Raw genomic sequence first — 72,089 nt, forward strand, 5'->3', positions numbered from 1 at the left:
CTTTTCCAGTATCTAGAGGCTGCCCATAGTCTTTCCTCCATCCTCAGAGCCCAGAACTCCAAGTCAAGACCCTCTCATATTGCATCACTTTGACGTTTTCTTTTACATTCTTTTTTCCACTTTCTAGAAACCCTTGTGATTACATTGGGACCACATAGATTATTCAGTATAATTTTCCAATGTTAAGGTCAGCTGATCAAGAACCAAAAACCTACCTTCAGTCAATTCCTTTTTGCCATGTAAGGTAACATATTTAAAGGTTCCTATGACTAAGACTTGGATATTGTAGGGAAGAAGGCTATTTTTCCGCCTGGAAGATGGTGAAAGACAGGGAAGCCTGACATGCTACAGTCCATGGGGTTGCAGAATCAGACACGACTGAGTGACTGAACAACCACAACATCACTTATAACCAACTGAGCCAACAGGGAAGGGGATGGCAATCCACTCCAATATTCTTGCCTGGAGAATCCCCATGGACAGGGGAGCCTGGCTGGCTATAGTCCACTGTGTCTTATAGAGTTGAACATGACTGAAGAGACTTAGCACACACACATAACTAACTGAAATTCCACCTCAAATCTGAATCAGGCCTTTCTGATAAACATCCAATTGAAAAACATAAGTTAGGCTTTAGTATTGCTTTGTGATTCTGATTTCTCTCCCATGGTCTAAATCATGGGACTTGCTTGGGCCTATATCCCTACAGAGAAAATTAATAGAGGATTGCAAAGCAGAGGCTTTGACTAGATGGACCTTTGTTGACAAAGTAACATCTCTGCTTTTTAATATGCTGTCTAGATTGGTGATAACTCTTCCCTGGAGTAAGCATCTTTTAATTTCATGGCTCCAATCACCATCTGCAGTGATTTTGAAAATCACTGCAGATTTTAGAAAATAAAGTCTTCATTGTTTCCCCGTCCATTTGCCGTGAAGTGATGGGACCAGATGCCATGATTAGTTTTCTAGATGCTATCTTAGTTTTCTGAATGTTAATTTTGAAGTCAGTTTTTTCACTCTCCTCTTTTACCTTCATCAAGAGACTCTTTAGTTCCTCTTCACTTCTGCCATAAGGATGTTGTCATCTGCATATATGAGATTATTGACATTTCTCCTGGCAACCTTGATTCCAGCTTGTTCTTCATCCAGCCCCATCTTCCATAAGGTTCTTTGCATATAGGTTAAATAACAATGTCCCATTCTTCTATTGTTTCCCAAAAATTGATTCATTGGGAACCCTAGGACACTGGAACCCTGGAAGAAGATTTATACCAGGAAAAACCAAATCCTGTATTTGCTTCATTGCCCAACCTGCCCCCCCACCTCCCCGCCCCCCCCAGGATGAATCCACATAGAAGTTAGCTAAATTGAGTTCTGGGGCCAGGTGGGTGGGAACCCATTCCCAAACTTCTAGCTAGGGCCTGAATGGGTATCATGATAGAGATTCAGTGGTTTTATAACCTCAGGTAGAACTAAAGTGAGGCCACATTAGTCAGCAGAAAACGTCTCCGAAAATTAGGACCACACTAGTTATAGGCAGTGTGTTTAATCTATACTTATGATTGGAGTGTGAATAAATGTGTAATTCTGATACATTATATAGGTTTTCAAATACTGGCTCTCTGAAACTTCACCAATATTACTTGTTGATAAGACAAATTTAAGTTTACTGCTTATCACTGTAAGAGAATATAATTTTGCCATTGTCTCAGAAAGAAAGTTTAAGTCAGAATATTTACTGAGATTTTAGTATCAGTTTAAGCTAGTTCTTTCAACGCAAGACCTTGGTTAGGGTTAGAAAAGTGTGATATAAATGTACAATATATGTGAATAGAGGGAAGCAAAAATTTAGAGGCAATAGAATCAAATTGTCTTTGTCATAAACTTTAATTTGATGCTTTCTTTAGAAGATTTGAAGAGTATTTTAGGAAGTTTTTGGAATGACTAGTAAAGATGTTTTCAGCTCTAAATTTCTGGTAGAAGCCTTTCCTGGTTTGGTCAATGGTAAAGAATCCACCTAACAATTCAGGAGACAAAATTTCAATCCCTGATCAGGAAGATCCCACATGCCACGTAACGACAAAGCCCATGCACAACATCTTTTGAGCCTGTGCTCTTGAGGTCAGGAGCCACAACTACTGAGCCCATTGCCACAACTACTGAGGCCTTTGCACCCTAAAACCCATGCTCCACGACAAGATAACCCACAATACAAAGCCCAAACATCACAAATAGAGAATAGCCCCCACTCTCCACAAATAGAGAAAGCCCAAGCAAAGCAATGAAGACCCATCACAATCAAAATAAATAAACAAAAATAAATTTCAGGTCTCCCAAGAAACTGAAGTAAAGCTGATGAAAACAGAAATGGGAAATTTATATTAAATAATAAGATATGTGGACAATCATGGTTATCATGATAAGCAAAGAGATGTATCAGAACAACAAATTTCAGCATGTTTGGAGTCAGCAAGTCAATAATTGAATCAGGAAAACATCTCAGCATTACTCAGGATCCAAGAAGATTTCCACTGACTTCCATGTCATGAAAGTCGTGTTCTTCTTTCATGTTTCATTCAATAACTAATTCCTTGAGTTGTATCCTAGATATAAGGAAACACTGTAGATCTAGGATAAGGAAATGGCAACCCGTTCCAGTACTCTTGCCTGGAGAATCCCAGGGACAGAGGAGCCTAGTGGGCTACCGTCTATGGGTCGCACAGAGTTGGAAACAACTGAAGCGACTTAGCAGCAGCAGTAGATCTAGGATATTAAATGAGGATGGAAACATTGAAGGGAAATGAATCTGTGACATATCAAAGTAAAATATTCTCTAACTTGGTTAAAGGGAAGACTCTCAAGTGTCTGGAAAGAAGTGGCTACAAGAAATAGAGTTGTATCTTTCTTTGTGGATCTTAATGGTGATGTGTCACCCTTGGTGGAGAGAGAATTTTCCAATTCACTGGGGATAATTTTGACTTTAAATATAAGAGAATAAATCTCCCATGATAAAATTAAGATTAGTAAAAGAAGTCTAGACCACTGCTGACTTATTTAGCCCTTCAGGTACCAAAGTTAAGAACTACATCATAGTACATATTAGAGAAACACTGATGTACTATGGAAAGCTGTTCACAGGGCATTTAAGGTGTAGGTGAATGTGAAAGTCCTACCAGGAGTGTAAGGGATTCCAGATCAGATGAATGTTGAACTGGACACTCTGGGATTGTGTGCACAGCTACCTCTTTCTTCTAGGGATTGATATTTTCCCCATCTCCCTCATAATCTGTTGAGACCAACTAGACAAGCAGGGTTTCCAAAAGTGAGATGCAGTGGGAGAATGAGAAACAAGACACAAGAGTTCAGTGAAAGATGAGGATCAGGGGACCAACACCGCTCCAAGGTGAAGGTGCTGAAACTGAATCCAGGCCTGCTTTATTATGCTCTCAGCCGTGAAGGAAAGAATATGCAGGATTGGGAACACGTGTACACCCGTGCCAGATTTGTGTTGATATATGACAAAACCAATACAATACTGTAAAGTAATTAGCCTCTAATTAAAATAAATAAATTTAATGAAAAAAAAAAAAAAAAGTTAAGCTATAACTCATGTGGCCTTCAGGGCCAAAGAACAAAGTGATCATTAACCACTGAGTAACTAAGAAACAGTAATCAATAACAAATCAGTAATAAGACTAATATTTTTATCTATAGATTTTCCTCCAGATAAGTAAAACATGTGACTCTGAGATGTCAGTTGGGAAACAGTCTGGGGTCTGTTTTCTGACCCCAGGATCATACTTTGTTTTCAAGATTATGAACTATTCCCTCTGGACATGTACCAAGAGTCTTATGTCTTATAGCATCCAGTTTATAATAATTATAATTTCCTTTTTTGGCCCTTGCCAGGGCCTGCTTTTCTTTTATTATTCCTGTCTCCTACTATAATACCCATGACTGCAGTAAGAAAGATTATAATGCAAAATACTAATCATTGGCCACAATTGTATACTCGAGGAACAGGAGCGTGACCCAAGAGGATTTTAGATTTGAAATAGAGAAAATCAGGCAAATTTTCATCTATTTCCTGAAGTTACATATTAACATAATAGTATTTTTAAAGCTTGGGAAAGCAAAAGGTATTTTCTTGAAGTTAAAGGAAGAAAATTGAAAAGTAGATTCCCATGAAAGGATAAAGCAACACTATATGCAGAGGAGTGGTTATCAAACTTTTTAAAACACAAATTTCTGTTCCCTACTGAAAGAATTTTTATTTTACTACATCTGTGACTGGGCTGAGGATCTGCTTTTCTAAGAACTCCTCAGGTGATGCTAATGCAGTTGGCCCAGAAACCACAGTGATCTAAAAGCACTGGTCTAGTATAAAGGAGGAAAAAAAGCAAATGCCACATGGAAAAAAAAAATAGTCTTAGAAATAGAGCAAAAATATATTCGGTAGCAATAATCCACATTAGTATGATTCCCTTCCTTGACTGAAGTATTTAAATAGGCTCATGATATGCAATAGTCAGGAAGAGTAATTTGAAGATAAGGAGAAGGTCTCAAAGTGAAGGCTAGGGTGATTCTTAAAAAGAGGGAGGAAATGAAATCTTTTTTTTTTTTTTTTTGGTCCAGTTCAACTAGTAGAACTTCCTTATATCCAGCTGCCACTAATTAAATACCCTAGATAACTGCCAAATCTATACTTGGCTTGTCACCCTGATTTAAAAGGAAATGTCAACATGCTGAATATGGCAAAAGGGACATGGTTGCCTAGGTTCCTTAATAGCAATGTATTTGACAGTTAAGGGATAACTCAACTGACAGTTTCTAATAATAACACTCTGTGTCTCTGAGAATTTGAGGACAGGCTAAACATGACATCTATATATCATGTTATATTTTTGAAAAAAAATAAGGATTTATAATTTAAAATCTGCTTAAAAGAAATTACAATCTCCATTCCATATCTTTAGCAATCTAGGAATTAAAAGCATCAATATCAAGGACATTGATGGGCTATAAAACAATTTCCATAAAAATAATTGGCCCTTACAGTTAAGATACATAGAATCAAATCCCAGAGATGATGCCTTCTATTAGGGAAAATTCATTTAAATAATGGGATTTGAATAATTATTTTTTGATTGGTTTAAATTTTTGCATAGTGCAAAATATGTTACCTGCCTACACAGATGATAGAGTTCTGAAGGATCAACAGTTTTCAGGAAAGAAGGCAGTAAATTTCTTTAAAAGACTCTTCAAAGAAACCCTCATGGAAGCATCTTCTTGAACAACATGCCATTGTTCCATGAAACATTTAATCTAGAATATATTATTTCATTCATATTATATAAACCTTTGCTAGTACATATTTAGGCTTGCTTCCTTGGCTTTTACTGCACATACCATGTATACTTTAGAGACAAGGCAATACATATATTAACTTAGACACCAGGTAAGGCAATGGCATCCCACTCCAGTACTCTTGCCTGGAAAATCCCACGGACAGAGGAGCCTGGTAGGCTGCAGTCCATGGGATCGCTGGAAGTCGGACACGACTGAGGGACTTCACTTTCACTTTTCACTTTCATGCATTGGAGAAGGAAATGGCAACCCACTCCAGTGTTCTTGCCTGGAAAATCCCAGGGACAGAGGAGCCTGGTGGGCTCTGGGGTCTCTGGGGTCTCACAGAGTCGGACATGACTAAAGCGACTTAGCAGTAACAGCAGCAGACACCAGGTAATCCTGGTTTCTATTTTAAAGGTAAAACAAATTAATTGGAAGTAATAATGAGCCAGTCAATTAAACCAATCAAAATAAGTAACTTTAAAATAAAAATATTGGCCATTGACATATTTTGGCAGTCTATACTGTTGTTGGGTTTCCCTGATAGTTCAGTTGGTAAAGAATCCACCTGAAGTCCAGGAGACCTGTGTTTGATCCCTGGGCCAGGGAGATCCCCTGGAGAAGGGAAAGGCTACCCACTCCAGTATTTTGGCCTGGAGAATTCCATGAACTGTATAGTCCATGGGGTCACAAAGAGTCAGACACTACTGAGTGATCTTCACTTTCAATTTCACTCTATACTGTTGACACCAACTTCTTTATTTGTTGACTGATTCTCCACTTTGAATGCAGCATGTTTTAGGAACTGGAATGAATGATTTTCACCCACTAGGGAACATTTTGTGAAATAAAATTAAGAGAGGGATTCAAACAATTAACAATATAACAATAATACAATAGGGTGCAAATATATGAAAGATATGACTTAAATATCCCTAATAGTTTGCTCATCAATCATTTTTAAAAAATAAGTCAGAAAAAATATAGTACAGAATTTAGTTTACATTTCAGTGAAATTTGAGAAATATTTAACACTCATATGCCTTCTGTTCTAGTCAAGACATGCAGCATGCCGAACATTTTGAATGTTTGTTCATTTTTTAACACCATTGCTGCTGCTGCTAACTTGCTTCAGTCTCTGTGCGACCCCATAGACGGCAGCCCACCAGGCTCCCCTGTCCCTGGGATTCTCCAGGCAAGAACACTGGAGTGGGTTGCCATTTCCTCTTCCAGTGCATGAAAGGGAAAAGGGAAAGTGACTCGACTCTTAGCGACCCCATGGACTGCAGCCTACCAGGCTCCTCCGTCCATGGGATTTTCCAGGCAAGAGTACTGTTAACACCATTAGTTAAGTTTAATAGATATTTTAGAAATAATAAAAATGTTACTTTGTTTTCTTTATTCATCTATTTAACCATTTCTGAAAGTGAAAGTGTTAGTTACTCATTCATGTCTGACTCTTTGCAATCCCATAGACTGTCACCCACCAGGCTCCTCTGTTCATGGGATTCTCCAGGCGAGAATATGGAATGGGTTGTCATTCACTTTTCCAGGAGATCTCCCCAACCCAGGGATTGAACCCAGATCTTCTGCTTTGTATGCAGGTTCTTTTCATCTGAAGCACCAGGAAAGCCCTGTTCTTAGTTATTTGTGTAGATTCAGATTTCCATTGAGTATTCTCTTTTTGCATCAAGGAATATCTTTAACATTCCTGTAGTGAAGTAATCAATTCTTTCAGGTGTTGTATTTCATCAAGAGTATTTATTGTATTCACCTTTCATTTGAAAGATATTTTTGACAGATATAAAATTCTAAGGAAGCAGTTTTATCTTTCTAATATGCTAAAGATGTTGCTACACTGTCTTGTGACTTATATTTGTTTATAACAAGTTTACAACTGTCATTATTTTTATCCTTCTATATGTAATGTGTCTTTTCTAGCCGCTTTTAAGATTGTCTCTTTATCGTGGATTTTAATTAATTTGATGTTGATGTTTCTTAATACAGTTTTTTTCATGCTTCTTGTGTTTGAAGTCTGGTTTGTTGAATGTCTTGGATTTTCGAGTTGATATCCTTCATCAGATTGGAAAATTTCGGGTCAATATTTCCCAAAGACTCCTCTCCCCACCCATTTTCTCCTTTGACATCTCTAATTACCTGTATATTAAGCCACTTGAAGCTGTTCCATATTTCACTGATATCCTGTCAATTTATTGTTTTTTCCTATGTGTTTTATTTTGAATAGTTTCAATTGCTATCACTACAAACTTGCTAATCAGTATTCAACTCTTTTGTTAATCCATGCAGGATCTTTTTAATCTGAGTTTTATCTTTTTCATTTCTAGACCTTCAGTTTGTGTCTTTTTTATTTTTCATTTCTCTCTTCAATAAGCTCATGATTTTCTCTACATTCTGAAATATGTGGAATATATTTACACCAACTGCTGTACTTGTCTACTAATTCTAACAACTGTGTTACTTCTGGGTCTGTATCTTTCTGTTTTTTTTTTTTTTTATCATGAATCATATTTTCCTGCTTTTTGTATGCCTAAAAACTTTTTTATGGTGTGACATATATTTTAAAATTTATCTTGTGTTATGTTAGATACTTGTATATTTCTATAAATAATCCTGAGCTTTGTTTTGAGACACAGTTAAGTCACTAGAAATGTTTTGATATTTTTAGTTCTCACTTTTAAGCTATTTTCAGAATAAGCAGAGCAGCTGTTAGTCTTTGGCTCATTTCTCCACACTTTTGAAGCAAAATCTTACCAAATATTCTATCAACTGTTCAGTTTATTTTAAGATTTTTACATTTTGGCAGGTAGGAATGCAAACTATTTGTAGGTCCATTTGAGCTCTGACAGTTTTTCTGATTGGTCTTTTATTTTGATGGATTTTTCTCCAGCCTTGGCTGATTTTTTTTTTCCCCCACATACATGCATAATTTACTTGAACTGATCAGTACTCAGCTTCAGACTTGCAGGCACCTTTATACAATTCTTCAGATTTTTCTGCACAGTTCTTTCCTGAACTGCACTCTGCCTGAAATTTCGAATTGCCTTCCCAAATTCTTGATTCTGTTTCCTCAGTATAAGGCTGAATATGGAATATGAACTTTACACATACAATGTGGTAATAATTTGGGATATTTATAAGGATATTTTGTTTGTTGCTTTTCTCAAGTGACCTCTTCAGTGCTACCTTTTGGCCAATGTCTGAAAACTGCTGTCTCATATATTTTGTCAGGTTCACTGATAAGGCAGGTGTTCAAATTTGGTCAGTTTTATTCCACCTTGGTCAGAAGTTAATGTTCCAATAGATCAATATAGAAAGTAAACCACAAAACAACAAAATAAATAGCAACCCACAGTATTTTATACATCATCAACGGAAAACATAAGTTGGAACATTATCAAATTCCTTTGTATGTGTTTTCTCTATAGTTGAGATAAAATTCTACAAAACTGTAGAATTTTATCTGTGCTTCTACCTGTTACATAGGCAGTTCCCACAAAGAAACCTAATTGTCACTAATCTCTGGATGATCAATTTTACATAAAATATATTGATGTTGGAAACAATAATAACGGTCTAAAAATACTATTTTGTATCTTAATTTGCCACTGAAATAGAATCAAAAGAATGAAAAATTCAATGCTCTACATAAAACTCATTGAGGAAATAAACTTCAGTTTGAAATGAAAGAGGATATTTTCACTGGACCTAAAACAATGATATTATTTAGTAATGAATTTAAAAACAGTCATAAATAGACAAATCTATTTAAAGAGAAATTATATTTGAAAATTCAATATTTCTGTAATTATTTTATTTAGAAAATGACTACTTTAATTCATATCAGAAAAATAATTTGCTTGAAAACTTCAAAGCAGCTAGATGGAGAACTCTCTGACCCTGTAGTTCATAAGAGAATAGCATATATTTTATATATGTATTATTCTGAAACTCTGATTCTATGCAGATTTCAAAGTTTTAAAATCATATAAATAAATCTGTTCTGAAAGAGTAAGACAAAAGCATTCGTTTGATGTTAAATTAAAAAAGAGAGATTACAATATACTTCCCTAATCTATATTTTGGCATTGCCATGTTTAATTTGTAAAACCAATTAACTGTTTTGAGAGTATTCGCTTATTTTATTTGTTTATTTTAATACTGACAATTTAAAAATCAGTAACCTAGAATATCTTTGGTGTTAAAAGTTAACTGGCTTCCAAAGTCGTATACCCATTGGAGGTTAAAAATATGGTCTGAATAGTTTTATAATTTGCTCACAGTTCAGTTCAGTCGCTCAGTTGTGTCCGACTCTTTGCAACCCCATGAATCACAGCACGCCAGGCCTCCCTGTCCATCACCAACCCCCGGAGTTCACTCAAAGTCATGTCCATAGAGTTGATGATGCCATCCAGCCATCTCATCCTCTGTCGTCCCCTTCTCCACCTGCCCACAATCCGTCCCAGCATCAGAGTCTTTTCCAATGAGTCAACTCTTCACATGAGGTGGCCAAAGTATTGGAGTTTCAGCTTTAGCATCTGTACTTCCAATGAACATCCAGGACTCATCTTTAAGATGGACTGGTTGGATCTCCTTGCAGTCCAAGGGACTCTCAAGAGTCTTCTCCAACACCACAGTTCAAAAGCATCAATTCTTTGGCGCTCAGCTTTCTTTACACTCCAACTCTCACATCTGTACGTGACCACAGGAAAAACTATAGCCTTGAGTAGACAGACATTTGTTGGCAAAGAAATGTCTGTTTTTTAATATGCTATCTCGGTTAGTCATAACTTTCCTTCAAAGGAGTAAGCATCTTTTAATTTCATGGCTGTAATCACCATCTGCAGTGATATTGGAGCCCCAAAAAATAAAGCCTGACACTGTTTCCATCGTTTCCCCATCTATTTGCCATGAAGTGATGGGACCAGAAGCCATGATCTTCGTTTTCTGAATGTTGAGCTTTCAGCCAACTTTTCCACTCTCCACTTTCACTTTCATCAAGAGGCTTTTGAGTTCCTCTTCACTTTCTGCCATAAGGGTGGTGTCATCTGCATATCTGAGGTGACTGATATTTCTTCTGGCAATCTTGATTCCAGCTTGTGCTTCTTCCAGCCCAGCGTTTCTCATGATGTACTCTGCATATAAGTTAAATAAGCAAGGTGACAACATACAGCCTTGACGTACTCCTTTTCCTATTTGGAACCAGTCTGTTGTTCCATGTCCAGTTCTAACTGTTGCTTCCTGACCTGCATACAAATTTCTCAAGAGGCAGGTCAGGTGGTCTGGTATTCCCATCTCTTTCAGAATTTTCCACAGTTTATTGTGATCCACACAGTCAAAGGCTTTAGCATAGTCAATAAAGCAGAAATAGATGTTTTTCTGGAACTCTTTTGCTTTTTCGATGATCCAGCGGATGTTGGCAATTTGATTTCTGATTCCTCTACCTTTTCTAAAACCAGCTTGAACATCTGGAAATTCACGGTTCATGTATTGCTGAAGCCTGGCTTGGAGAATTTTGAGCATTACTTTACTAGCATGTGAGATGAGTACAATTGTGCAATAGTTTGAGAATTCTTTGGTATTGTCTTTCTTTGGGATTGGAATGAAAACTTACCTTTTCCAGTCCTGTGGCCACTGCTGAGTTTTCCAAATTTGCTGGCATATTGAGTGCAGCACTTTCACAGCATCATCTTTAAGGATTTGAAATAGCTCAACTGGAATTCCATCACCTCCACTAGCTTTGTTCAGAGTGATGCTTTATTCTTCTTCTTTTTTTTTTTTTTTTTTTGGTAGTGATGCTTTCTAAGGCCCACTAGACTTCACATTCTAGGATGTCTGGCTCTAGGTGAGTTATTACACCATTGTAATTATCTTGGTCATGAAGATCTTTTTTGTACAGTTCTGTGTATTCTTGCCACCTCTTCTTAATATCTTCTGCTTCTGTTAGGTCCATACTATTTCTGTCCTCTATTGATCCCATCTTTTCATGAAATATTCCCTTGGTATCTCTAGTTTTCTTGAAGAGATCTCGAGTCTTTCTTATTCTGTTGTTTTCCTCTGTTTCTTTGCATTGATCACTGAGGAAGGCTTTCTTATCTCTCCTTCCTATTCTTTGGAACTCTGCGCTCAGATGCTTATATGTTTCCTTTCTCCTTTGCTTTTTGCTTCTCTTCTTTTCACAGCTATTTGTAAGCCCCCCCCACCCCCGCCACCGCAGACAGCCATTTTGCTTTTTTGCATTTCTTTTCCATGGGGATGGTCTTGTTCCCTGTCTCCTGTACAATGTCACGAACCTCATTTCATAGTTCATCAGGCACTCTGTCTATCAGATCTAGTCCCTTAAACCTGTTTCTCACTTCCACTGTATAATCATAAGGGAATTGATTTAGGTCATACCTGAATGGTCTAGTGATTTTCTCCACTTTCTTCAATTTAAGTCTGAATTTGGCAATAAAAAGTTCATGATCTGAGCCACAGTCAGCTCCCCGTCTTGTTTTTGCTGACTGTATAAAGTTTCTCCATCTTTGGCTGCAAAGAATATAATCAATCTGATTTCAGTGTTGGCCATCCGGTGATGTCCTTGTGTAGAATCTTCTCTTGTGTTGTCAGAAGAGGGTGTTTGCTATGACCAGTGTGTTCTCTTGGAAAAACTCTATTAGCCTTTGCCCTGCTTCATTCTGTATTCCAAGGGCAAATTTGCCTGTTACCCCAGGTGTTTCTTGACTTCCTTCTGTTGCATTCCAGTCCCCTATAATGAAAAGGATGTCTTTTTTGGGTGTTAGTTCTAAAAGGTTTTGTAGGTCTTCATAGAACTGTTCAACTTATCTTCTTCAGCATTACTGGTTGGGACATAGGCTTGGATTACTGTGATATTGAATGGTTTGCCTTGGAAACAAACAGAGATCATTCTGTCGTTTTTGTGATTGCATCCAAGTACTGTATTTCAGACTCTTTTGTTGGCCATGATAGCTACTCCATTTCTTCTAAGGGATTCCTGCCCGCAGTAATAGATATAATGGTCATTTGAGTTAAATTCACCCATTCCAGTCCATTTTAGTTTGCTGCTGCCTAGAATGTCGACGTTCACTCTTGCCATCTCTTGTTTGACCATTTCCAATTTGCCTTGATTCATGGACCTAACATTCCAGGTTCTTATGCAATATTGCTCTTTATAGCATTGGACCTTGCTTCTATCACCAGTCACATCCACAGCTGGGTATTGTTTTTGCTTTGGCTCCATCCCTTCATTCTTTCTGAAGTTATTTCTCCACTGATTTCCAGTAACATATTGGGCACCTACCAACCCGGGGAGTTCCTTTTTCAGTATCCTCTCATGTTGCCTTTACATACTGTTCATGGGGTTCTCAAAGCAAGAATACTGAAGTGGTTTGCCATTCCTTTCTCCAGTGGACCACATTTGTCAGACCTCTTTACCATGTTCACCCATCTTGGGTGGCCTCATGGCATTGCTTAGTTTCATTGAGTTAGACAAGGCCATGGTCTGTGTGATCAGATTGACTAGTTTTCTGTGATTATGGTTTCCGTGTGTCTGCCATCTGATGCCCTGTAGCAACACCTACCTTCTCACTTGGGTTTCTCTTACCTTGGACATGGCTTATCTCTTCATTGCTGCTCCAGCAAAGTGCAGCTGCTACTCCTTACCTTGGATGAGGGGTATCTCCTCACGGCACTACTATCCTTTTTCTTTCTACGTCACTTCTCTCACCACCTTCTCCCCTCCTCACACACAACTATTTCTCAGGGTGCCTTGGTGCATCTCATATGTACTCACATACACAGTTTCCTCTTTCCTAAGATGGTTTCTACTATTTCTTCTTCTCATCTCCTCCCTATAATAATTCTACTAATAATTCTGGAGCCTATGTAAACTTTGTAGAGATATTGACAAAGCCAGTTACATTCTGGAAGAAGTCATCAATGCCATCTTGTGCTAACACTTGCCTAAAAGAATACTTTCTTTCATTCACTTTACTATTCCCACTGTTTTTGTCCATGTTCAAACTTACAGATATCGTCTGCACTCTTAACTCTCTGTAATAACAACCCAAAATAGAAAAATATCTTTAACTTCCTATCTTTCAAAATAATTTAAAATTCATTTACAGGGTCAATTCTCGCTTCAAATAACTTGCAGACATTTTACATTTTAATCAGCTCCTCAGCCATTATCAAACAGTCAAGTTCAACTAAATATGAAAATTAATTTTATAAATGATGATGTCTTTAAATCTCAGAGGACTGTTGCTTCTTTTATAAATCATATTTAGGTTTTGGAAAGCTTGGATTATAACAATAATTTTCTCTGTCAATCATATGCACGTTTTTTCTCAGCATTCAAACAATATAAATTCTAGTTAGAAGATGCTGAACTGAAGACATTTCACCTTGAAAATTAAAAAAAAAAAAAAACAAACAAACTTTAAAGCAATTAGTTTCCTTAATATGTGATCAGAATGATTTGTTGTTGTTTTTCAGTTACTAAGTAATATCTGACTCTTTGCTATCCCATGGACTGCAGTACACCAGGGTTCCCTCTCCTTCACTATCTTTTGGAGTTTGCTCCAACTCATGTCCATTGTGTCTATGATGCCATCCAACCATCTCATTCTCTCTTATCTCTTTCTCTTCCTGCCCTCACTCACTTCCAACATGGGGGTCTTTTCCAGTGAGTCAGCTCTTTGTATCAGGTGACCAAAATAAGGGAGGTTCAGCTTCAGCATCAGTCCTTCCAATGAATATTCAGTGTTGATTTCCTTTAGGATTGATTGGTTTGATCTCACTGTTTCAAGAGTCTTCTCCAACACCATGATTCAAAGCATCAATTTTTTGATGCTTAACCTACTTTATGGTCCAATTCTCGCATCCATACATGACTACTGACAAAAACATAGCTTTGATTAGATGGACCTTTGTCAGAAAAGTGATGTCTTTTTTTTTAATACACTGTGTACATTTGCCATTGCTTTTCTTCCAAGAAGCAAGCATCTTTTAATCTTCCCAATCAAATTGATTTTCTATACTTTCTAGAGTACCTAACTTTCCTTAGTTCTTATAGTTCCATTATTTGACTGAGTTAGAATGTTATATGATTTGTAGTACATTATATTTGATTTTGGCTGACAGTGGTATAATTAAAAGAAACACAGTACTACTAAAATGAATTATACGACAAAATCAGGATTCTCATTGATAATTTACTTCTAGATCCATATAACAGAAACTATCTAAATTAGCTAAGGAAGTAGAAAAAAAGAAATAAAAAGGGAAAGAAGGAAGGGAAGGAGTGAAGAAAGAAGGATGGATGGAAGGAAAGGTGGAAGAAAAGAAGTGAGAGCAGAGAGAGAATATGGATTGGAAAACATTCAAGACCTGGCCATTTCTTTGAACTTCTAGTGTTTCCTTTCACCTCGACTTTAGTCTGCTCCATCAGAAAATAGTTTTCTAGTACTTCTCTATCCACATTACTTAACTATACCCAAACTTATGAATTTTAACTATTCTTCATATTAACCAACATAGAAATGATAATTATTCTCTGAATCCTAGTTTATAATTTTAGAAGCAAATCTGGATCCCATGTCTTCCCCTGGACCGAGTAAATGGACAGAGATGAAGAAATAGTAGAAATCCAGTTTGTAAACCAAAGGAACAAGAAACCCTAAGAAAAGAGACCAAAAATCCAGAAAAAAAATTTGTGATAAGCTGGGTAGAACTACCAAAATCTATCTGACACAAGAATTTCAATGAGGGTCTCACAAGTCAACTTGTAGAAGTTACACAAAATAGTCATGCAGAATATTGATAGAGAAATAAAAACATAACCAAAACTTATACTAGGTTCTGCACCCCACTCCAGTACTCTTGCCTGGAAAATCCCATGGACGGAGGAACCTGGTAGGCTGCAGCCCATGGGGTCGCTAAGAGTCAGACACGACTGAGTGACTTCACTTTCACTTTTCACTTTCATGCATTGGGGAAGGAAATGGCAACCCACTCCAGTGTTCTTGCCTGGAGAATCCCAGGGACAGGGGAGCCTGGTGGGCTGCCGTCTATGGGGTTGCACAGAGTCAGACACGACTCAAGCGACTTAGCAGCAGCAGCAGCAGTCTCACTATACACCAGTGTGAGCCTTCTCAGCAACATGATTTCTTAACTATTTAATTATTGCTTGCTTTAATATTTTTATTTCCCTTATATCACTCCATACTCTCCTATGTAAATTCTCCTTGTCATTTGATAGTAATCTAAAGCTACTAATTTTCCATTAAGCCTTCCACAAGTTAAAATTCTCACTGCACTTGATTAATAATATATTGTGATATAGTTTATTTTTCTTCTGTAATAGTCTTGTTTTTCAATTTTCTTTAAAGAAGAAGTTAGATTTTATATTTTATTTTGCTATTTACTAAAAATATTCAAGTAAAATGGACACTCTTTATGTAATTAGTTTGTCCCTAATTCAGACAAATTAATTCAATGTGTATTTGTTAAACCTCCCAATATGTAACAATATATAATAAATTTCATGACAACCAGATATAAAAAAGATATTAAAAAGTTTTTTCTACACTTGTTTTTTTTTTCTTTCTACATTAGCTATCTAAGTGCATCTTAGTATTACAAGGCAACCTAAAGTTGCCTTGTAACTTTTCCAAAGCCAATTTCCTTATAAGTTACATTGCAACAATTTGATATAGTCAAAATTGTAAAGGAAAGAGTGAATTTCATACCCTACTTTGATATTATTCTCTTTATCCAAGTCAAGCATCAAAGTTTGAGTTAGGCAAAATTATTTTTTTTTCTCTTTCTACATAGTTCAAATATAAAGTAATTTCTAATTTTAGTTAATAATATATGCATACACATATTTCAAGATTTTTAAAAAATTAATTCAATTTTAAGCCAATAAGTGAAGCTGAAGATTTAATATTAAACCTTCATGTAAAACTTTAATACTGGAGTGACTAGCTGTTCCCTTCTCCAGGTGTTCTTCCAAACCCAGGAATCAAACGCGGGTATCCCACAATGCAGGCAGATTCTTTACCGTCTGAGCCACTGGGGAAGTTCAAGAATCCCAGAGTGCATAGCCTATTCCTTCTCCAGGGGATTTTCCTGACCCAGGAATTGAACCAGGGTCTCCTGCATTGCAGGTGGATTCTTTACCAGCTGAGCTATCAGGGGAATCCAATACTAAACCTTAGAAGCTCCAACTTATAAGTTATGGGAGAAAATATGTTGATAATTTTTGCCAAATGTTGGTCTACATAAAGAAAAGGAGTCAACTTTTTTTTTTTTTTAATATATATACTCTAAGTCAAGCCTTTTAAACAGAAGGGTGAACCAAGGCTCATGAATACCCTAAGTTTTTCTCCTTCTCCATCTTTTTCTCAGTTCTTGGGCTATTTGATAGTTCTTCTACATGGTGCTTGTGGGGAAAAAATCTTGCTTTCCAATGCAAGAGATGCAGGTTTGATCCTTGGGTCAAGAAGATTTCCAGAAGGAGAAAATGGCAAACCACTCCAGTATTCTTGCCTGAAAAATTCTGTGAACAGAGGGGCCTAGTGGGTTGTAATCCATGGGGTCACATAGAGTCAAACACCACTGAGCTACTGAGCACTATTTTTATGTTCTAAATCAGGAAATAAGGTTCATTGGTACTCTCAGAACTCTGCTCCTACTCCTGATTTCTTCATTTGTCAAGGGCTCAGTGATGTTCTTATGGGCTTCAAATATAAGATCACTGATATTTATAACATGAAAAGTCTGTATAACTCTGTAGAGTTATCACATGAGTTAGTGTTAGGGAGAGTTATTTCCATGTCAAGTGGCCTACTTGAAATTGCTATGGACTGAATTGTACCCTACTCTCAATTCATATGTTGACATCTTAACTTCCAAGTGACTGTATTTGGATTTAGGGCTTATAGGCAGTAAATAAGATTAGACGAGGTAATAAGGATAGGGATGGGATCCTATGGGACTGGATTGGGGGAAATTCTCTCTCTTTGCCATATAATAACAAGCAAGCAGGTAGCCATCTGCAAGCTGGGGAGAGATCTCTCACCAGAACTGTGCCATGCTCTCAGACTTTCAGCCTCCAGAACTGATACAAAATATGGTCTATTATTTAAGCTACCCAGACTATTATAGTTTGTTATAGTAGCCCAGGCTGACCAATACAACTGACAATAATAATTTGAAACTTGGATGTACTTTAATAAATCTTAATAATTTAAATGCCGTGTAGGTGTGTGTTTTATGCAGGTTAGCATAAGTATATGTTTTTGTGAAAAAATATGAAAGTAGGAAAAGAATGAAATAACAATGTACAAAAAATATTTATAATGTTAAAGGAAGATGATATTCCATCGTGCTGCCTGAGATATTGCTGCAAATTTGTACTAATTGAATATGTCCATGGGATATTTTTGCAACAACTACAAAAGAAAGAATGAGCTCTAACATAAGATTATGTTGTCCCTGGTAAAAGTTAGATATTCCACTGATAGGCCTAAACATTGTCAAAGAACTTGCGAGATTTACTGAAAATAGTTCCAAAGATCATAGTTAGAAACCCCATGGCTAGACCTGAACTGGTTCAACTTTCAGCCCACAAATAGCATTACCTTCTTTGAAACCTGTACTCCTTCCCAATTTTTTTAAGCAAGTATTGTATGATTATTGTTAAAACAAATAAAAGTGAAAGGGATCATCTTATATATATCAAGATGTGTCTGTTAACACTTTTAATTATCAGAAGGTCAAAGTCCAGAGGTCAATGCATGGAAAATGGGGGTAATGATCTAAATGCCCTGGGGAAATTAAAAAACAGGTCTAGGACACTTTTGTTTTGAGGATAAGTTATATAAGACTTAATTAAAAAGTCACTGACTAGAAAGTATTTCGAATCAGGACAGTGGGAGAAAAGTGAAGAATATAATAAACAGAAGAGATTTATCAAGGAAAGGCGAGTAAAGGTTGAGACCTGACTTGGGTTTTGAAGAAAGATTGAAATTCTAATACTAATGATTGCCATCCTTATACTCAGTTAGCATATCTTTAGGACCTTTATTCCCTTTTAATGGATCACTCATTGCCTTGTCCTGGCAAAGGGTCTTGTGTAACTCAATGAAGCTATGAGCCATACCATTCAAGACAGGTCATAGTGGAGAGTTCTGACAACACATGGACCATTGGAGGAGAAAATGGCAAACTACTCAATATGCCATGAGAACCCCACAAACAGTATAAAAAGGCAAAAAAAGACACAAAAGAGGAGCCCCCCCCCCAGGTTGGAAGCTGTCCAATATACTACTAGGGAAGAGTGGAAGGTGTTACTAATAGTCCCAGAAAGAACAAAGTGACTGGGCCAAATCAGAAGTGAATGCACAGTTGCAGATATATCTGGTGGTGAAAGTAAAATCCGTTGCTGTAAAGAACAATATTGCGTAGTAATCTGTAATGTTAGGTTCATGAATAAAAGCAAATGGGATGTGGTCAAGCAGGAAATGGTAAGAGTAAACATTGACATCTTAGGATTCAGTGAACTAAAGTGGATGGGAATGGGCTAATTTAATCATATGACCATTAGATCTACTACTTTGGTCACCTGATGTGAACAGTAAACTCATTGAGAAAGACCCTGATGCCAGGAAAAACTGAAGGCAAAAGAAGAGGGTGGTAGAGGATGAAATGGTTGGGTCATCTTCACAGTGAACATGAACTTGGGCAAACTTTGGAAGATAGTGAGGGATGGGGATAAAAAAAGCTGAGTGCTGAAGAACTGATGTTTTTAAACTGTGGTGTTAGAGAAAACTCTTGAGAGTCCCTTGGACTGCAGAGAGATTCAACTAGTCCATCCAAAAGGAAATCAGTCCTGAAGGAAATCAGCACTGATGCAGAAGCTGAAACTCCAATAATTTGGCCACCTTATGCGAAGAACTGACTCATTAGAAAAGACCCTGATGCTAGGAAAGATTGAAGGCAGGAGGAGAAGGGGACAACAGAGGATGAGATAGTTGGATGGCATCACTGATTTGATGGACATGAGTTTGAGCAAGATCTGGGAGTTAGTGACAGACAGGGAAGCCTGGCATGCTGCAGTCCATGGGGTTACAAAGAGTCAGACATAAGTGAGGACTGAACTGAACTGAACTGAACTGAGAGAAAGGGAGGCCTGGCATGCTGCAGTCCATGGGGTTGCAAAGAGTTGGATATGACTTAGCCACTGAACAACAACAATAGAAGATTTGGAAAAATTACCAAATTCTGGGACCCACCTCAGATTTAACAGGCAATTTTTAAAAGGTTTCCAGTTATTCCTAATATGTGACTGATTCAAGAACCACTGTATAACAAACTTCAAGTTCCTGATGTAGAATAGCATAAGAGAGTTAAAAATGTAGAATATCAGGTCTAACCTAAGACTCAATGATTTAGAATATGCCTATTAAAACTTTAGAGCAAATAAAAACTAAGGCATAACGGAATATAAAATGCTGCAGAAGCAAGCAGGTGTATTTCAAATCCCTACTAACCTAAGTGGGGAAAAGTGGAAGCAGTGACAAACTTTATTTTCTTGGGCTCCAAAATCATTGCACTCGGTGGCTGCAGCTATGATATTAAAAGGCTCTTGCTTTTGGAGGAAAAGCTATGACGAATTTAGACAACGTATTAAAAAGCATAGACCTTAGTTTGATGACAAAGGTCCAGATGTCAAATCTATATTTTTTCCAGTAGTCATGTACTAACATGAGAGTTGGGCCATAAAGAAGGTTGAGGGCTGAAAAATTGATGCTTTCAAATTGTGGTGCTGGAGAAGACTCGTGAGAGTACCCTGGACTGTAAGGGAATCAAGCCATTCAATCCTAAAAGAAATCAACCCTGAATATTCATTGGAAGAACAAATGCTGAAGCTGAAGCTCCAATACTTTGGCCACCTGATGTGAAGCGCCAACTCATTGTAAAAGACCCTGATGTTAGGAAAGATGGAAGGCAAAGGAAGAGAGCAGCAGAGGATGAGATGGTTAAGGAATATCACCAATTCAAAGGACAGAATTTGAGCAAACTTGGGGAGATAGTGGAGGACAGAGAAACCTGGTGAGTTGCAGTCCAGGGTATCACAAAGAATTAGACAAGACTTAGCAACTGAAAAGCAACAACAACAAGATTTCTTAGAACTTAGTAGATTTCTCACCCCATGGCACTGGCCATACCAATTAACCTATCAGTGCCATTAAGGAAAAAATAGATTGAAGAAGCAGATATTGATTTCTGAGAAATCAGACATCAAAATGTATTGATCAAGAAGGACAAGATTGGCCAATTAAAAAATATATATATCAAGAATGGTATGAAATAAAATATACATTTCTCTCTGTATCAATTTACAACCAGATGCTTGAAGACAAGACTGTTAAAACAGTAATAAGCCCTCTGAAGATTTATTTTATATCTCTTTGCACTCCTTATCTGTGAGCAAAAGGGGAAATTTTCTTTTTATAAAATGCCAGAGGGTCCAATATTGTTTCCAGTGAAGGGAAACATGAAGACTTACATCAAATGCTTATTAAAACACAACACCAGTGCACTAGCCCCAAGCATCCAGAGGGATGGTATGGGGAGGGAGGAGGGAGAAGGGTTCAGGATGGGGAACACATGTATACCTGTGGTGGATTCATTTTGATATTTGGCAAAACTAATACAATTATGTAAAGTTTAAAAATAAAATAAAATTAATTAAAAAAAAAAAAGAACAAATCCCTTAAAAAAAAAACAAAAAAACAAAACACAACACCAGTAAGGACAACATACGAGACACTTCACCTGTAAATCTGCACTAATTTCCTAATTCCAGAACACAGCCTATACAGAGGACAATTTAAAAGTGAATGGCAGGTTTCATCATCAAGTCTCACTTATTACTGTAAAATGTTCCCACTTTCGTGGTCCTACTTTCTCCTAAATTATGTGATAAAACTCAGCTAAGAAAGTTAAGGTGAAATCCTTTAATATGCTATAGGAGCACTTGCATTTAAAAATGTTAGATGTAAGGAGGCCTCTGTTTAAAGCCAAAGAATGAATTATGTGTGATATAGTTAACTCTGGCCAAGAAATCAGATAGATATATGCAGATACAAAAGTCTTTTCTAATGCCATTCTTTTCAAACCACAAAAGAAACTGAATAATTTGTGTATATATAATATTGACCGTGCTTCCTGAAGGATTTCTGTACTCTGAATTTGAAACATAAATTATATTTTATGTTATGTTATATTTCACTTTCATGGTCAACGATGAGGTGATCTTTAAAGTTCCCTTTTGGCAGCATAGAGAAGATATTAAATGATGGTAAAGAGATTGGAGTCCCACCTCCTCTTAGCCACTAATTTCCTATGTGGCACCAGACAAGTGGTTTAGTAGATCCCAAATCTAAGTTTACTCATCTGCATATGAAGACTCTGGGCCTAATGACCTGTAATTACATTTTATATTCACTTTCCAACTTTTACTATCCATAATACTAAATCAACAATGTCACAAGAGCTCTTGCATTATTTTTATCTCCAAATATTATATGGTAAATGAATTTCAGTGTAATATGAAGATAGGGAGTGGGTAGCTTTGATACTTCTCTTTCTCCACAAGTGTGTTTAACAGAGTTGAGGTTATTTGCAGCTTTTACAAAATGTGAATGTGTTCGGTCATGGACAAAAATAATTCAGTTGTCATGTGTCACAATCTGTGAACACACTAGGCAATGATCAAATCAGTAATAAAAATACGATTGTGAGCATTTATAAATGTTAACTAAAAAATCTCCTTATGACTAATGGGTCATATAAACTATAATTGAAATTTACTTACAAATTATAATATTATTAATTGAAATGTTAAATCTTATAGAAGTCATATTTAGAGGCATATAAACTGAAACATTTACTAAAAATGAAATAAATTGCAGTTTTAATGCAAATTTTAAAACTTTATTTTTTTCAGAGCATTTTTAGTCTCCATTGAGAACAATATTGAGAGGAAGACATATTTTCGATATATTGCCTGCTCCCACACACATTTTGTTGTTTTTCATTCACTCAATCATGTCCACCTCTTTGCAACCCTATGGACTGCATCACACCAGGCCTCCCTGTCCTTCACCATCTCCTGGAACTTGCTCAAATTCACATCCATTGAGTTGGTAATGCCATCCAAACATCTCATCCTCTGTTGTCTCTTCCACACATGCTTAGCCTCCTCCCTTATCAACATTCCAAAGAGAGTGGTATATTTGTAATATTTGATTGATTTACCCTGCCACATCATGCTCACTGTAAGCCCAAAATTTACGTTAAGAGTTTGGTCTTGGAGCTGTACATGTTATGGGTTGGGACACATATATAATAACATGGATCCACAATTATAGTACCATACAGTATTTTCACTGCCCTTAAAATCCTCTGTGCTCTGCCTGTTTATCTCTGCCCCTCAACCTCTGGCAACCAATGATATTTCTGTCTCCATAGAAATGTTTTTCTGGTGTCACATGTTTGGAATCAAATGGTATGTAGCTTTCTCAGAGTGATTCCAACCTAATGCCTTTGAAAAGGAGAACACAAATATAAATAAAGATGTACACTAATTTGAAAATATGAAGGGAAATACAGCAGTTACAGTTGACTAGGATAGAAAAAAGTGTGAACATTGCTGGTGGGAGTACAAACTAGGGGAGTCATTATGGAAAACAGTATGGAGATTATTCAAAAAATTTAAAATAGAACTACTATGTTGTTGTTGTTGTTTAGTCACCCAACCGTGTCTGACTCTTTGGGACCCCATGGATTGTAGCACACCAGGCCTCCCTGTCCCTCACCATCTCCTAGAGTTTGCCTAAGTTCTTATTCTTGCATTGGTGATGCCATCCAGCATCCTCATCTTCTTCTTGAAGGAGAAGAAGAACTACAATATGAGCCAGCAATTCTACCTCTGATTTATATCCAAAAGAACTTAAAGAAGGATCTTGAAGAGATAATTAGACACCATGTTTGTTACAGCATTATTTATAAGAGAGAAGAGATGGAAGTAACCTGAATATTAAATGTCAAATTTGATATCATTCAGCCTTAAAAAATAAGAAAATCATGTCAGTTGTTACAACATAGATGAATCCTGAATATATTATACTAAACACAATGTCAGTTATGAAAAGACAAATGCTGTATGAGTCCATTCATGCGACGCATCTGAAGTACTCAAAATCAGAAACAGAAAGTAGAAAGCTAAGGTCTTAGGGGAGGAGGAATTCATTTTTATGAATATAAAGTTTCAATTTTGCAAGATAATAAAGTTCTAGACATTTGTTGCAAACAGTATTAGTATAATTCAGGGAATCCTTGATGATTCCATGTGTAAAGAATTTGCCTGTAGTGCAGGAGAACAGGAGATGCAGGTTTGATCCCTGGGCTGGAAAGACTCTCCTGGAGGAGAAAACAGCAACCCACTCCAGTATTCTTGCCTAAAAATCCCATGGACAGAGCAGCCTGGTGGGCTAAAGGCCAAAGGGTCACAAAGAGTCAGGCACAAATGACAAACTAAACACACACAATGTGAGTACATTTAGCATTACTGAAATGTACATTTAAAATAACAAGAAGTAAAATTAATATTATGTGTTTTTATCACAATAAAATAAATAGGATGAAAAACCAAATTGAAGACTTTGGAAAGAAACACAATTGTACCCAGACCATTTAAAAAATATATGCCACAAATCTGTCTCATGAATGATGGCTTTAGCTGAGGATTAAGACACTTCTGACTCAAAAACAATACATAAAAGACACAAAAAGATCAAAAGAAATATGACAATGCACATTAGAGAAAATTTACACTGCAGGATCATTTAGGAGAAAGTCTTTAGATGCTTTATATAATTAGTCTTCTTGCATTTGTTTTTAACATATTTCTTGAAATCAGGAAAAATCAGCTTATTTATGCCATTCAAGTTTCAGAATACAAGTATACAATTGTCTGCTATTCTTCATATAATATACTCCAGGTCAAACACTCAAATGTAAAGTTGCCTGTTGTCATTGATCTGGTCAGTTTACTTACTTCATATGCCAATATTCACTTGCTGACCTTACAGACACACAACTGTCCTAATATGCTGTTAGGTGCAAGTGTGTAAGTCACTCAGTCATGACTGTCTGCTTGCCACCACATGGATTGTAGCCCTTCAGGTTCCTCTGTACTTGGTATTCTCTAGGCAAGAATACTGGAGTGGATTGCTATTTCCTTCTCCGGGAGATCTTCCTGACACAGGGATCAGACCAGGTTCTCTGGCCTTGCAGGCTGATTTTTCACTATCTGAGCCATATGTGTGGGTCTAATTTCAATACATTTATCTATGAACAACATGTTTCAAATCTATATTGGTGGTGCTAGTGGTAAAGAACCTGACTTCCAATGACTGAGATGTAAGAGACATAGATTCAAAATCTGGGTCAGAAAGATTCCCGGGAAGAGAAAATGGCAATTAGCATATCACTAAGGTACCTGATGAAAGTGAAAGAGGAAAGTGAAAAAGTTGGCTTAAAGCTCAACATTCAGAAAACTAAGATCATGGCATCTGGTCCCATCACTTCATGGGAAATAGATGGGTAAACAGTGGAAACAGTGTCAGACTTTATTTTTTGGGGCTCCAAAATCACTGTAGATGGTGATTATAGCCATGAAATTAAAAGACGCTTACTCCTTGGAAGGAAAGTTATGACCAACATAGACAGCATATTAAAAAGCAGAGAAATTATTTTGTCAGCAAAGGTTCATCTAGTAAAGGGGATGGTTTTTCCAGTGGTCATATATGGATGTGAGAGTTGGACTGTGAAGAAAGCTGAGCACTGAAGAATTGATGCTTTTGAACTGTAGTGTTGGAGAAGACTCTTGAGAGTCCCTTGGACTGCAAGGAGATCCAACCAGTCCATTCTAAAGGAGATCAGTTCTGGGATTTCTTTGGAAGGACTGATGCTGAAGCTGAAACTCCCGTACTTTGGCCACCTCATGCAAAGAGTTGACTCATTGGAAAAGACTCTGATGCTGAGAGGGGATTAGGGGCAGGAGGAGAAGGGGACGACAGACGATGAGATGGTGGGATGGCATCACCAACTTGATGGACATGAGTTTGAGTGAACTCCGGGAGTTGGTGATGGACAGAGAGGCCTGGCGTGCTGCAGTTCACAGGGTTGCAAAGAGTCAGACACGACTGAGCAACTGAACTGAACTGACTGACTGAAGGTACCTGATTGCACTCATCTCACATGCTAGCAAAATAATTATCAAAATTCTCCAAGCCAGGCTTCAACAGTATGTGAATCAAGAACTTCCAGATGTTCAAGTTGGATTTAGAAAAGGCGGAGAACAAGAGATCAAATTGCCAAAATCCACTGAATCATCAAAAAAAACAAGAGGGTTCCAGAAAAACATCTATTTGTGCTTGGTCGACGATGCTAAAGCCGTTGACCATGTGGATCACAACAAACTGTGGAAAAACTTAAAGAGATGGGAAAACCAGACCACCTGACCTGCCTCTTGAGAAATCTGTGTGCAGGTCAAGCAGCCGCAGTTAGAACTGGACATGGAACAACAGACTGGTTCCAAATTGGGAAAGAAGTACGTCAAGGCTGTATATTGTCACCTTGCTTATTTAACTTATATGCAGAGTAGATCATGATAAATGCTGAGCTGGATGAAACACAAGCTGGAATCAAGATTGTCAGGAGAAATATCAATAACCTGAGATATGCAGATGATACCACCCTTATGGCAGAAAGTGCAGAAGAACCTCTTGATGAAAGTAAAAGAGGAGAGTGAAAAAGTTGGCTTAAAACTCAACATTCAGAAAACTAAGATCATGGCATTGGGTCCCATCACTTCATAGCAAATAGATGGGGAAACAGAAACAGTGAGAGACTTTATTTTGGGGGGTTCCAAAATCACTGCAGATGGTGACTGCAGCCATGAAATTAAAAGATGCTTACTGCTTGGAAGAAGAGTTATGACCAATCTAGACAGTATATTAAAAAGCAGAGACATTACTTTGCCAACAAAGTTCCATCTAATCAAAGTTTTGATTTTTCTAGTAGTCACGTATAGATGTGAGAGTTGGACTATAAAGATAGCTGCTGCTGCTGCTGCTGCTAAGTCGCTTCATTCGTGTCTGACTCTGTGCGACCCCATAGACGGCAGCGCACTAGGCTCTCCCGTCCCTGGGACTCTCCAGGCAAGAACACTGGAGTGGGCTGCCATTTCCTTCTCCAATGCATGAAAGTGAGAAGTGGAAGTGAAGTCACTCAGTCGTGTCCGACTCCTAGCGACCCCATGGACTGCAGCCTACCAGATTCCTCCATCTATGGGATTTTCCAGGCAAGAGTACTGGAGTGGGGTGCCATCGCCTTCTCCAAAGATAGCTGAGCACTGAAGAATTGATGCTTTTTAACTGTGGTGTTAGAGAAGACTCTTGAGAGTCCCTTGGACTGCAATGAGATTCAGCCAGTCCATCCTAAAGGAAATCAGTCCTGAATATTCATTGAAAGCACTGATGCTGAAACCCCAATACTTTTGCCACATGATACAAAGAACCGACTCATTTGAAAAGGCCCTAATGCTGAGAAAGATTGAAGGCGAGAGAAGAAGGGGATGACACAGGATGAAATGGTTGGATGGCATCATCGTTCAATCAACCTGAGTCTGAGTAAACTTCGGGAATTGGTGAGGTCAAGGAGGCCTGGCGTGCTGCAGTCCTTGGAGTGGCAAAGAGTTGAACATGACTGAGGGACTGAACTGACTGAACTGAAGGTACCTAAGAAGGCCAATAAAAATCAAAACTGATAGAAGTGACTTACTAGTTGTACAGAAACCACTGGAGAGAAATGCTCTTCAGGGCACAACATAAAGATTTAGTCTATTTCACCTACAGGAAATGATAACTTTTCTCATGAACTTGTCATTAATGTTAAAAATGCCACCTTTGTTTCTAACCTATAGATATGTGTTCTTGTGAGAATTAAGATGATATATAGTAGAAACTATATATAGAGATATGAATGGCAATTCACTTCAGTATTCTTGCCTTGAGAACCCCATGAACATATGAAAATGCAAAAAGATAGGACACTGATATTTGAACTCCCCAGGTCAGTAGGTGTCCAATATGCTACTGGAGATCAGTGGAGAAGTAACTCCAGAAAGAAGGAAGAGATGGAGCCAAAGCAAAAACAACACCCTGTTGTGGATGTGACTAGTGACAGAAGTAAAGTCTGATCCTGTAAAAAGCATAGGAACCGGGAAGATTAGTTCCATGAATCAAGGTAAATTAGAAGTGGTCAAACAGGAGATGGCAAGAGTGAACATCAACATTTTAGGAATCAGTGAACTAAAATGGACTGGAATGGGTGAATTAACTCAGATGACCATTATATCTACTAATGTGGGTAGGAATCCCTTAGAAGAAATGGAGTAGCCACCATAGTCATCAAAAGAGTCCAAAATGCAGTACTTGAATGGAATCTCAAAAATGACAGAATGATCTCTGTTCGTTTCCAAGGCAAACCATTCAAAATCATGTTAATCCAAGTCTGTGCCCCGACCAGTAATATTGAAGAAGCTGAAGTTGAACAGTTCTATGAAAATATACAAGACCTTCTAGAACTAACACCTAACAAAGATGTCCTTTTCATTATAGGGGACTGGAATGAAAAAGTAGGACGTCAAGAAATACCTTGAGTAACAGGCAAGTTTGGCCTTGGAGTACAGAATGAAGCAGGTCAAATGCTAATAGAGTTTTCAGAGAACAAGCTGGTCATAGCAAACACTCTTATAACATACAAGAGAAGACTCCACACATGGACATCACCAGATGGTCAATATTGAAATTAGATTGATTATATTCTTTGTAGCCAAAGATGAAGAGGCTCTATACAGTCAGCAACTACAAGACAGGGAGCTGACTGTATCTCAGATCATGAACTCCTTATTGCCAAGTTCAGACTTAAATTGAAGAAAGTAGGGGAAACCATTAGACCATTCAGGTATGACCTAAATCAAATCTCTTATTATTATACAGTGGAAGTGACAAATAGATACAAGGGATTAGATTAGATGGACAGAGTGCCTGAAGAATTATGGTTGGTGGTTTGTGACATTGTATAAGAGGCAGTGATCAAGACAATTCTCAAGAAAAAGAAATGCCAAAAATCAAAATGGTTGTCTGAGGAGGTCTTACAAATAGCTGTGAAAAGAAGAAAAGCAAAAGGAAAAGGAAAAATACACTTATTTGAATGCAGAATTCCAAAGAATAGCAAAGAGAGGTAAGAAAGCCTTCCTTAGTGATTAATACAAAGAAATAGAGGAAAAGAATAGAATGAGAAGGACTAGAGATCTCTTCAAGAAAATTAGAGATATCAAGGGAACATTTCATGCCAGGATGGACACAGTAAAGGACAGAATCAAAAGACATTAAGAAGAGGTGGCAAGAATGCATAGAAGAACTATGCAAAAAATATCTTCATAACCCAGATAATCACAGTGGTATGATCATTCACTTAGAGCCAGACATCCTGGAATGCAAAGTCAAGTGGGCCTTAGGAAGCATTACTATGAACAAAGCTAGTGGAGGTGATGGAATTCCATTTGAGCAATTTCTAATCCTAAAATATGATGCTGTGAAAGTGCTGCACTCAATATGCCAGCAAATTTGGAAAACTCATCAGTGGCCACAGGACTGGAAACGGTCAGTTTTTATTGCAATCACAAAGAAATGCAATGCCAAAAAATGCTCAAAATACCAATTGCACTTATCTCAAACGCTAGCAAAGGAGTGCTCAAAATTCTCCAAGCCAGGCTTCAACATTACGTGAATATTGAACTTCCAGATGTTCAAGCTGAATTTAGAAAAGGCAGAGGAACTAGACCAAATTGCCAACATCCTTTGGATCATCGAAAAAGTGAGAGAATTGCAGAAAAAAACATCTATGTCTGCTTTACTGACTACTGACTACACAGCCTTTGACTGTGTGCATCACAATAAACTGTGGGAAATTCTTAAACAAATGGGAATACCAGACCACTTGACCTGCCTCTTGAGAAATCTGTATGCAGGTCAAGAAGCAATAGTTACAACTGGACATGGAACAACTGGTTCCAAATCAGGAAAGTAGTATACCAAGGTTGTATACTGTCACCCCGCTTACCTAACTTATATGCAGAGAACATCCTGAGAAACGCTGAGCTGGATGAAGCAAAAGCTGGAATCAAGATTGCTGAAAGAAATATCAATAACCTCAGATATGCAGATGACACCACCCTTATGGCAGAAAGTGAAGAAGAACTAAAGAGCCTCTTGATGAAAGTGAAAGAGAAGAGTGAAAAAGTTGGCTTAAAACTCAACATTCAGAAAGCTAAGATCAAAGCATCTGGTTCTATCAGTTCAGTTCAGTTCAGTTCAGTCTGTCAGTCATGTCCGACTCTTTGTGACGCCATGAATTGCAGCACGCCAGGCCTCCCTGTCCATCACCAACTCCCGGAGTTCACTCAGACTCAAGTCCATCGAGTCAGTGATGCCATCCAGCCATCTCATCCTCTGTCATCCCCTTTTCCTTCTGCCCCCAATCCCTCCCAGCATCACTTCATGGGAAATACATGGGGAATCAGTGGCAAAAGTGACAGACTTTATTTTGGGGAGCTTGAAAATCACTGTAGTTAGTGAGTGCAGCCATGAAATTAAAAGACACTTGCTCCTTGGAAGAAAAGTTATGATCAACCTAAACAGCATATTAAAAAGCAGAGACATTACTTTGCCAACAAAGGTCTGTCTAGTCAAAGCTATGGTTTTTCCAATAGTCATATATGAAAATGAGAGTTGGACTGTAAAGAAACCTGAGCACTGAAGAATTGATACTTTTCTACTGTGGTGTTGGAGAAGACTTGAGAGTCCCTTGGACTGCAAGGAGATCCAACCAGTCCATCCTAAAGGAAATCGGTCCTCACTATTCATTGGAAGGACTGCTGCTGAAGCTGAAACTCCAATACTTTGGCCACCTAATGCGATGAACTGACTCATTTGGAAAGACCCTGAAACTGGGAAAGTTTGAATGTGGAGGAGAAGGGGACAACAGAGGATGAGATGATTGGATGTCATCACTGACTCAATAGTCATTGGTTTGTGTAAACTCTGGGACTTGGTGATGGACAGAGAGTTCTGATGTGCTGCAGTCCATGGCATTGCAAGGATTTGGACATGACTAAGTGACTGAACTGAACTGAATCGACCTCCAGGAACTCAACCATATTTCCACAGTAAATATCAAAGAAAAATCCCCATGTGCTTCTAGCAGATAGAAGATAAAAGGAAAAGTTTTGCAATATGCCAAAGCATTCCATTTGTATTAACAAGGTCTTGTCTCAGAAAAAAAAAAAAAACAATAGTAATCAGAGTTTAACCTGCAGGAGTATTACCAGAGCCTTACTGGCCTGAGGGAATCTAAATCCCGGTTGGTTCTAGCAATCCTATTCCACCTAAGGGGAGAGAAAAAGCCTGAGAAACTCTTTGGAAGTTAATAATCCAGAGGTATGGGCTCTTTAAAAGACTGAGACCCAATCATAGTAGTACAATGATTGTACCAATTCCCATACCAATTCCACACCTGCCCATCATCACTGCATCATTAAAGACCTATCTACAGCAATCTTTTTACTAGGTACTGTAACTATTGTTATGAGCAGGACTCCAAAGGACTCCTGGGTACAAAGGCCTTCTTGTGTTCCCCATCTCTTTTATTATAGGAAATAGACTTCTTTCAGCCTTGGTGACCTTCCCAGAGTTCCAACAGCAGGTTCAATCAGTTGTTAATTAGAGAAGGAATGGATGTGGAGACAAGGGAGGAATAGTCAAGAGAAATAATAGTGCAGCCTTGAGGCAGAATTTTTGTCCCTCTTCAAGGGATACACATAACAATATATTTGAGCTGTTTTGCAGACACTGAAATCCTCATTATGAAGGAGACGTTAGCAGTAAATTGTTCATAATCACCTGGGGCTTCCTAGGTGGCTCAGTGATAAGGAATCCCCCAGCCAATGCAGGAGACACAAGAGATGCAGGTTTGATCCCTGGGCTGTGAAAATCCCTTGGAGAAGAGCATGGCAACCCATTCCAGAATTCTCCAGAAATTTTCCATGAAGAGAGGAGGCTGGTGGGCTACAGTCTGTGGGGTTGTAAAGAGTTCAGACATGACTGAGTAGCTGAGAACTCACACACAAGCACCTAGATCCCAGACTGGTTGAAACCAAAAGGTTGCTGATACTGACTCCCACTTACCTCACCACCAATCAGTGTCCACTAGCTAATCATGCTGTCATTGTACCATTACAATGAAACTCCACTCCATGTTGGGGGACACAGTTTTTAGGGCCTCAACCTGCTGTAGTCCCCTATGCCTGGCAAACCAATAAAGCTATTATTTTTCAAGTTCACCCAAACTCTGTCTCTGGGATTTAATTTGGTGTCAGGGTACAGAGGGCAGATTCAGCTTCACTATCAAGCATTATAAGACATACCAAGACACAGAGAAAACATAAGAATGAGGCATACAGGGATGTTGGAAATATCAAAACAGTAATTGAAAACAACAATAATGAATATGTTAAGGATTATGTTAATAATGAATATGTTATGGATTAAGTTGAAAGGATATCCAATGGGGGAGGCTAACCATGTGTGGAGATGGGACTATATGGAAAATTTCTGCACCTTCTTCTCAGTTTTGCTGTAAATTTAAAACAGCTGTGAAAAGTAAAATCGTAAAAATATACAAAGCAATGAAATTATACACAATGTATGTATCAGGTGCTTGGTGAGGAGAAGAGCTAAAGGATGGGGAAGAACAACAAAGTCCAGGCAAATATGTTGTGAATGATCCAGTTGTGATTATAGAGTCTGTTTCTTTTTGATCCATACCTCCTAAAGAGATTATATTCCTTTTCCATATATGCTAAATATTATGTAATGCAACTTAAAATGACTATATAATTTAGGATATATTTTATATTCATAGTACCCACACTTAATGAAATAGGGAATATATTTTTCTCTTTTAGTAACAGAGCATACTAGTATTTTTTTTAATCTAAACAGCTTTACACATAAGATATAAAATATTTAAGCATATTTTAATGTTTCATGTTTCTTCTTCAAATTCTATGTCTAAATTTTGTTTTAAGTACATTTTCATACCCAGAATCTACATTTTTGCTTATGGATTAGAAGCATTGAAGGAAATGAGCTATAAAACTTTGGAAAATATTTTAGAGATGATAAAGCAGAAATTAAATTCAAGCATGTGCTAAATTTTCTTCACTGACCAAGCAGTACAGAGTTTGATATCATCAACCTTCAGCCATTCCTGCTATCATTAATTTATAAACTATGCTATTACATACAATTCATAATGTTTTAAAATATTTCCATTTTTGGAATTTCAGAACTATGCAAATTATAAGTAATTTAAATAATTGAAACAATTTGGACTAGAATTTAAATCCCAGCTTCCAGTGAAGGGAATGTGAATTCCACTGATTTGATAGTATCAGTTACTTAGCTATTTATAGGCACATTTAAAGAAGAAAGGTGATTAACTTTAATGAGTATGAAGTGCATCATAAGGCAGCACATCTTTTAGCTAATGTAATCTTAAGGAACCTATGCTATTTTTCTTCTACAAAAATTTGAAAGCTGGGGTTTAAATTGTAGTCCACATAATTCCAAAGCATGTACTGTTTCAACTAGATCTTATACCCACTGAGTTTTCTAAATGCTTCAATTGGTTATGAGAATATAGACTCAGATTCTTAATTCTAAAATAAGTGGACTGAGATATTATTCTTACACATGGACCTGAGGTGTGGAACATAGGAGGAAACCAATCAAGATCATCTAGTTGAATTTGTGTTAACAATGTGGATGGTTCAGTAATTGCTAAAGATTCTTTAGCTGGTGATTTAATAACATTGTCTTCACATTTAGGTTTCCATGCTTTCTGAACGATGAGCACTACTGCAATAAAACTGGCGGTGGTTGAAAGGAGCTTCAAAAGAAGAACAAAATGTAAAATTCTAGACTTTTTTTTGGTTGTTTTTTTTTTCAACCTTTTGTTAAGATTATCAGTCATACTAAATTGCTAAATAATTTAACAGAGAATTCCTATAATCATATTATGTAGGTTAAGGTTTTATTATACATACTTGTGGTTTTGGAGAAGACTCTTGAGAGTCCCTTGGACTGGAAGGAGATCCAATCAGTCCATCCTAAAGGAGATCGGTCCTGGGTATTCATTGGAAAGACTGATGCTGAAGCTGAAACTCAAATATTTTGGTAATCTGATGCGAAGAGCTGACTCATTTGGAAAAACCCTGATGTTGGGAAAGATTGAAGGCAGGAGGAGAAGGGATGACAGAGGATGAGATGGTTAGATGGCATCACCGACTCAATGGACATGAGTCTGGGTAAACTCCAGGAGTTGTTGATGGACAGGGAGGCCTGGCATTCATGAGGTCTCAAAGAGTTGGACACAACTGAGTGACTGAACTGAACTGTCACATATCTACCTGCTTCTCTACATAAACATTTAATCCATGTCATTCTTAATAAATTTTGAAGGAAAATTTTCCTGATTACCTAAGCACGCAAATTATTATCTTGAGTGCAATACCTTTAGGATCTTAATTTTAATGTGTAATTTCATGCTTGGTCTCTAAGTCATGTCATACTCTTTGCAACCCCATGGACTATTACCTGCCAGGCTGCTTTCTCCTTGGAATTTTCCAGGCAAGAATATTGGAGTGGGTTGCCATTTCCTTCTCCATGGGATCTTCCTGAGGCTGCGTCTTCTGTGTCTCCTGCATTGGCAGGCAGATTATTTACTATTGAGCCACCAAAGTATAATTCACAATATACATACAAAAAGTCTAGAAAAAGTATTGACCTGTGTCACCCAAAATTAAATTATTCTAGAAACAGTATTTTCCTCACTGTATTTTAGCCTGTTCATGGACTGAAAGCATGTCTTTCTCACAAATGTGCTGTGTAATAACAGACTTTTTTTTTTTTTTTTTTAATGAGGATGGTGTCATCTAAGTAGGCTGATAGCATGAAGAGGTATTTTCTATTTTTGATAAAAGAATGCCATATGGAATGGATAAAAGTGTACACAGCTGTGTTTGAGTTCATCAAACATCTCACAGTAAGTGTCTGCTGCTGCTGCTGCTAAGTCGCTTCAGTCGTATCCGACTCTGTGACCCCATAGACCGGCAGCCCACCAGGATGCCCCGTCCCTGGTATTCTCCAGGCAAGAACACCGGAGTGGGTTGCCATTTCCTTCTCCAGTGCATGAAAGTGAAAAGTGAAAGTGAAGTCGCTCAGTCGTGTCCAACTCTTAGCGACCCCATGGACTGCAGCCTACCAGGCTGCTCCATCCATGGGATTTTCCAGGCAAGAGTACTGGAGTGGGGTGCCATTGCCTTCTCCGCTATATTTAACTACTAGGGGTCATATCTTGCCTAATCCATAGTCAAGATTGTATTTGGCCCATTTACAACTTGTGTATTTGTGATTTTAGATACATTGTTTAGTCAGGCTTCAGCAATATGTGAACCGTGAACTTCCAGATGTTCAAGCTGGTTTTAGAAAAGGTAGAGGAACCAGAGACAGTTAGAACTGGACATGGACCAACAGACTGGTTCCAAATAGGAAAAGGATTACGTCAAGGCTGTATGATGTTACCCTGCTTATTTAACTTATATGCAGAATGCATCATGAGAAACACCGGGCTTGAGGAAGCACAAGCTGGAATCAAGATTGCCAGGAGAAATATCAATAACCTCAGATATGCAGATGACACCATTCTTATGGCAGAAAGTGAAGAAGAATGAAAGAGCCTCTTGATGAAAGTGAAAGAGGAGAGTAAAAAAGTTGGCTTAAAGCTCAACATTCAGAAAACGAAGATCATGGCATCTGATCCCATCAGATCAGATCAGATCAGTCGCTCAGTCATGTCCGACTCTTTGCGATCCCATGAATTGCAGCATGCCAGGCCTCCCTGTCCATCAGCAACTCCTGGAGTTCACTCAGACTCACATCCATCGAGTCAGTGACGCCATCCAGCCATCTCATCCTCTGTTGTCCCCTTCTCCTCCTGCCCCCCATCCCTCCCAGCATCAGAGTCTTTTCCAATGAGTCAACTCTTCGCATGAGGTGGCCAAAGTACTGGAGTTTCAGCTTTAGCATCATTCCTTCCAAAGAAATCCCAGGGCTGATCTCCTTCAGAATGGACTGGTTGGATCTCTTTGCAGTCCAACGGACATGGCAAATAGATGGGGAAACAGTGGTTGACTTTATTTAGGGTGTCTCCAAAATCACTGCAGATGGTGACTGCAGCCATGAAATTAAAAGACGCTTACTCCTTAGAAGGAAAGTTATGACCAACCTAGACAGCATATTGAAAAGCAAAGACATTACTTTGTCAACAAAGGTCCATCTAGTCAAGGCTATGATTTTTCCAGTGGTCATGTATGGATGTGAGAGTTGGACTATAAAGAAAGCTGAGAGCAGAATAATTGATGCTTTTGAACTGTGATATGGAGAAGACTCTTGAGAGTCCCTTGGACTGCAAGGAGAGCCAACCAGTCCATCATAACAGAAATCAGTCCTGGGAGTTCATTGAAAGGACTGATGTTAATGCTGAAACTCCAATATTTTGGCCACCTGATGCAAAGAGCTGACCCATTTGAAAAGACCCTGATGTTGGGAAAGATTGAAGGCAGGAGGAGAACGGGATGGCAGAGGATGAGATGGTTAGATGGCATCATTGACTCAATGGACATGAATTTAGGTAAACTCTGGGAGTTGGTGATGGACAGGGAGGCCTGGCGTGCTGCGGTTCATGGGGTCGCAATGAGTTGGACACGACTGAGCCACTGAACTGAACTGATACTCATTCATAATTTCCCCTTTTACTTTTATTACTTGGTTAAAGCTTATCATTCTAAAAATTGTTCAAAAGTTGCTTCTTTTAATGTGTTTGCTTCTATTTAAATGTTTGACTTTTGTTAGATGCTGTATATGAAAGCTTAACTTTTAATGTTAGTCACTAATGGATTCAAATTTACTTTTTTCCTTGTCTCTTACAGTTATACTTTCTCTTCTGTAAAATGTGGATAAAAATAGCTCTCCATTCACAGTATTTTGAGAACAGAATGAGAAAATTAATGTTACACTCAGTCAAGTTGTTATGAATTGAAAATGAAATTACAGATATTTAATATTAATTTCCCTAAACTTTCTCGGGAAACTCAAAAGAAATTCAACAAGACAATAAATTTTAACTTTCAATTATTATCATCTTTATCCCCTTATTTGAACATTAAGAAAAGAAAAGAATTAGAAGAGAAGTAGCATATGAGAATGCTGAAGGACTAATATCAAGTCAGTGTTACAGAAATTCCGGGGGAAAATAGAAAGATGATTAATAATGTCAGTTGCTCACTCCAAATATTTGAGTCTTCTTAATACAAAATCATTTCATCTTTTATTAATAGTAGAAATTATCAAATTTCCAGAGCTTCTTATTTCATTACAAAGTATATCCCGATATCACTTCTACTTTTGCATTAATTTTGAAATTAAAGATTAAAAAATGATAAAATGTAGCCAACTCTTGAGTAATAGGAAAGCTCACATTTTTTTTCTCAAATAATAAAAAAATATAAAATAAATATAAAAATCAACTAAATATACTTAACTAAGTTGTGCAATAAAAATATTAAGGAGAACCTTTTTATAGCACAGGGAACTCTACTTAATGTTCTGTGTTGACCTAAATGAGAAGGGAATACAGAAAAGCATATATATATATATGTGTGTGTGTGTGTGTATGTGTGTGTGTGTATCTGATTCACTTTGCTGTACAGTAGAAACTAACACAACATGTAAAGCAACATGCTTAATTGCTCAGTCATGTCCAACTCTCTGAAATCCCATGGATTGCAGCCCATCAGGCTTCTCTGTTCATGGGATTTCCCAGGCAAGAATACTGGAACATGATGTTATTTCCTTCTCCAGAGGATCTTCTAGACCCAGGAATCAAGCCCAATTCTCCTTCACTGCAGGCAGAATCTTTACCACTGAGCCACCTGGGAAACTGAAGCAACTATACCTTCCATAAAAATTTAAAAACATAATTTATAAATTCAAATTAAAATAAATGAATAAATAAATAAACAAAATAAGTTTATGAACTTCCCTGGTGGTTCAGTTGGTAAAGAATCTGCCTGCATGTAGGAGACCCTGAAGAAGGAAATGGCAACCCATTCCAGTATTCTTGCCTGGAGAATTCCAGAGGAGCCTGGTGGGCTACAGTCCATCAGGTTGCAAAGATTCAGACAAGCAAAGAATGGATTTCCATTCCCTTCTCCAGGGGATATTCCTGACCCAATGATCAAACCCAGGTCCCCTGCATTGCAGGTGTAGTCTTTACTATCTGAGCCTTCAGAGAAGGCCCAAATTCTAAGTAGATCAATCTACTAAAAAACTAGTTATATTTCTACTTTTTCTAATTCCACATTGACAAATTCACTTTATGTAAGCTACTATTGAAATGGTATACATCTCCTATGTCTCCATTTTTTGAAGTAAAAGACTTCTGCTTTGTTCCCCTGACCTCTCCTGAATCTCAAAAGGCTAGCTCAAGAGTTAATTATTAGTATTAGGATATGTGAAAATGAAGAAACAAAAAATAGCTATTAAGCCATGAAACTGGAAACAATTTAGACTATGTCAGCCACATAGCAGAGTCATTGAACTCTTTGTTCTTTGAAAGTGATAGATTCAAATGGCTGACACACATGCCTAAGTTGCTTTTACCAAAACCAGAACCTCACCAGATGAACACTGCTGATCACAACTTGACCACACTAGACTAGCTGGGACCAGAAGTTTGTTGATGTTGACTGGCAAAACATCACCCTGTTACCTCATTAAAAATTAATTAGAAAGATATCCAGCAGCCTATCAGGGACCCTGCAATCCATAAACCTAGTGATCCCTTCCTTGAAGTCATCAGGGAGTTCAGGCCTTTGGAGTACTAACTGCCCATTCTCCTTTCCTCAGTAGAGTTCAGTTCAGTTGCTCAGTCGTGTCCGACACGTTGCAACCCAATGGACTGCAGCATGCAAGGTTTCCCTGTCCATCATCAACTCCCAGAGTTTACTCAAACTCATGTCCATTGAGTTGGTGATGTCATCCAACAATCTCAACTTATGTTGTCCCCTTCTCCTCCTGCCTTCAATCCTTCCCAGCATCAGGGTCTTTTCAAATGAGTCAGTTCTTCCCATCATGTGGCCAAAGTATTGGAGTTTCAGCTTTAGCATCAGACCTTCCAATGAATATCCAGGATTGATTTCCTTTAGGATGAACTGGTTCTATCTCCTTTCAGTCCAAGGGACTCTCAAGAGTCTTCTCCAATACCACAGTTCAAAAGCATCATTTCTTCAACACTCAAATTTCTTTATAGTCCAACTCTCACATCCATACATGACTATTGGAAAAACCATAGCTTTGACTATACCTTTGTTGGCAAAGCAATGTCTCTGCTTTTTAATATGCTGTCTAGGTTGGTCATAACTTTTCTGCAAAGGAGTAAGCGTCTTTTAATTTCATGGCAGCAGTCACCATCTGCAGTAATTTGGGAGCCAAAAATAAATAAATAAATAAATAAAGTCTGTCACTATTTTGATTGTTTCCCCATCAATTTTCCATGAAGTGATGGGACCAGATGCCATAATCTTTGATTTCTTAATGTTGAGAGGAAGGGAATGGCAAACCACTTCAATATTCTTGCCTTGAGAACCCTATGAACAGTATGAAAAGGCAAAAAAGATAGGACACTGAAAAATGAACTTCCTAGATCGGTAGGTGCCCAATATGCTACTGTAGATCAGTGGAGAAATAATTCCAGAAAGACTGAAGAGATGGAGCCAAGGCAAAAACAACACCCAATTGTGGATGTGACTGGTGATAGAAACAATATCCAGTACTGTAAAGAGCAATATTGCATAGGAACCTGGAATGTTAGGTCCATGAATCAAGGCAAATTCCAAGTGGTCAAACAGGAGATGGCAAGAGTGAACATCGATGATTTAGGAATCAGAGAACTAAAATGGACTGGAATGGGAAATTTAATTCAGATGACCATTATGTCTACTACTGTGGGCAAGAATCTCTTAAATGAAATGGAGTAGCCATCATAATTAACAAAATAGTCTGAAATGCAGTACTTAGATGTGATCTCAAAAATGACAGAATAGTATGTTCACTTCAAAGGCAAACCATTCAATATCACAGTAATCCAAGTCTGTGCCCCGACCATTAATGTTGAAGAAGCTGAAGTTGAATGGTTTTATGGATGTGAGAGTTTGACTGTGAAGAAAGCTGAGCGCCAAAGAAGTGATGCTTTTAAACTGTGGTGTTGGAGAAGACTCTTGAGAGTCCCTTGGACTGCAAGGAGATCCAACCAGTCCATTCTGAAGGAGATCAGCCCTGGGATTTCTTTGGAAGGAATGATGCTAATGCTGAAACTCCAGTACTTTGGCCACCTCATGAGAAAAGTTGACTCATTGGAAAAGACTCTGATTCTGGGAGGGATTGGGGGCAGGAGAAGAAGGGGACGACAGAGGATGAGATGGCTGGATGGCATCACTGACTCGATGGACGTGAGTCTCAGTGAACTCCAGGAGTTGGTGATGAACAGGGAGGCCTGGCGTGCTGCAATTCATGGGGTCTCAAAGAGTCGGACATGACTGAGCGACTGATCTGATCTGATCTGATCTGACAATGCCTTCTAGAACTAACACACTAAAAAAGATGTCCTTTTCATTATAGGAGACTAGAATCCAAAAGTAGGAAGTTAATAAACACCTGGAGTAACAGGCAAATTTGGCCTCAGAGTACAGAATGAAGCAGGACAAAGGCTAATAGAGTTTTGCCAAAAGAATGCACTGGTCATAGCGAACACCCTCTTCCAACAACACAAGAGAAGACTCTACACATGGACATCACCAGATGGCCAACTCTGAAATCAATTTGATTATATTATTTGCAGCCAATGATGGAGAAGCTCTATACAGTCACCAAAACAAGACAGGGAGCTGAATGTGGCTAAGATCATTAACTCCTTATTGACAAATTCAGACTTAAATTGAAGAATGTAGGGAAAACCAATAGACCATTCAGGTATGACCTATATCAAATCGCTTATGATTATACAGTGGAAGTGACTAGTAGATGCAAGGGTTTAGATCTGATAGACAGAGTGTCTGATGAACTATGGATGGAGGTTCATGACATTCTACAGCAGACAGAGATCAAACCATCCCCAAGAAAAAGAAAAGGAAAAAACAAAAAGGATGTCTGAGGAGGCCTTACAAATAGCTGTAAAAAGAAGAGAAGCAAAAGGCAAAGGAGAAAAAGAAAGATATAGCTATTTGAATGTAGAGTTCCAAAGAATAGCAAGGAGAGATAAGAAAGCCTTCCTCAGTGTTCAATGCAAAGAAATAAGAAAATAATAGAATGGGAAAGATTAGAGTCTCTTCAAGAAAAGTAGAGGTACCAAGGGAACATATCATGCAAAGATTGGCTCAATAAAGGACAGAAACGGTATGGACTTAACAGAAGCAGAATATATTAAGAAGAGGTGTCAAGAATGTACAGAAGAACTGTACAAAAAAAGATCTTCACGACCCAGATAATCACGGTGGTGTGATCACTCACCTAGAGTCAGACATCCTGGAATGTGAAATCAAGTGGGCCTTAGGAAGTATCACTATGAACAAAGCTAGTGGAGGTGATGGAATTCCAGTTGAGCTATTCCAAATCCTGAAAGATGATGCTGTGAAAGTGCTGCACTCAATATGCCAGCAAATTTGGAAAACTCAGCTGTGGCCACAGGATTGGAAAAGGTCAGTTTTCATTCCAATCCCAAAGAAAGGCAATGCCAAAGAATGCTCAAACTACCACACAGTTGCACTCGTCTTACATGCTAGTAAATTAATGCTCAAAATTCTCTAAACCAGTCTTCAACAGTATGTGAACGATTACTTCTAGATCTTCAAGCTGGTTTTAGAAAAGACAGAGGAACCAGAGATCAAACTGCCAACATTCGTTGGATCATTGAAAAAACAAGAGAGTTCCAGAAAAACATCTATTTCTGCTTTATTGACTGTGCTAAAGCCTTTGAGTGTGTGGATCACAATAAACTGTGGAAAATTCTGAAAGAGATGGGAATACCAGACCACCTGACCTGCCTCTTGAGAAATCTGTATGCAGGTCATGAAGCAACAGTTAGAACTGTTCATGAAGCAACAAACTGTTTACAAATAGGGAAAGGAGTACATCAAGACTGAATATTGTCTCCTTTCCTAGTGCCTTGCAATAAATACTGCATTTTCTTTCACTACAATAGAATGTCAATAGATTGGCTGGGCAGCATTTCTGTAAAGGCATTTCTCTAAAAGCATTTCTGGCCAATGGACCTAAATTCAGGTTAGGTAACGTTACCATGTACTGTTACTGTTTGCATGTTGGTGGAAATTGAGTGAAAATACAGATATCCCCTTTGGTCACCTATATATGCAAGTTATTATAAATATATTTTCAGTCAGTTTAGTAAATTTTTCATTAAGCACCTATGATTACTGGTTTTCTCATGGTACACAATATATTTTCCTATGGATTCTGCTACAAAGATAATTTTACTCAAATACTATTTCAAGATAAACATACCTTGTAGTGAACAGTTAAATCTTCTTCCTTGGTATTCAAATAAGCAAGAAAAAAATTGAGAATGGAATAAAAGTTTCTTAATTGCCTCTAATTCTTAACCTTCAAAAAAATCTAACCAACAACTAGAGTACTGTATCTATGATAATATTTTCTTAGAATTTCTAAATTAGCCATAGTTTAACCCATTATCTTTTCCACCTTAAAGAATACTTTCATTTCTGGATTTCCTATTTCATTTAGTTGAAATATCCATAATAGTTAAGACATAGTGTAGGTTAAAAAGGAAAAATATGTATTTACCTCAAGTGGCTGTCTCACTTTATTTATCCACATTCAGGGGCATATCCTTCAAGTATTTTACAGTTCTTTTATTACAATGTCTCTAGACAATAGCATTTCTCAATAATAGTTACCATAACAAAACATCTTAATAAACCAGAGATAAAAAAGCATGAAAATTTTTCAAAGCACTGTTTCAACCTCATGTAAATCACTGACATATCAATCAGTCTGCTTTGATAATGGCTTCTATTGTTAGTTGTGTGTAGGGAAAATTATGAACTGTGTTAAAAATCAGATCAGAAGATGGCAGAGGAGGACAGGGAGAATACTTTCTCCCCCACAAATTCATCAAAAGAACATTTAAACGCCGAGTAAATTCCACAAAACAACTTCTGAATGCCGGCGAGGACATCAAGCACCCAGAAAAGCAACCCAAGTCTTCAAAAGGAGGTAGGAAAAAATATAAAAGAAAAGGGGACAAAAGAGGGAGGGACAGAGTTCCGTCCCAGGAAGGGAGTCTTAAAAAGAGAGAAGTTTCCAAACACCAGGAAACTTTCTCACTGCCGAATCTGTGCCAAGCCTTGGAAGCACAGAGGGCAACATAACAGGGAGGAAAAATAAATAAACAATTAAAACCTGCAGATTGGAGCCCTACGGTAACTACCCTAGTGGAGAAGCAGCGCAGATACCTGCACACGCCACTAGCAAGCGGGGGCTGGGCAGGGAGGTGCTGCGAGGGCGGCATCCCTTAGAGTAAGGATCTGGCCTGAAAACCCTGAGCGCTATCTGAGCACAATAATTTGGGCTAGCAAACCAGACCGTGGGATATCTACCACCCGAAAAGCCAGCCCTAACCTAAGACACCGCCAGGTCCCTGCACGGAACAAAGGACTGAACAGAAATAGCCGGCTGCAGACCATCCCCCTCCGGTGACAGGCAGCCAGAGCCAGAAGGGGGCAATCGCAGCCCCAGAGAGACATTATCTATAAAACTGTAAGCAGGCTTTTTTGCTAACTAAAATTTCTTGAGGGTCTGGACGGTCAACATCTGCCTGAGAAGGTGCGCCGGTTGTATACCTAGATAACCGAGCGGTGGCGAGGTGATAAGTCGCAGCAATTGCCCTCGCCAAACACCTCATCACCTGAGCTGCTCGGACCTGGGAAGGGTGCAAAATGCAGGCCCAACTGAGGCTGTGCCTCTGAGGACTACCCGAGTGCCTGAACCTGAGCGGCTTGGACCCAGGAGGTGCAAGCATCCCAGGGCCGGCCACGGATGGTTCCCGACTTCCCTGCGGAGCAACCTAGAGCCTGAGAAGTGTGGGCAGGGAGGCTACACTCGATGTGAACGCGGGCAGACCCAGTGTGGCTGAGGCACTGTTAGCACACTCCAGTGATATTTGTTTGCAGTGTCTCTCCCTCCTCACAGCGCGACTGAACAAGTGAGCCTAAAAAAAAAAAAAAAAAAGTGTCCACCACCACCCCCTTTGTGTCAGGGCAGAAACCAGACACTGAAGAGACCAGCAAACAGAAGAAGCTATAACAGAGGGAACCGCCTTGGAAGCTACAGGCAATAGATTAAAACCCTGTGGTTAGTATCGACTACATAGGAAGGGGCCTATAGATCTTGAGAAATATAAGTCGGACCACGGAACTAGCCAAAAATGAACTGACCCCACAGTACTCACAACAAAACCAGAGAAAGTCCTAGATATATTTTTATTATTTTTACAATCAGTCTTTCTTTCTTTTTTTTTTAATTAATTTTATTTTATTTTTAAACTTTACATAATTGTATTAGTTTTTTTTTTTAATTAAAAAAAATTTTAAGTCCTCTATTATTCTTTTAATTTTCACTTTTATAACTTACTATTACTTGGCAAAAACAAAAAAAATAAGACCCTATTTTTTTTTTAAGCAAACTTCATATATATATATATATATTTTACAATTTTTGTGACTTTTTTTTTTTTCTTCTTTTCTTTAACATTGTATTTTTGAAATTCCAATCTCTACTCTAGATTTAGCTTTTTGGTATTTGTTATCAATTTTATACCTATATATATATATTTTTTTTTTATAATTTTTGTGACTTTTTTTTCTTTCTTTCTCTTTCTTTCTCTTCTTCTTTTAAATAACAGTGTATATCTGAAATTCCAAACTCTACTTTAGATTTTTAATTTATGTTTTTTGGTATTTGTTATCAATTTTGTATCTATATTTTCTTTATAATTTTTGCAACTTTGTTTATCTTTGTTTGTTTTTTTCTCTCTTTCTTTTTCTTCTTCTTTTTTTAACATTATATTTTTGAAATTCCTAACTCTACTCTAGACTTTTAATTTTTGCTTTTATGTATTTGTTACCAATTTTGTACCTTTAAGAACCCAATCTTCAGTACCCATTTTTCACTAGGGAGCAAGATTACTGGCTTGACTGCTCTCTCTCCCTTTGGACTATCCTTTTTCTCCGCCAGGTCACCTGTGTCTCCTCCCTAACCCCTCTCTACTCTACCCAACTCTGTGAACTTCTGTGTGTTCCAGACGGTGGAGAACACTTAAGGAACTGATTACTGGCTGGATCTGTCTCCCTCCTTTTCATTTCCCAGTTTTATCCTCCTGGCCACCTCTGTCTCCTTACTCTTTCTTCTCTTCTCTATATAACTCCATGAACATCTCTGAGCAGTCCAGTTGTGGAGTGCACATAAGGAAGTGATTACTGGCTAGCCCACTCTCTCCTCTATTGATTCCACTTCATCTCATTCGGGTCACCTCTAACTCTCTCCTCCCTCTTCTCTTCTCCATGTAATGCTGTGAACCTCTCTGGGTGACCCTCATGGTGGAGAAACTTTTCATCTTTAACATAGATGTTTTATCAATGGTGCTGTATAGAAGGAGAAGTTTTGAAACTACTGTAATTGACAGGAGCTCAACAAACGCCTCCATACCTACACTGAAACCAAGCATCACCCAAGAGCCAACAAGTTCCAGGGCAAGACATACCACGCAAATTCTCCAGAAACACAGGAACACAGCCCTCAGCTCCAAGATATAGGCTGCCCAAAGTCACCCAAATATCATAGACATCTCATAACTCATTACTGGACACTTCACTGCACTCCAGAGAGAAGAAATCCAGCTCCACCCACCAGAACACCGACACAAGCTTCCCTAACCAAGAAACCTTGACAAGCCACCAGTACAAACCCACACACAGCAAGGAAAAGCCACAAGAAAGAGAACTCCACAAACTGCCAGAATACAGAAAGGACACGCCAAACTCTGCAATTTAAACAAGATGAAGAGACAGAGGAATACCCAGCAGATAAAGGAACAGGATAAATGCCCACCAAACCAAACAAAAGAGGAAGAGATAGGGAATCTACCTGAAAAAGAATTCCAAATAATGATAGTGAAATTGATCCAAAATCATGAAATCAAAATGGAATCACAGATAAATAGCCTGGAGACAAGGATTGAGAAGATGCAAGAAAGGTTTAACAAGGACCTAGAAGAAATAAAAAAGAGTTAATATATAATGAATAATGCAATAAATGAAATCAAAAACACTCTGGAGGCAACAAATAGTAGAATAACAGAGGCAGAAGACAGGATTAGTGAATTAGAAGGTAGAATGGTAAAAATAAATGAATCACAGAGGAAAAAAGAAAAACGAATTAAAAGAAATGAGGACAATCTCAGAGACCTCCAGGACAATATTAAATGCCACAACATTCAAATCATAGGGGTCCCAGAAGAAGAAGACAAAAAGAAAGACCATGAGAAAATACTTGAGGAGATAATAGTTGAAAACTTCCCTAAAATGGGGAAGGAAATAATCACTCAAGTCCAAGAAACCCAGAGAGTCCCAAACAGGATAAACCCAAGGTGAAACACCCCAAGACACATATTAATCAAATTAACAAAGATCAAACACAAAGAACAAATATTAAATGCAGCAAGGGAAAAGCAAAAAAATAACACACAAGGGAATTCCCATAAAGATAACAGATGATCTTTCATTCTTTCAATAGAAATCCTTCAAGCCAGGAGGGAATGGCAAGACATACTTAAAGTGATGAAAGAAAATCACCTACAGCCCAGATTATTGTACCCAGCAAGGATCTCATTCAAATATGTAGGAGAAATCAAAAGCTTTACAGACAAGCAAAAGCTGAGAGAATTCAGCACCACCAAACCAGCTCTCCAACAAATAATAAAGGATATTCTCTGGACAGGAAACACAAAAATGGTGTATAAACTTGAACCCAAAACAATAAAGTAAATGGCAATGGGATCATACTTATCAATAACTACCTTAAACCTAAATGGGTTGAATGCCCCAACCAAAAGACAAAGACTGGCTAAATGGATACAAAAACAAGACCCCTACATATGCTGTCTACAAGAGACCCACCTCAAAACAGGGGACACATACGGACTGAAAGTGAAGGGCTGGAAAAAGATTTTTCATGCAAATAGGGACCAAAAAAAAGCAGGAGTAGCAATACTCATATCAGATAAAATAGACTTTAAAACAAAGGCTGTGAAAAGAGACAAAGACGGTCACTACGTAATGATCAAAGGATCAATCCAAGAAGAAGATATAACAATTATAAATATATATGCACCCAACATGGGACCATTGCAATATGTAGACAAATGCTAACAAGTATGAAAGGAGAAATTAACAATAACACAATAATAGTGGGAGACTTAAATACCCCACTCACACCTATGAATAGATCAACTAAACAGAAAATTAACAAGGAAACACAAACTGTAAATGATACAATAGACCAGTTAAACCTAATTGATATCTATAGGACATTTCATCCCAAAACAATGAATTTCACCTTTTTCTCAAGCGCACATGGTACCTTCTCCAGGATAGATCACATCCTAGGCCATAAATCTAGCTTTGGTAAATTCAAAAAAATAGAAATCAGTCCAAGCATCTTTTCTGACCATAATGCAGTAAGATTAGATCTCAATTACAGGAGAAAAACTATTAAAAATTCCAACATATGGAGACTGAACAACATGCTGCTGAACAATCAACAAATCACAGAAGAAAACAAAAAAGAAATAAAATTTGCATAGAAATGAATGAAAATGAAAACACAACAACCCAAAACCTGTGGGACACTGTAAAAGCAGTCCTAAGGGGAAAGTTCATAGCAATACAGGCATACCTCAAGAAACAAGAAAAAAATCAAATAAATAACCAAATTCTACACCTAAAGCAACTAGAAAAGGAAGAAATGAAGAACCCCAGGGTTAGTAGAAGGAAAGAAATCTTAAAAATTAGGGCAGAAATAAATGCAAAAGAAACAAGAGACCATAGCAAAAATCAACAAAGCCAAAAGCTGGTTCTTTGAGAGGATAAATAAAATTGAAAAACCATTAGCCAGACTCATCAAGAAATAAAGGGAGAAAAATCAAATCAATAAAATTAGAAATGAAAATGGAGAGATCACAAGAGACAACACAGAAATACAAAGGATCATAAGAGACTACTATCAACAATTATATGCCAATAAAATGGACAACGTGGAAGAAATAGACAAATTCTTAGAAAAGTACAACTTTCCAAAACTGAACCAGGAAGAAATAGAAAATCTTAACAGACCCATCACAAGCACGGAAATTGAAACTGTAATCAAAAATCTTCCAGCAAACAAAAGCCCAGGTCCAGATGGCTTCACAGCTGAATTCTACCAAAAACTTAGAGAAGAGCTAACACCTATCCTGTTCAAACTCTTCCAGAAAATTGCAGAGGAAGGTAAACTTCCAAACTCATTCTATGAGGCCACCATCACCCTAATACCAAAACCTGACAAAGATCCCGCAAAAAAAAGAAAACTACAGGCCAATATCACTGATGAACATAGATGCAAAAATCCTTAACAAAATTCTAGTAATCAGAATCCAACAACACATTAAAAAGATCATACACCATGACCAAGTGGGCTTTATCCCAGGGATGCAAGGATTCTTCAATATCTGCAAATCAATCAGTGTAATATATACCACATTAACAAATTGAAAAATAAAAACCATATGATTATCACAATAGATGCAGAGAAAGCCTTTGAAAAAATTCAACATCCATTTATGATAAAAACTCTCCAGAAAGCTGGAATAGAAGGAACATACCTCAACATAATAAAAGCTATATATGACAAACCTACAGCAAACATTATCCTCAATGGTGAAAAATTGAAAGCATTTCCTCTAAAGTCAGGAACAAGACAAGGGTGCCCACTTTCACCATTACTATTCAACATAGTTTTGGCCACAGCAATCAGAGGAGAAAAAGAAATAAAAGGAATCCAAATTGGAAAAGAAGAAGTAAAACTCTCACTATTTGCAGATGACATGATCCTCTACATAGAAAACCCTAAAGACTCCACCAGAAAATTTCTAGAACTAATCAATGATTATAGTAAAGTTGCAGGATATAAAATCAACACACAGAAATCCCTTGCATTCCTATACACTAACAATGAGAAAACAGAAAGAGAAATTAAGGAAACAATTCCATTCACCATTGCAACGGAAAGAATAAAATACTTAGGAATATATCTACCTAAAGAAACTAAAGACCTATATATAGAAAACTATAAAACACTGGTGAAAGAAATCAAAGAGGACACTAATAGATGGAGAAATATACTATGTTCATGGATTGGAAGAATCAATATAGTGAAAATGAATATACTACCCAAAGCAATTTATAGATTCAATGCAATCCCTATCAAGCTACCAATGGTATTCTTCACAGAGCTATAACAAATAATTTCACAATTTGTATGGAAATACAAAAAACCTTGAATAGCCAAAGTGATCTTGAGAAAAAAGAATGGAACTGGAGGAATCAACCTACCTGACTTCAGGCTCTACTACAAAGCCACAGTCACCAAGACAGTATGGTACTGGCACAAAGACAGAAATATAGATCAATGGAACAAAATAGAAAGCCCAGAGATAAATGCACACACATATGGACACCGTATCTTTGACAAAGGAGGCAAGAATATACAATGGATTAAAGACAAACTCTTTAACAAGTGGTGCTGGGCACACTGGTCAACCACATGTAAAAGAATGAAACTAGAGCACTTTCTAACACCATTCACAAGAAAAAACTCAAAATGGATTAAAGATCTAAATGTAAGACCAGAAACTATAAAACTCCTAGAGGAGAATATAGGCAAAAAACTCTCTGACATACATCAGAGCAGGATCCTCTATGACCCACCTCCCAGAATATTGGAAATAAAAGCAAAAATAAACAAATGCAACCTAATTAAACTTAAAGGCTTCTGCACAACAAAGGAAACTATAAGCAAGGTGAAAAGACAGCTTTCGGAATGGGAAAAAATAATAGCAAATGAAGCAACTGACAAACAACTAATCTCAAAAATATACAAGCAACTCCTACAGCTCAACTCCAGAAAAATAAATGACCCAATCAAAAAATGGGCCAAAGAACTAAATAGACATTTCTACAAAGAAGACATACAGATGGCTAACAAACACATGAAAAGATGCTCAACATCACTCATTATCAGAGAAGTGCAAATCAAAACCACAATGAGGACCATTTCACACCAGTCAATGGCTGCGATCCAAATGTCTACAAGCAATAAATGCAAGAGAGGGTATGGAGAAAAGGGAACCCTCTTACACTGGTGGTGGGAATGCAAACTAGTACAGCCACTATGGACAACAGTTTGGAGATTCCTTAAAAAACTGGAAATAGAACTGCCTTATGATCCAGCAATCCAACTCCTGGGCATACACCCTGAGGAAACCAGAAGGGAAAGAGACATGTGTACCCCAATGTTCATCGTAGAACTGTTTATACTAGCCAGGACATGGAAGCAACCTAGATGTCCATCAGCAGATGAATGGATAAGAAAGCAGTGGTACATATACACAATGGAGTATTACTCAGCCATTAAAAAGAATGCATTTGAATCAGTTCTAATGAGGTGGATGAAACTGGAGCCTAGTATACAGAGTGAAGTAAGCCAGAAAGAAAAACACCAATACAGTATACTAACCCATATATATGGAATTTAGAAAGATGGTAACAGTAACCCTGTATACGAGACAGCAAAAGAGACACTGATGTATAGAACAGTCTTTTGGACTCTGTGGGAGAGGGAGAGGGTGGGATGATTTGGGAGAATGGCATTGAAATATGTATAATATCATATATGGAAGGAGTTGCCAGTTCAGGTTCGATGCACGATACTGGAGGCTTGGGGCTGGTGCACTGGGATGACCCAGAGGGATGGTATGGGGAGGGAGGAGGGTTCAGGATGGGGAACACATGTATACCTGTGGCAGATTCATTTTGATACTTGGCAAAACCAATACAATAGTGTAAAGTTTAAAAATAAAATTTATGTTAGCTGTTATCACTAAGCCAAGTGAAGTGTGCATCAGAACTCCGTGCTGTCTTTATAATTTATTGTACTACTTTTTTTTTTTTCAAATAAAAAGTAAACAATAAAAAAACTTTACTTCAAAGTGAAAAAAAATAAAAATAAAAATAAAATAAATTAAAAAAAAATCAGATTAGATCAGATCAGTCGCTCAGTCATGTCCAACTCTTTGCGACCCCATGAATAGCAGCACGCCAGGCCTCCCTGTCCATCACCAACTCCCGGAGTTCACTCAGACTCAAGTCCATCGAGTCAGTGATGCCATCCAGCCATCTCATCTTCTGTTGTCCCCTTTTCCTCTTGCCCCCAATCCCTCCAGGCAGCAGAGTCTTTTCTAATGAGTCAACTCTTCGCATGAGGTGGCCAAAGTACTGGAGTTTCAGCTTTAGCATCATTCCTTCCAAAGAAATCCTAGGGCTGATCTCCTTCAGAATGGACTGGTTGGATCTCCTTGCAGTCCAAGGGACTCTCAAGAGTCTTCTCCAACACCACAGTTCAAAAGCATCAATTCTTCAGCGCTCAGCCTTCTTCACAGTCCAACTCTCACATCCATACATGACCACAGGAAAAACCATAGCCTTAACTAGATGAACCTTTGTTGGCAAAGTAGTGTCTCTGCTTTTGAATATGCTATCTAGGTTGGTCATAACTTTCCTTCCAAGGAGTAAGCGTATTTTAATTTTATGGCTGCAGTCACCATCTGCAGTGATTTTGGAACCCAGAAAAATAAAATTTGACACTGTTTCCACTGTTTCCCCATCTATTTCCCATGAAGTTTGGGACCAGATGCCATGATCTTCGTTTTCTGAATGTTGAGCTTTAAGCCAACTTTTTCACTCTGCACTTTCACTTTCATCAAGAGTCTCTTTAGTTCCTTTTCACTTACTGCCATAAGGGTGCTGTCATCTGCATATCTGAGGTTATTGATATTTATCACAGCAGTCTTGATTCCAGCTTGTGTTTCTTCCAGTCCAGCATTTTTCATAATGTACTCTGCTTATAAGTTAAATAAACAGGGTGACAATATACAGCCTTGACGAACTCCTTTTCCTATTTGGAACCAGTCTGTTGTTCCTTGGCCAGTTCTAACTGTTGCTTCCTGACCTCTATACAAATTTCTCAAGAGGCAGATCAGGTGATCTGGTGTTCCCATCTCTTTCAGAACTTTCCACAGTTTATTGTGATCCACACAGTCAAAGGCTTTAGCATAGTCAATAAAGCAGAAATAGATGCTTTTCTGGAACTCTTGCTTTTTCCATGATCCAGTGCATGTTGGCAATTTGATCTCTGGTTCCTCTGCCTTTTCCAAAACCAGCTTGAACAGCAGGAAGTTCACGGTTCACATACTGCTGAAACCAGGCTTGGAGAATTTTGAGCGTTAATTTACTAGCATGTGAGATGAGTGCATTTGTGTGGTAGTTTGAGCATTCTTTGGCATTGCCTTTCTTTGTGATTGGAATGAAAACTGACCTTTTCCAGTCCTGTGGCCACTGCTGAGCTTTCCAAATTTGCTGGCATATTGAGTGCAGCACTTTCACAGCATCATCTTTCAGGATTTGGAATAGCTCCACTTGAATTCCATCACCTCCACTAGTTTGGTCATAGTGATGCTTTCTAAGGCCCACTTGACTTCACATTCCAGGATGTCTGGCTCTACGTCAGTGATCACACCATCATGATTATCTGGTTCTTGAAGATCTTTTTTGTACAGTTCTTCTGTGTATTCTTGCCATCTCTTCTTAATATCTTCTGCTTCTGTTAGGTCCATACCATTTCTGTCCTTTATTGAGCCCATCTTTGCATGAAATGTTCCTTTGGTATCTCTGACTTTCTTGAAGAGATCCCTAGTCTTTCCCATTCTGTTGTTTTCCTCTATTTCTTTGCATTAATCGCTGAAGAAGGCTTTCTTATCTCTTCTTGCTATTCTTTGGAACTCTGCATTCAGATGTTTATATCTTTCCTTTTCTCTTTTGCTTTTCGCTTCTCTTCTCTTCTTTTCACAGCTATTTGTAAGGCCTCCCCAGACAGCCATTTTTCTTTTTTGCATTTCTTTTCCATGGAGATGGTCTGATAGTCACCAAATATCATTTTATCATGGTCAAGACTATAAGTAACCCAGAGATATATAATAAGTGTTCTCTCTACTCAAGTTACCTAGATTCTAATAATTTCCTTTAGAAACCAATCAGACAATAAGTCTTACAGAGAAAGTAGTGAGGAAGACTTGCATTTCCGCTAGAATTGCAGACTACATTCAATTCAGTTGCTCAGTCATGGCCAACTCTTTGCTACCCCATGGACTGCAGCACCCCAGGCTTCTCTATCCATCAACAACTCCTGGAGCCCACTCAAACTTATGTCCATTGCATCGGTGATGCCATCCAACCATCTCATCCCATGTCATCCCCTTCTTCTCAGTATCTTTCCCAGCATAAGGGTCTTTTCCAATGAGTCAGTTCTTTGCATCAGGTGGCAAGTGTATTGGAGTTTCAGCTTCAGCATCAGTTCTTCCAACGAATACTTAGGACTGATTTCCTTTAGGATCAACTTGTTGGATTTCCCTGCAGTCCAAGGGGCTCTCAAGAGTCTTTTCCAACATCACAGTTCAAAAACATCAGTTCTACATTGCTCTGCTTTCTTTATAGTCCAACTTTCACATCCATACATTACTATTAGAAAAACCATAGCTTTGACTAGATGGATCTTTTTTTTGGTAAAGTAATGTCTCTCCTTTTTAATATGATGTTGAAGTTGGTCATAGCTTTTCTTCCAAGGAGCAAGTGTCTTTTAATTTCATGGTTGCAGTCACCATCTGCAGTGATTTTGGAGCCCAAGAAAATAAAGTCTGCCACTGTTTCCATTTTTTTTCCCTATTTATTTGCCACGAAGTAATGGGACTGGATGCCATGATCGTAGTTTTCTGAATGTTGGGATTTAAACCATCTTTTTCACTCTCCTCTTTCAATTTCATCAATTTTAGTTCTTCATTTTCTGCCATTAAGGTGGTGTCATCTGCATACATGAAGTTATTGATATTTCTCCTGGCAATCTTGATTCCAGCTTGTTCTTCATCCAGCCCACCATTTTGCATGATATAATCTGCATACCTAAATCCATTCTTTTCCCTGATTCTTGAAGAGTATACCAAAGTAAATATAGTAAAATATAACTCTGAGACTATCTAGAACTGAGAAGACATACATGAAAGAACTTATGAAAAAGTTAAGAAATCCAAAGATTCACAAAATTTACAAGCATGATAAAAGAAATGCAATTTCTACTGTAGTGATAATGAGGGAAATTAAAGATTTTAGAAGCTGCCAGATCTAAAAGCTTACATTAAAAGCAGTAACAGCTTGACAGATAACTTCTTTTCTGTCACAATGGATGGCAGAAGACAGAAATATGATAACTCAGTGTGCTGAGAGATAATAACTGTCAGCCTAGATCATTATAACCAGTGAAAGCATCTTTCATAATGAAAGTTGTATAAAGACATTCCCTAACAAAAATTGGCATGCATGCAACCTGCAGGTATTCTCTCAAGAAAAAGTTAAATGTTGTATTAATGGAAGATTTTAGTACCAAGAAAGAAAAAAAGATAATGTAAAATGTATTGAATATATATATATATATGTAAAATAAATTTGTTAACTGTACATAATAATTATAGTCATTGGTGAAGTTTAAATAAAAATTAAAATACATACATATTTACATGTAATTATTAATGTGAAATAATGAAGATGAAGAATTCTGAAATATTACCATTGTTAGGGGGCAACTAAAAATCAACTGATTAAATTTAGACTGACACAGCGTGTGCTATTTATAATGCTAAGAACACAGGATAAAGTATAGAAATAAAGAGTATAAGTTCCAGACTAGGAGAGGAATACAAAAAGAAAGAATGAATAACTAATTCTAGTGGAAACTAAAATCTAAGGGAAAAAAAAAACCATAAAATAGATGGAATATTAAGTGAAAAACAGGCCCATATATAGAATTATATTTTATTAGTAAAATTTATTAGATTCCTCAGGGGTGAAAGTGTCTTCATGTATTAGATATACAATCCAATTTCTTTTATGTATAAGAGACACAGGTGGACCATAAGTTAGTTCAATGGTTGACTGCAAAATGAAAATAAATTACTTACCAAATTCAAACCAAAGGAGCTGATATAGCAACATAAATAACATAAAACCTAGAACTTAAGGATCATATAACTAGTAGACAAAACATTAATAATCACTCCATTGATAAAAATGCAATAGCCATGACTACATAATTGTTCTAAAATAGGATTGTTATAATAATTTACCCTCAAGACATAGAAGGCAAAACACAACATACTAGGTATTTAACTTTAAGACACTTTTCTTGGTAATTGATAGAAAAAGTTGGCTAATGTTAAATAAGGGTTATGGAAGATTTTATCAAATTTGAAAACTTAACCAGATATCTACATAAAGAGCAATGAGCTCAGAAATTGCAGAATTTAATCTTTCAAACACAAGAACATTTATAAAATTGAGTGTGTACAGGGACAGAAGCATGGATGATTCCAGTCTGCATTCTGATTGCAATACACTACACTGGAAATGAAAATGTTTAGCATAAAAATCCCCATGTGCTTGATAATTAATATCTTTCATTAAAATGGCTTTGGGGGAATATATATATATATATATATATATATATATATATATATATATATAAAGGAAATGGCAACCCAATCCAGTATTCTTGCCTAGGAAATCCCATGGACAGAGGAGCCTGGTGGTCTACAGTCCATGGAATCTCCAGAGTTGGACATGCCTTAGCTACTGAACCACATTCACCATGTATACACACACACACACACACACACACACACACACACGTGTGCATATATCTTCACATGAAGATGCCGAGTATCTTCATTTGAGTTTAACTCTTTGCAACTCTATGTACTGCAGTCTACCAGGTTCCTCTGCCCATAGGATTCTCCAGTCAAGAATACTGGAGTGGGTTGCTGTGCCCTCCTCCAGGGTATTGTCCTGGACCAGGGATCAAAACTGCATCTTTTATGTCTCCTGCACTGGCAGGTGGGTTCTTTATTATTAGCACCACCTGGTAAGCCCATATGTCTGTATATATATAGTACACACATGTGTGTGTGCATATATATATATATATATACAAACACATACGTGCATATAATATTATAGCAGAAGTTAGAAAACATTCATAATGGATGGTGATTTAACTACTGAATATCAAAACATTTGGAATAGAACTAAATACTGCAAAGCAAAATTTTTGGGGTATACTAAGAAGGATATTCAAAGACTTAAATGTATATATCTTAAAAAATGATAAAAATTAATGAGGCAATTTGACCTAAAATATTTTTTTAATTCAAAGAGAAATAAAATGATAAATTCTAATTTAATTAAATAAAAATCAACATATAATGAAGAGGAATAGATGAATAAAATTAAAGTTACATTTGAAAGACTAATTTATTGACAAATCTTTGGAAAGACTGAGGAAAGAAGAGGGGTGGGAAGAGAAGGTATGTATCCACACTCATAAACACATAAAAATGAGAAAGAATTACTAATTATGTAAAAAAAGATAAAGAATAGTGAGAAAAATTTAGGAACAACTCAGGTAAAAAAATTGAACTATGGTGGAAGAAAAAAATAGAAAATATAAGTCTTTTCATAATTAATAAAGACTAAGCAAAGGGGAAAATTTTTCTTAAAAAAAAACACAAACAAGTGGGTTTATTTGTAGGCTTCTCAGGTGGTACTAGTGGTAAAGAACACACCTGAGAATGTAGGAGACATAAGAGACGTGTGTTTGTTCCCTGGGTCAGGAAGATCCCCTTTAGAGGTCATGGCAACTCACTCCAGTATTCTTGCCTGGGAAATCCCATGGACAGAAGAGTCTAGCTGACTATGGTCCATAGGGTCACGAAGAGTAGAACACAACTGAAGTGACTTAGCATACATGCAGACATAAAACAAATATTAAAGGAACAAATATTCCATACTGTGCATTGTATCTCAAAGCAGAGAGTGAGGAAATCTCCACAGGTCACTTTAAGAAGATAGTATAGACCTAAAACTGAAGTGGGAAAAGGAGGCAAAAGAAAATTATATTTTAGAATAGGTACATTATACACAGAGGAGGTATTATATTTTAGGTCAAAAAAAATTGTAATAGTACAAATACTTGTTGGAAAAATATATAAACATACGAAAATGAAAATTTATCTTGTTCCAAATTGTGTGTGTGTGTGTGTGTGAATAACTTAAATCTTTGGTCAATATGTTTTCTGAATTGTGACTCTCCTTTTATAAGATGTATTGATTTTGCTAAAATAGTGGTTACCTATTTCAGATATATTTTGCAAATATCTTTTCCACTCTGTTGGCTTGTCATAGTCTCAATGAGTTCCTTAATGAAAGAGATATTCTTAATTTTGATGATGTCTGATAAGGTGATTGGATTTTCTCCATGTATAATTCTATAGTTTCCTTTCTGATTGTCTCACTTAAAAAAACATTTCTTAGTCTAAGTTTATTAAGATAATTATATAAAAGCTTAAAAATTTTTATTTTATATTGAGTGATTTTTACATATTATATTTCAATCTACTCAGTTCAGTTAAGTTCAGTCTCTCAGTCCTGTCCAACTCTTTGCAACCCCATGAACCGCAGCACGCCAGTCCTCCCTGCCCATCACCAACTCCTGGAGTCCACCCAAACCCATGTCCATTGGGTTGGTGATGCCATCCAACCATCTCATCCTCTGTCATCCCCTTCTCCTCCTGCCCCCAATATTTCCCACCATCAGTGTCTTTTCAAATGAGTCAGCTCTTTGTATCAGGTGGCCAATGTATTGGAGTTTCAGCTTCAACATCAGTCCTTCCAATGAACATCCAGGACTGATCTCCTTTAGCATGGACTGGTTGGATCTCCTTGCAGTCCAAGGGACTCTCAAGAGTCTTCTCCAACACCACAGTTCAAAAACATCAATTCTTTGGTGCTCAGCTTTCTTTATTTTATTTATTTATTTATTTTGCTTTACATTTTTTTTTTTTCTTTTTACACTTTACAATATTGTATTGGTTTTGCCACATAACAACATGAATCTGCCATGGGCGTACGGCTTTCTTTATAGTCCAACTCTCACATCCATACATGACTACTGGAAAAACCATAGCCTTGACTAGATGGATCTTTGTTGGCAAAGCAATGTCTTTGCTTTTTAATATGCTGTCTAGATTGGTCATAATTTTCCTTCCAAGGAGTAAGCATCTTTTAATTTTATGACTGCAATCACTATCTTCAGTGATTTTGGAGCCCCCAAAGATAAAGTCAGCCACTGTTTCCCCATTTATTTACCATGAAGTGATGGGACTGACCGAATGCCATGATCTTAGTTTTCTGAATGTTGAGCTTTAAGCCAACTTTTTCACTGTCCACTTTCACTTTCATCAAGATGCTCTTTAGTTCTTCTTCACTTTCTGCCATAAGGGTGGTGCCGTCTGTATATCTGAAGTTATTGATATTTCTCCTGGCAATCTTGATTCCAGCTTGTGCTTCCTCTAGCCCAGAATTTCTCATGATGCACTCTTCATGTAAGTTAAATAAGCAGGGTGACAATATACAGCCTTAATGCACTCCTTTTCCTATTTGGGACCAGTCTGTTTTTTGGTCCATGTCCAGTTCTAACTGTTGCTTCCTGACCTGCATACATGTCTAGAGTTTTTAGGTTGTATGAAGTGAGATATTTATGTTCAAGATCAATGCAGTTGTCTCATTATTTTATCCATTCTTTATATATGCTCGTTTTGTGAGTGTGTGTTAAAACTCATCTCCATATTGTTCCTTTATTGTAGAGCAGTTATTTCTCTAGTTTTCAGGTCCCTGTCAGACAGAACTGATTCATATGTCACTGGTCACTGTATATTTGTTATGTTAATGACAGAAAGTATGTTCAGGCTTTCCCAGGCACCACCATCTTGAAATGATTCTTATAGACTGAATCTAGGCATCACATTTTAAACTGTGACACTGATAACCAGAAAGGTGTCCAGGTAGAGTAGTCAACATAAAAAATAGATCAGGGCTAAAAAATAAATAAATAAATAAACAAACAACAGTTTTCATTGATTAAAGAAGATTCATGGGGAAATTTATTTTTATGTAATCTAAATTATATTACTTGGAAGAAAACTTACATTTTTATCTACATGGCCCCAAAGTTCTGGTGCCCAAAGGTTCAGTTCAGTTGCTCAGTCATGTCTGACTCTTTGTGACCCCATGAACCACAGCATGCCAGGCCTCCCTGTCCATCACCAACTCCCAGAGTCCACCCAAACCCATGTCCATTGTGTCAGTGATGCCATCCAATCATCTCATCCTCTGCCATCCCCCTCTCCTTCTGCCTTCAATCTTTCCCAGCATCAGGGTCTTTTCAAATGAGTCAGCTCTCCGCATCAGGTGGCCAAACTATTGGAGTTACTCAATATGTCAGCAAATTTGGAAAACTCAGCAGTGGCCACAGGACTGGAAAAGGTCAGTTTTCATTCCAATCCCAAAGAAAGGTAATGCCAAAGAATGCCCAAAGGTTACATACATATATATAAAGGGTGTATCAGTTTGCTATAGCAAAGACGGTTCTAATAATCAAGTTTTCCACATAACTAGATCACTCTTGGATATGAGGATTTTTTTTTCCTGGAGGCTTTTACTTGAAGAACATATATTTTCTCTTCAGGAGATTGTGCAGGGATTTTTGCACTGGGAAGTCTTACAAATCCAGCTTTTGCACAGTCTTTTATTTTCAGAAATTACCAGTGAATCATACTTATACAGAACACTCTAGAAAACAAAATATATGAACAAAGTTCTTTAATTTACAGCTCCTACACTGTCCTTTTTTTAGGCTCATAAATTAAAAACCATGTAATTGAGTATTTTATTATCTATGCTATATTCTTAAGGAATCCTAATATAAGATATTCAAAGCAGATAAAATTAGTTAAATACTAAGTTGTTGTATTGATTAAGATTATTTTGTGCCTCACTAGCCTTTTGTCCAATACTCTCTTCTTGATTTTGATTGTTCCTTATCTTCAGGTATCCTGAACATTTTCTAAATCATTCTTGCAAACTACTGAAGCCAGATCTTAACTCTCTAATGCCTATTTCTTTGCATCTTATATAATCTTATATAATCTAAATAATTTATTAGCCCATCAGCTTAACTCAAGAATGCCAACATATTATTGAATCATAATCAATTAGTATATATTAATATGCATATTTGTATCTTCAAAAGGTAACTGTTAATCATCTCATTTTTGCACTAAAAGAACAATTACAGTGGGATTAGAAATAGTGTCAGGTTTTTGTTAATCTTTAGACAAAATCCTTTTGTTCCTAAAATCAGATTTTGAACTTATTTCTTCTAACCTTTTGACAAACATGAATTGAATGGATACACCAGTTGATATTACCTTCTACTAAGCAAAGAAAGGAGAAGGCAATGACACCCCACTCCAGTACTCTTGCCTGGAAAAATCCCATGAGCGGAGGAGCCTGGTGGTCTGCAGTCCGTGGGGTCGCTAAGAGTCGGACACGACTAAGCAATTTCACTTTCACTTTTATGCATTGGAGAAGGAAATGGCACCCCACTCCAGTACTCTTGCCTGGAAAAATCCCAGGGACGGAGGGCCTGGTGGGCTGCAGTCCATGGGGTCACTAAGAGTAGGACACAACTGAAGAGACAGCAGCAGCAGCAGCAAGCAAAGAAAAGAGAAGACTATGTTTCCATTCAGTATTACATTTCCCTTTTTCTATAATTCTTAGAACTATTTTGGATACCTCAGACACAAAGCAGGAACTAGAGTCCAGAGTCTATCAAATTCATCAGTCTTGAAAAGAACAACCTCTTCTCAGTCAGCAGCTCAGAATTCTCTCCTCATCTATTTGTCTCATGAAATTATGTTTACAAAAGATAATCTGACCTTTTGAGTTAGACTATTTCCTGATTTCATATTTTGCCGCTCCTCCAAATTTCTGGTGTTAAGATGAACAGGGAAAGCAATGGGAAGCCACTGAGACCAGAAATGAAGCATAGAGGGAGAAATTTACCTCTGTTTCTTGTATGTTTATAAAAAGCATCATTTGCAGATTTTCAGAAGCCCAGTCTTCAAATACTCATCTAGAAATGTCTGATCCTTGTCTTCCTTGAAACTAAAGTCTGTTTTAGCACTGTGACCCTGTCAATGTAAGAGCTTTAATTAGTATTGAACGCGGCCTGGCAGAATCCTAAGTATTGTGAGGCTACATTAGTTCTATGATTCCCGTTGCTTCAGTGACCATGAATTAAAGACAATATCAACTTCAAGGTTCTTCTTCCTACTTCTAACTTTTCAAGAGAGCCATTAGCTAGATTAATTTTTTCCTTAACTCTTTTATCTGTCTTTTCCTCTCCAAATCATGTCTTTCAGATGACAAATCTTTCATTTTTAGACTGAATAGAGTAACTGTGCTTCTTTTCCAAAAATGTTTATCATTTGTTTAAGCCTAATTTAATTTACTTTCAAAACATAGTCCTATATGGCCTTTATTAGCACTGCATTATAACTCTGCCTCATTATTATGTTTGTGTCTCTTTAACAATACTTTTAACTTAGCAAAAGATCTTTTTTGCAATGCAGATGATGGTGCAGAACACATTAAATAAATTTAATATTAATATTACTGGAGAGCTCCTCTATGGCCAAACAACATTTCACTCCCATTATAATGTTTATGGGAATGATTTGCAATACTGAATAAGATATAATTCTTTAATGATAGACCAATAAAAAGAATATCATTATATGGTTGCACAAATGTCTTTCCCCTCAATAAAATTTTTAGTTATGTGAACACTCTGTCTTTCAGAATGACTTACGAATAAAATTTCTACCTTGACTTGTACATTAATCAGGGGAGGGGGAGCAAAATCTATTTTTCAAAACATGACCCAACCATCTAATGACTTGTTTAACCAGGCATTAATCTTTGTAGCTGCCAAATCTTTTCTCTTTCCTTCAAATGAACTGGCATAATGCTGATTTCACTCATATGTAGACACGAAGTGCCCTATTTCCTAGGGGAATAATTATTAGCATTTCCTCAGAGCAGTTTGAAGGGTATTTCTGGTCTTAGATATGGCTCTTTTCTCCCCCTCGAAAAGCCATTTGTTCTCTGCTTTTTCTTGCTGCCATTTGAGGAGTGATGAAAAAAATGCAAGTAATTCAGAAAAGATGATATACATAGAAGTGTTTCCTATGTTTCAGTGAAAAAGACAACTTAGATTCTATATAAGAAAGCAATTTTAAGTAAATTTGTTCTTGGTGCTTTGCATCACTTTTTCTAATGATATGTAATTCACAAGTTTGGCCCTAATAGTATAGTCTTGAATAACAAAACTCTCTTCAACTTCTCAACTCAAACATTTACATATAAATGTACCATCAACACCAGTACCAGCACATTTTATCTTTGTCAAGTATCTTAGTACATTTAGGCTGCCCTAACAGAATGCCATAGACTGGGTGGCTTATGAACAAAAGAAATTTATTTCTCATAATTGTGGAAACTGGAAATTCAAGATCACAGTGCTGGCAGATTTGGTATATGGTGAGAGCTCCCTTCCTGGTTCATAGATGACCATCTTTTTCTGTGTTCAGATGAATGAAGTTGATGAGGAAGTTCTCTAGTGCCCTTTTATAAGGCACAAATCTCATTTGTGATGGCTCCATCTTCATGACCTAATCACCTCCCAAAGGCCCACGCTCTGAAATACCACCACATTGAATGTTAGAACTTAACATAAGAATTTGGGGACACACAAATATTTAGTCAATAACACCATGTTTCTTTTTTTTATCTTCAAAATTTGTTTGAAATTTATTAATTTTAAATTGAAGGATGATTTCTTTACAATATTGTCTTGGTTTCTGCCATACTTCAACATGAATCATCCATAGGTATATACATGTCCCCTTCCTCTTGATCCTACTTCTCACCTCCCATCCTGTCTCAAACCTCTAGGTTGTCACAGAGCCCTGGTTTGAGCTCCTTGAGTCATAGAACAAATTCCCACTGGTTGTTTATTTTACATACGGTAAGACAGACAGCATATTAAAAAGGAGAGACATTTCTTTGTCAGCAAAGGTCCGTCTAGTTAAGGCTATGGTTTTTCCAGTAGTCATGTATGGATGTGAGACTTAGACTATAAAGAAAGCTGAGCACCGAAGAACTGATGTTTTTGAACTGTGATGTTGGAGAAGACTCTTGAGAGTCCCTTGGACTGCAAGGAGATCCAACCAGTCCATTCTAAAGGAGATCAGTCTTGGGTGTTCATTGGAAGAACTGATGCTGAAGCTGAAACTCCAATACTTTGCCCACCTGATACGAAGAGGTGACTCATTTAAAAAGACGCTGATGGTGGGAAAGATTGAGGACAGGAGGAGAAGAGGATGACAGAGGATGAGATGGTTGGATTGCATCACTGATTCAATGGACATGAGTTTGGGTAAACTCTAGGAGTTGGCGATGAACAGGGAGGTCTGGCATGCTGCCGTGCATGGGGTCGCAAAGAGTCGGACACGACTGAGCAACTGAACTGAACTGAACTGAATGTGTGTTTCACTGCTACTCTCTCCCTAGACACACACTGCCCATAAACACAGGAAGAGTCTCATCAGGGCTTCTGGCATTTATAGACAAGATATAACTCAAATTTGTGTGAACTTTATTTTTCTGAAACCACATATATTTTATTTCTAACTCATTAGTCTCATTGGACAATTTCATCACACATCATTTATGATGAGTTGTTATTTTTATACTTAGTAAATAGTTTTCCTCTAGTTCTTTCAAACCAGATATGTCAGCTAAGGTTTCAGTTGTACTGTGTGCATTGCTTAAAGATATTCTAAGTTTGATGAAACTACTTCCAATAAAAATCGATAAAATAAAATCATCTCAGATTGCATTTTCTAATTCTATATTTCTATAAATCTCTTTAAAATGATTGCATTAGGATGGTTACTTTTTTTTTTTTTTACGTTTTCTTTTTTTTTATTTTTTTATTTTATTTTATTTTTAAACTTTACATAATTGTATTAGTTTTGCGAAATATCAAAATGAATCCGCCACAGGTATACATGTGTTCCCCATCCTGAACCCTCCTCCCTCCTCCCTCCCCATACCATCCCTCTGGGTCCCAGTGCACTAGCTTCAAGCATCCAATATCGTGCATCGAACCTGGACTGGCATCTCATTTCATACATGATATTTTAAATGTTTCAATGCCATTCTCCCAAATCTTCCCACCCTCTCCCTCTCCCACAGAGTCCATAAGACTGTTCTATACATCAGTGTCTCTTTTGCTGTCTCCTACACCGGGTTATTGTTACCATCTTTCTAAATTCCATATATATGCGTTAGTATACTGTATTGATGTTTTTCCTTCTGGTTTACTTCACTCTGTATAATAGGCTCCAGTTTCATCCACCTCATTAGAACTGATTCAAATGTATTCTTTTTAATGGCTGAGTAATACTCCATTGTGTATATGTACCACTGCTTTCTTATCCATTCATCTGCTGATGGACATCTAGGTTGCTTCCATGTCCTGGCTATTATAAACAGTGCTGCGATGAACATTGGGGTACACCTGTCTCTTTCCCTTCTGGTTTCCTCAGTGTGTATGCCCAGCAGTGGGATTGCTGGATCATAAGGCAGTTCTATTTTCAGATTTTTAAGGAATCTCCACACTGTTCTCCATAGTGGCTGTACTAGTTTGCATTCCCACCAACAGTGTAAGAGGGTTCCCTTTTCTCCACACCCTCTCCATCGTTTATTATTTGTAGACTTTTGGATCACAGCCATTCTGACTGGTGTGAAATGGTACCTCATAGTGGTTTTGCTTTGCACTTCTCTGATAATGAGTGATGTTGAGCATCTTTTCATGTGCTTGTTAGCCATCTGTATGTCTTCTTTGGAGAAATGTCTATTTAGTTATTTGGCCCATTTTTTGATTGGGTCATTTATTTTTCTGGAGTTGAGCTGTAGGAGTTGCTTGTATATTTTTGAGATTAGTTGTTTGTCAGTTGTTTCATTTGCTATTATTTTCTCCCATTCTGAAGGCTGCCTTTTCACCTTGCTAATAGTTTCCTTTGATGTGCAGAAGCTTTTAAGGTTAATTAGGTCCCATTTGTTTATTTTTGCTTTTATTTCCAATATTCTGGGAGGTGGGTCATAGAGGATCCTGCTGTGATGTATGTCAGAGAGTGTTTTGCCTATGTTCTCCTCTAGGAGTTTTATAGTTTCTGGTCTTACATTTAGATCTTTAATCCATTTTGAATTTATTTTTGTGTATGGTGTTAGAAAGTGCTCTAGTTTCATTCTTTTACAAATGGTTGACCAGATTTCCCAGCACCACTTGTTAAAGAGATTGTCTTTAATCCATTGTATATTCTTGCCTCCTTTGTCAAAGATAAGGTGTCCATATGTGCGTGGATTTATCTCTGGGCTTTCTATTTTGTTCCATTGATCTATATTTCTGTCTTTGTGCCAGTACCATACTGTTTAGTTTTTATAACTTTCTTGGATTTAAAACAAGAGAAACTTTTTATCAGTGAATGAGATAATGAGTTTTATATCTTCCTTAATGAGACTGTCTTTTTGACATGGGTTTCAAGTTAAAAGTATCTGGGCTTCAGGCTAAAATATTATATTTACTTGAATCATTGCCCAGATAGGTGTTTATTCATACCTACTCAAATAAGTCAGTATAATTTATATAGCCAATTACTTTTACCCCCCTACAAAAGAGACAAAACAAACAACAAGAAACTAGCAAAATAATAAAAATCATATGCAATAATCTTATTATATTGTGCCAGCAAAATAATAAAATCATGGGACCAAATTTAATGGATGTGATCATATACATAAACACTCATACATACAATGTCTGCTTGTAATAAAAATTTAATTTAAAAAATTTAAATAAGAAATGAAGAAGCTAGAGGCAGACTGTTTGTATAAACCAGGGCTACAATATTTCTAGCTGCATTAACTTCAACAATTCTTACAACTTCTCTGGAATTTTTTTTTCCCCTTCACTTTTAAATAGCAATAAATTTCAAAAGTCTAACCTTACTTTACCCATGACATTATTACCAGGATCAAATAATAAAATATTTTGGTCAGTTCTCCAAAGACAGAAATTTACTACACACGTTATTGAAAATTCACTTGTATGAAATAATTTCCCCACTGATTGCTGATATTCAAAGTGGCATACTAAATATATTTCAATTGTATCATTCCTTTTCTTTTATCCTAATGCTTTGGCATAAGATTTGGCTTCTTTTGAGTTAGTCATGAGCTGATAATGAATATATTAATAGCTTGGTGTTTTCAATCTTCTTTTACACAACCTGTTTGATTAATGAGAATTTTCTTTTTAAATGTATGCAATAAGAGATAATTCCTTTATTACTTGGGAATATCCCGTACCTTGGTTAACACCTTCATTTTCATGGTAGGGGAAACTTAGGTTTTTGTGTCTCACATTTGTTTATCAGTTCAGTTCAGTCACTCAGTTGTGTCCAACTCTTTGCGACCCCATACACTACAGCACGCCAGGTCTCCCTGTCCATCACCAACTTCAGGAGTTTACCCAAACTTATGTCCACTGAGTTGGTGATGCCATCCACCCATTTCATCCTCTGTCATCCCCTTATCCTCCTGCCCTCAATCTTTCCCAGCATCACCGTCTTTTCAAATGAGTCAGCTTTTAGCATCAGGTGGTCAAAGTATTGGAGTTTCAGCTTCAACATCAGTCCTTCCAATGAACACTCAGGACTGATCTCCTTTAGACGGACTGGTTGGATCTCCTTGCAGTTTAAGGGACTCTCAAGAATCTTCTCCAATACCACAGTTCAAAACATCAACTCTTTGGTGCTCAGCTTTCTTTATAGTCCAACTCTCACATCCATACATGACCACTGGAAAAATCATAGCCTTGACTAGACGGACCTTTGTTGGCAAAGTAATGTCTCTGCTTTTTAATATGCTATCTAGGTTGGTCATAACTTTCTTTCCAAGGAGTAAGTGTCTTTTAGTTTCATGCCTTCAATCACCATCTGCAGTGATTTTGGAGCCCCCAAAAATAAAGATAACAAAGGTGTCCACTGTTTCCCCATCTATTTTCCATGAGTGATGGGACCAGATGCCATGATCTTAGTTTTCTGAATGTTGAGCTTTCAGCCAACTTTTTTCACTCTCCTCTTTCACTTTCATCAAGAGGCTTTTTAGTTCCTCTTCACTTTCTGCCATAAGGGTGGTGTCATCTGCATATCTGAAGTTATGGATATTTCTCCTGGCAATCTTGATTCCAGCTTGTGCTTCCTCCAGCCCAGCGTTTCTCATGATGTACTCTGCATACAAGTTAAATAAGCAGGGTGAAATATACAGCCTTGATGTACTTCTTTTCCTACTTGAAACCAGTCTGTTGTTCCATGTCCAGTACTAACTGTTGCTTCCTGACCTACATACAGATTTCTCAAGAGGCAGGTCAGGTGGTCTGGTATTCCCATCTCTTTCAGAACTTTCCACAGTTTATTGTGATCCACACAGTCAAAACTTTGGCATAGTCAATAATGCAGAAATATATATTTTCTGGTTGTCTTGCCTTTTTGATGATCTAGCAGATGTTGGCAATTTGATCTCTGGTTCCTCTGCCTTTTCTAAAACCAGATTGAACATCTGGATGTTCACGGTTCACATATTGCCAAAGCTTGGTTTGGAGAATATTGAGCATTACTTTACTAGCATGTGAGATGAGAGCAACTGTGTGGTTGTTTGAGCATTCTTTGGCATTGCCATTCTTTGGGATTGGAATGAAAACCGATTTTTCCACTACTGTGGCCACTGCTGAGTTTTCCAAATTTGCTGGCATATTGAGTGCAGCACTTTCACAGCATTATCTTTCAGGATTTGGAATAGCTCAACTGGAATTCCATCACCTCCACTAGCTTTGTTCATAATGATGCTTCCTAAGGCCCACTTGACTTCACATTCCAGGTTATCTGGTCTAGGTAGTGATCACACCATCATGATTATTTGGGTCATGAAGACTTTTTTTTTGGCACAATTCTTCTGTGTATTCCTGCCACCTCTTCTTTATATGTTCTGCTTCTGTTATATCCATACAATTTCTGTCCATTATTCATCCCATCTTTGCATGAAAGTTTCCCTTGTTATCTTTAATTTTCTCATTCTATTATTTCCCTCTATTTCTTCACACTGATCACTGAGGAAGGCTTTCTTATCTCTTCTTGGTATTCTTTTGCAATCATTTCTTATAGAGTTCTGACCATGTGACAGAAAGTGTTACCAGGTTGCAATTTGAATCTTATTGCACACATGGAAATTACCATACTAGGGTAGCTTTCAGTTTTGTGCACTAGCTAAGTATGCAATTATATTGTGACATTTGTCTAATTTTCATTCAGTCCCAAACACAAAGATGCTGACTGTCAGTTCCAAAGCTGACCTTTTCAGAGTGAGCTAATTGGAAGGGTTTTCTTCCTTCTCAGGAAACTCCTATTTAAGATCTTTAAATTATTTAGCTAAACATTTACCTGCATTAGGATACCAAATGCAGTCATTTCCACTTAATCTGATACTTAGATCATATTATATTCATCACTTAATAGGAAAGATTAAAACCCTATCAGCCTTCTCTTCTAATCAGTGGTAATTATTTTAAGCAGATATAAATGGATAATTCAATCATAATATTTTCAGAAACTTGCCACATTTTAGAGTTGATAGAAGTAAAAAAGTAATTAAAAAAAAAACTGTAAAAGGAAATATGAAGAGCTGAGGCAAAACTATGTAATGCCTAGGGCTAATTTTGAAACTTTTTCTTATCATTTGAGATGAAAATTGAATAAGAGAAGCCAAATATTAACCTAGTAGGTGAGCCATCTCATTTCCTTTTAGAACTCAAAATCTCAGCTGCTTTGCTATACCAATAGAAGAAACATTTCACAGACATTTACATCTTCAAACTGACCATTTACTTTTAAAGTTCCATTCATTAATATTTCAGGATTTTTGTGCAGTGACTGCATACATATATACATGTGTGTTTATGTATGCATATATATGTATATACATGAAAACTGAATATCAAGCCTATATTTTCTCTTTTGTCAGTACACTCTAGTCTTAAGAGAACTGTGAAAAAAAGGAAAAAATGATCATAGAATAATTCACAAATGTATAATATAGCTTTTCCATCAGAAGTCAATTCATCAGGGGAATGTATTCGTTATGTACTATTGCCGAGTAAACTGTAACAAAGTAGCTTCTCGAAACATTTGTTATCTCACAGTATTTGTGGGTTAGGAATCTTGGTATGGTTTAACTGGATTCAATAGATAAAATTCTCACAAGACTTCATGCTCTCACAATTCTGTTGGAGCTATTGTCTCATCTGAAAGCTAGATTAGGGAAAGAATTCAATTCCAAGTTCACATGCATGGTGTTTTTCTTGCTCCCATTCCTCTTGAGCTATCCAAATAGGGCCATGAATTATCAATGATTTTGGCCAGTGACTTCCCTCAGTTTCCTGACACATAAATCTCTCCATTGGGGAATTCACAACATGGAAGTTTTCTTCACCAGAGTAAGAAAGCAAGATGATGATAATGATGATAATGAGAGAGATAAATGTAGAGAACGAAAGAAGAAAAGAGCTTAAGTACAAGAAAGAAGTCAAGGTGCTTTCTGCCTAAACTTGAAAAAGGAGGCCTATTACTCTTACAACTTTCTATTTATTAGAAGCAAATTACTAGGTTCATCTAACACTCAAGAAGAGAGGGCTGTACAAGAATGTGCATCATTGGGATTATCTTAAATAACTGCCTACCATATGAAAAATTCAGGTTTTTTTTTCTTTATTCTCCAAGATGATGTGGGAGGTTTTCATGTTTCAGTGGAGGTCTGTACCACCAACCATATTTCTTACCAAAATCTCTTATCTACTATAAGAAGATAAATGGATAGAAAAATGGATATATACATAGATACACAGTGCATAGTTCTAAACAGGAATATCCAGTTTTACATTGGGTGAAATAGCAACGCTGCATGTGATGAAGTTTGCTGACATATTAACTTGTAAGAAAAATATATTCCTTATTGCAAGTAGAGACACCATAGATAATAAATGTATATATCTCACTAATTTGTGATATCACTTTTGAAAATTATTTCAAATGCTTTAACCATTTGAATACTTCCTCATGTGAGCATACATGTAGTGAACTCAGCAGTAGTAGCTGTTGCATTATTTCATAATAAATGCTTTCTAGTAATAAATTATTTTAATATTCAATCTAAAGTCATATTGAATATGATACGTTCAGTATGTCAAGTTTCTTACAGTGACATTCTAACATTTAGTCACCTGTAAAAGCATTCATCCCACAGTTCCTCACTAGGATAGAAACACCTATGTTTCTTTCATCTATCATAGTATATACAGATTAGAGTGCAATAATTTCACTTGCTAATTAATAAGAACTCTAGCAGTGCACTTTTAAGACTCTCCAATCATATTCTTGTGTTTGCTTCCAATTTTTAACGAACATATATGAATAGAATCTAGACAGAATAACTAAATCTGCATGTGCAAGTTCTTCAATTAATTAGTTATAGACCTTGGGTTAGAATCTACACACTCTTGTTGTTTAGTTGCTAAGTCGTGTCTGACTCTTTGTGACTTCATGGACTGTAGCTTGCCAGGCTTCCCTGTCCTACACTATCTCCTGAAGTTTGCTCAAATTCATGTCCACTGAGCCAGTGATGCCATCCTATTCTCTAATACTCTATCACCCCTTCTCCTGTCCTCGATCTTTCCCAGCATTACGGTCTTTTCCAATCAGTTCTTTACATTATTTGGCCAAAATATTGGAGCTTCAGCTTCAGCATCAGTCCTTCCAATGTATATACAGGGTTGATTTCCTTTGGAATTTACTGATTTGATCTCCTTGCTGTTCAAGGGACTCTCAAGAATCTTCTTCAGCACCACAGTTTGAAGGCATCAGTTCTTTGGTGATCAGCTCTGTTGTGGTCCAACTCTTACATCCATACATGACATCTGGAAAAACCATACCTTTAACTATGTGGACATTTTTCAGGGAAGTGATGTCTCTGCTTTTTAATATACTGAAAAGGCAGAGAAACCAGAGATCAAATTGCCAAAATCCATTGGATCATAGATAAAGCAAAATAATTGCAGAAAATATATCTATTTCAGTTTCAATGACTATGTTAAATAAAGTCATAGGTTGGTCTAGGTTGGTCATAGCTTTTCTACAAAGGAGAAAGTGTCTTTTAATTTCATGGCTGCATTCACTGTCCACTGTGATTTTGGAGACCAAGAAAATAAAGTCTGCTACTGTTTCCATTTTTTCCCCATCTACTTGCCATGAAGTGATGGGACCAGATGCCATGATCTTAGTTTTTTAATGTTGAATTTAAGCCAGTTTTTTCACTCTACACTTTCACCTTCATCAAGAGACACTTAGTTCCTATTTACTTTCTGCCATTAGATTAGTGCCATCTGCATATCTGAGATTGTTGATATTTCTCCTGGCAGTTTTGATTCCAGCTTGTAGTACATCCAGCCTGGCATTTCTCATGCTGTACTCTGCATGTAAATTAAATAAACAGGGTGACAATATACAGCCTTGACATACTCTTTTCTTAATTTTGAACCAGTCTATTGTTCCATGTCAGGGTATAACAGTTTCTTCTTAACCTCCATACAGATTTCTCAGGAGGCAGGTAAAGTGGTCTGATATTCCCATCTCTTTAAGATTTTCCCAGTTTGTTGTGATCCACACAGTCAAAGGCTTTATTTAACATAGTCAATGAAACTGAAGTAGATACTTTTTCTGCAATTATTTTGCTTTATCTATGATCCAATGGATTTTGG

The sequence above is a fragment of the Bos grunniens genome, chromosome 11 (genome assembly GCF_055505025.1).
Source record: "Bos grunniens cultivar Pamir isolate PY7600 chromosome 11, Bosgru_T2T1.0, whole genome shotgun sequence".
NCBI lineage: Eukaryota > Metazoa > Chordata > Mammalia > Artiodactyla > Bovidae > Bos > Bos grunniens.